The sequence below is a fragment of the Pteropus alecto genome, unplaced genomic scaffold, assembly GCF_000325575.1.
Source record: "Pteropus alecto unplaced genomic scaffold, ASM32557v1 scaffold81, whole genome shotgun sequence".
NCBI lineage: Eukaryota > Metazoa > Chordata > Mammalia > Chiroptera > Pteropodidae > Pteropus > Pteropus alecto.
In genome coordinates, this window is record NW_006433378.1 from 20,014,519 (window position 1) to 20,077,411 (window position 62,893).

At 33.6% G+C, this 62,893-nt stretch overlaps 2 protein-coding genes across 2 annotated transcripts; one reads left to right on the forward strand and one right to left on the reverse strand.

The window, feature by feature from the left end:
- Positions 1 to 31,537: 31,537 nt before the first annotated feature.
- On the reverse strand, positions 31,538 to 31,750 carry LOC112476813 (keratin-associated protein 20-1-like). The gene has a single exon (XM_025044216.1). It carries the CDS (start codon positions 31,748 to 31,750, stop codon positions 31,538 to 31,540), a length of 213 nt encoding a protein of 70 aa, XP_024899984.1.
- Positions 31,751 to 52,777: 21,027 nt separating this feature from the next.
- LOC112476802 (keratin-associated protein 21-2-like) lies at positions 52,778 to 56,871 on the forward strand. The gene is made up of 2 exons (XM_025044195.1): positions 52,778 to 52,883; positions 56,714 to 56,871. The coding sequence occupies exons 1-2, from the start codon at positions 52,778 to 52,780 to the stop codon at positions 56,869 to 56,871; spliced, it is 264 nt and encodes an 87-aa protein (XP_024899963.1).
- The last annotated feature ends 6,022 nt before the right edge of the window (positions 56,872 to 62,893 follow it).

Sequence of the window (62,893 nt, forward strand, 5' to 3'; positions counted from 1 at the left end):
TGAATGAGCCTGCTCCCCTTCTAAGATGCTCTACTAAATTGACACACCAGGGAAATGAAGAACTACTGTTTGTAGAATAGCACACCTTTCAAGCTTTTGCTTGTTGTTGATAATGCTCCTGGATGTCGTCCATTTATTGGGGATCTTGATCTTAATATCTAAGTAATATTTCTCCCTTTAAAAACTACCTCCTTGATCCAACCAACAGACCAAGGAGTTATAGCATCTTTAAAGGCCTACAAAATGAGGAGAACCTTTACTCAGGCTATTGTTACAACTGAGGAAGACACTGATGCAATTCTGGAAGGATTACAACATCTGCGATTGCATCAAGAATCTTACTTGAAGGGCTTGGGTGATGTCACCAAGCGGTGTATGAATGGCATCTGAAAAAAGACACTCAAGAGTTTTGTCCACGACTTCAAAGGATTTTCTAAGGATGAGAAGGTTACAAAAATTAACAAGGCTGTGGTTGAGATGGCTAACAACTTTAACTGGATGTGGATGAGGATGACATTGAGGGACCCCCTAAAGGTGCTTCCTGAGGACTTGACTAATGAGAAATTGTTGGAACTGAAACAGTAACACAAAACTGAAGAATGAGCCAGAGAAAAGAAAACTGCTGAAAAAAAAAGAATCCCCTACAAAAAAAAATTCACAGTGAAGGGTTTAGCAGAAGTTTTGCAGACATCAACAAGCTCCTTAATAAGTTTGAAAGCACTAACCCTAACACCAAAAGGTTTTCATTAATACAGAGAAATGTTTATTTTTTGTCATCTGCTTACAAACAAATCTATGATGAAAAAAAAAAAAAAACAAGCAAACCACCATGGACATATTTTTGAAAAGAGTGACACTTCCTCAAGAAGAGCTTCAGGTAGGCCCTCAGGAGGTATTCCGGAAGAAGCCACTGTGATCATAGGAAGTGACAGCTCCATGTGTGTCACAGCTCCTGAAGACCTTTCAGTGGGACAAGATGTGGAGGTGAAGACAGTGATACTGATGATCCTGACCCTGGGTAGGCCTAGGCTAATGGGTGTGTCAGTGTTTTAATTTTTAATGAGAATATTTAAAAACTTAAAATTTTTTTTTTAATTTAAAATAGAAAAAAACTCCTAAAATAAGGATATAAAGAAAATATTTTTGTGTTGTGCAATACTTGTTTTAAGCTAAGTGTTATTACTAGAGTTAAAATGTTTTTAAAAATAAGTTTATAAAGTAGTTACAGCAAGCTAAATTAATTTATTATTAAAGAAAGATTTTGTTATAAATTTAATGTACCTTAACTATACAGTGTTTATAAAGTCTATAATAGTGGACGATCATGTCTTAGCCTTCACATTCACTCACTCACTCACTCACTCACTCACTCACCTGGAGCACCTGCCTGTCCTGCAAGCTCCATTCATGGTAAGTGTCCTATGCAGGTGTACCATTTTTTATCTTTTATACCATACTTTTACTATTTTTTTAATATTTAGATATGTTTAGACACACAATTATCATTGCGCTACAATTGCCTATGGTATTCAGTGCAGTAACATGCTGTACAGGCTTGTAGCCTAGAAGCAGTAGGCTGTGCCATAGAGCTTATGCGTGCAGCAGCTAGGTTTGTGTAAGTTCACTCTATGATGTCCGCGCAAGGACAAAATCACCTAACCACGTATTTCTCAGAACATAACCCCATCATCAAGCAACCATAATGATATGCATATACTAACCATATCTTAATTCCAAAAAAGTCTCTATTGCTTTTTTTCAGTCAATGTCTCTCCCTAAAGAAAACCATCCTTCTAGATTTTGACAATAGTTTTAGTAGATTTTGTCAATCGTTTTCCAAACTGATTATTATATTTATAGTCCCACCAGCAATGCAAGAGAGTTTCAGATGCTCCACATCTTTACATTTGTCATTTTCAGACTATTTAATTTTTGTTCACTCTTCTAGTCATGTAGTAGCATCTGAGCATTATTTTAATTTGCTTTTTACCTGATGAATAATATTGGTTACCATTATATATGCTTATTGGCCACTTAGATGTCTTCTTTTTTGAAGTGTCCAAGTATTTTAATATTATTTTGTAGGAGCTCTTTATACACTTGGGGACAGGTAGTTTTTCCGATCTATGTTTTGAAAATATTTTCTCTATGTGGCTTTTTTACTTTAAAAAGCTGTCCATATATAAATGGAATTTGTTAATATAATGAGGTCCAATTAATTTTTTTAATGCCACATTGGATGCTTTTTTTGGTCCTAATTTAGAACCTTTGACTAACTCATATCTTATTCTTTAATTCCTCTTGAAAACTTCTACCACTCTTATTATTCACTGAAACTAAAAGACAGTTGTTAATTTGAATATTTCATTTAGATTAAGTCAACCAGAAGCCATAAAATCACAAATAAATCAGACAGGTTTAATGACATCACGCTCTGCTGCTAAAACTCTGCCAGATCTTCCCTCAGTTGTGGGGCTGATGGTTCTGTGATGCATTTTCTCTAGAGCAAGTGACAACTTTTCCTTCAAAGGAAATGTATTCTTGGGGTCCTTTTCTCAACTCCAACACAAATTAATACACTCCAATAATAAGAAGTATAATAATATAGTAAAGCTGCATTATACTAAGAGTGTTAAATAGTTTCTCCAAATAGTTATATTGATTGTTCTTTTTATTAGGATGTATAAAGTTTTTCTTCAGACTGTGATGCTATTATCTAGTTAAAGAGTAAAATAGTTTCATGTGTAATTTTTATCAATCACACTAAATTGTACAGTCCTCCAGTGGTGACACTAAAATATATCAACAGTGATCTAGTCACTGTGAAGCTTCCTCTCCTGAATCGTCTGAAAGTATTGTCTATAAAATCTGGCTGAGCAAATCAATCCATGTGTTCAGTTAAACTGGTCTGAGATCTTCAAATGCATTATAATAATTTTAATAGAGTTTGAATTTCGCCCTGTTTACTAGTTATTTTTACTCAACTACACTATAATTAGAAATAGATAGTTCAAGATTCTAAATCAGAATATTTAAAAATCGAAATGAATCAATCAATCAGTTACAATAATTAAACTTTTCAAAGATATATGACCAGAACTTTCAAGATGCTTTAATTGACAGCACATAAGGGAAGTACACAGTAAATGGAATAGCATGCGTGGTGAGGCAGACTACCTGGTATTCAGTGAAACTGGTTTTAGCCTAAGGCTCTTCTGATCATCTCATTTTTGATCCTTAGTAATTTATTTCATTTTATGGAGTTTCCTTTCCATCCAAGATTGTGTTAAGTAAGTATACAGTATCCCTGCCAGCTTCACAAATTCATTATTATATTATTGTCTTGGTTTTATTGAATTTGGTTAGCTGGGGAAAAAAAAAAGATATTCTGTTTTGTTTCACTATTTAAATATATAAATTTTAATGATGATATTTTATTCTGTATTTTTCATAGGCAAACACATTTATTTGAAGTACTAACAAGAAATGGCTCACTTTTTGAAGGTTGGCATTACAAGATACCTACAGTATGTGTAAAGCTGCAGGTCCCACCCATAACCTCAATAAAGATATGTCATAAGTGATGACAGTGATTTTTTAATTTTCCTGGTGAATTGCAAAATATTTCGATGTACTCATAATATTGAAGAACAATGCATGTCATATCATGGCAGACCATGAGAAAACATGATGGAAATTCATTAAAAAAAAGTTCATTTTTGGTATATATTTAGAGATATATTTTATTCTATCATTTCTTTTTCTTATCATTAAGAGCTAAATAAAAACAAATTTTTAACAAAACAGAAAAATACTTCTTCATGTTGACCTCATTTTACATATGAAAATATATAAAGTTGATATTTCAGTGCTAAATTTAAATATCAGTGTTGTCTAACTGCAGATATTGAATAAAATCTGGTCTAGTGTTCAGAGAAAAAAGCTTCGTTTCAACTGAGTGTTATGGTTTATGTCTATCAGGCTATATGGGTGTGTGTGTGTGTGTGTGTGTGTGTGTGTGTGTGTGTGTGTGTGTGTATCCTATTACTTTAGCTTTTCATGGGTTAGTTTATTTTTTTCAATGTCAATTGGGTACAATTACAAATAATTACTTTGATATTTTGAGTTAAATAAAAAATACAAGCCATGTATGCTGTTTTAACATAGACTATTTTATTGAAAAATGTGTAAGTTCCACAGTTATGAAAGCACAAACGAGGTACACCAGGAGACATGAAGCAAACAATTATGAAGAGATAAATATTCCTAAAATCTTAAATGCTAAATGCTTTTTTATCTGGTGTTGGTCCTGGATGATTTTGCTTAGTTTCTATGTTGTCATCAGAAATGGATAACTCTTTCATGGGCTCAGATGTTGGACTCTTGGGGCAAGATTTCAGTAGAAGCCAGAAAATCCGTATCCTTCAGAGAATGATGGATGGTAGTAGCCATATCTGCAGCCTCCAAAGCCACCATCATATGCCACATCCGTGGCCATAGCCACAACCACCGAAGCCTCCATAGCTATAACCAAAGGATCCATAGCAGTTGCTGTAGTAGCTCATGGTGTCAGGAGTGGTGAGTTTGGTTTGCCGCTCAAGGCAAGATCCTAGGTGTGAATGTCAGAGGGATGCTTATACATCCTGGGCACAGCAAGTGATGGAGCAGATGTATGTCATTCCTTTGTGTCATTTTGCATATTCCCTGTAATGTAATTACATTAATCGCTGTCTCCTGACACAGGGAAGGGCTCTCATCCTCATTAAAATAGTTTAGCTTACTTAGCTTTCTATTTAGTGTGTCCTTGAGCATGTTGCTTTGTTTTTATGGGAAGAAATGGCTTAGTCTTCAAAATTCATACATTCCAAATCCTAAACTGAATTGCTTAGTACCAGGTGTATTACATCATTTACATTTGATGGCATTCATTTTATAATTAAACATTTCCTCTGCTTTGTCATCTTTTGAGTAGATAATTCCATCTCCACCTAAATTCACAGATATTCGTTCAGTTTATAGGTGATAAATCTCTGTTTATCAAAAAGCAAAGCAGACTTATTTATCAGGGTGAGGACTAAAAAAGCACCCCTATTCAGAATATATGAAAACATGTTAAATTAAAGAAAAAATGCACAAGTTGATTTTAGCATTTTAATCAGAATAACCTATGTAATATTTTTTTGTCTTTATAGAACTTTTTGGTCGCAAAACATGGAACAATTAATTTCAGAAATTGAGGGCACAAAATCCATCTCAAAAGCAGGCTTGTCAGAGTAGCAGTTCAATTTTTATTTCACACCCTAAAACTCTCCTCCGTAATTGGTTCTATTCAAATTCCTACTAAAATTGCAAATTGCAGCCCCCTCTATGTTCTTAAAACATGCCAGCCAATTTCTCCCTTCTTTACCCTTCTTCAGTAATCCATATGTGAATTCTACTTTCATTCTCGCTTTAGTTTTTATTCTTCTTCTCTTCTTCTCAATACCTAATACAAACAACCAGGTAAAAATTTAAAGTTGACAATATTTTCCCCCACCCCGGGCTTCCATTTGCTTATTCCAATAAATACATCTTTCTTTCTATCTTCTTTTTATATCCACCATAATATTGTTCTTTTTGTCTATAGAAATCTATTCTGTAGTCATATCTTCTCAGGTAATATCTAGCTACTCTCTACTAATCTGTTAATGGTTCATTAAGGTCTAATTTAAAAAAAATAAAAAAGTGCAACAACACCTAGGGCCTTCTGAATGTTAAAAGAATTTCTCAAAATTGAGACTGTCTTCAAAGTTTTCAAAATGAAGACACAACGAGAAGAAGACATGGAACCAAGGAATATATTTGAAGACATCTGGCTTAGACTTCATGAAATCTCTTAGCTAAATTCATTGAGTTAGTCAACTGGGTCTGAGGTTGACCTTATACCTGATTAATCTCCATGTAGCACCTGTCTGTTGACTTAGGCCACTAAGAACATATTTAATCTATGTGATTTTGAACATGCAATTGAGATTTTATGAAATTTTCAAGTATTTTATCAAAGATAAATTTCCTCAAATGGCTGTTTCAGTTTGAAACAGCAAAATAAGGAGTTAAAAACTGTTTATTAGAATTAACGTAGAAATCATAAATAAACTTACAATAAACTATCATGGTATCACAATCTGTGAGATGCTCTGACTACATCTTAGCAAGCTAACTTTTTGAGATCAAAATATGGCCCAATATGCCAAAAGCCAACATTTGCCATGTTTCTTTTATCCAAATAGCTGAAATGTTTATTCTTGGTGAGTACTTCTGAAGACATAAAACCACAAATAACTCAAACTGAATCACATTTTGCCCATATATCTCAATCACATCATGTGAGAATGATTGATGGATAATTTTTTGTTTGTTTGGGTTAGAAAATGATGCATCCACCAGAAGTAGAACACTAAACAAGACATAAATGGAAAACCTCAATAGCCAAATCAAAACCAATACAGTTTCAAGGAATAAAACATGGTAGTTTTATACAAAACCTTTTAGAAATCATTAACAGTAAAATATTAACACTAAAATATTATAAAATATATAGAATACTTTGTCTTGTTTTGTCCTAAGTGAAAAATAATCAAATGGAATATTCATTGGAAAATGAGAGATGTGTATTTATTTGTGAAAATATTGGTTTTATGATCAGTTATTAGACCCAAATTAGATTGAACAATAATTTTTTAAAATTTTTCCTTCTTTTCGCTTTTAGGAAATGTCTTTTGAAATGTTAAATAACCTATGATAATGGGTAGAAAAAAAGAAAGTGTGTTTTCACTTGGGATAAGTAATAGCCTTTATCTATATAAAATGGAAATTGTTGCAATAAATTCTAAAGGTTTTCTTGTAACTCAGACATAAATCAATAAAATAAAAAGTAGACTAAAATATATTACATTATTATATTATGTTATATTATAATTATATTATAGTATATTATACTAGGAGTGTCACACGCTTTTCTCTCTCATTTTAGTTAGGGTTATAATTCTTTTTCTTTGCAACTTTGTAATATCTCCCTCAGGCTGTGAAGATACTGACCTATGTAAAGATAGAATAGTTTCAAATGAAGTTTAGTTATATGGGTTAAAGTTCCTCTAACAGAGTTACCAATTTCTATCTCCCTACTGTATCCTCTTCTGTGCAAGTGCAACATCTGAAAAGACAAATGACAAGAGCTGGCTGAGTTTTATTTTATTTTTTTCTATCTTCACGTTGTATAAACAAATCTAAATCTAATCAAAAACCTTGAGAATTGAGTTTTAATATTTTCTTCTTGAAGTACAACTAAATTAAAAACTGAGTAGGGGATTATATATAATAAAATAAAATTTTAACAATAAAAAATGTTAAATAAAACACAATAAAAGGTAGTTAAACTAATAAAAAGAACTAATCCCCATAAACTCAGCTATAAAATTGTAGCTGTTCATGGAAATATGACAAGAAATTTCAAGATGGTATTTAAATGTATAAATAGACAATGAAAGACAATCAGCATGGTGGAGTACAGCACTAGTATTCAGGTGAAACAGTTTCTGGTCTTGGTTCTGACACTCGTAACACCTGTGACTCAAAGAAATCTCTTACTCTTTGGAGTTTCCTTACATGTACTGTAGGGGGCAGCACTACAATCTTTAATGCAAGGTCCTGCTCTACCGTTGTCCTTGTGGTCCTGGATTTCACCAACTTGAAAAAACAAAACAATTCACTTTATGCCATTCAAACTTTAAAAGGCAATATATTTTATTACATCTTCTATTATGTGAAATACCAAAAAGAAATGCTTACTTTTTGGTGATTGATTATTGATTAAAATTCCACTTAAAAAAATTTTTTTGGATGAATAATGATTCTCATTAAATAAAACTGCAGAGTGATCTATTTCTTTATATCTAGATATTTTCTTTCATTTACAGTTGCAAAAGGCTTTAATGTTATGATGATGATGATGATGATGGTGATGATGATATAGTAAAAAAGAGGATCATACATACCACAGAGGAACAGTGACATTATAAAAAACTAAACCAATTGCTATTTTAATATGAGATATATTTCAATTACATAACTTGAAATATTTTTTGTAAGTTTATAAAATAACTATTTTTTGAGAATGCCAAGTGAAATGACAGGAAATAAAGATTATGTGTAATTAAAAAATTCATTTAAAAATATTTTTTTATAGAAGTTTAGAGAAATATTTTGGTCTAGTACTGTTATTTTCTTACCACGAAAAATCTAAATAAGGACAAATTTTGAAAGAAGGTATGGATTATTCATGTATTTTTGAACCATATTGATAATAGAATTTGATAAATAGAATTTTATGAAATGTAAACCATATTTTTTATTTATTACCATAAATATGCAGCTCAAAATTGTTAAAGTTGATTTTTTATTATTAATTTAAATCTAAACATCTGATTAAAACTAAGGACATAAAATACCAACAGTTACATTTGAGACACTATTATTCATTTTGATCTAAATTTATTGTTTTTAATGTTTTTATCTATCTATGAAATAAATATTTAATACATATGAAAGTGCATTGATTTTTCTCATTGAAAATGGAATAGTATGTATACTTATTACATATATAAATAAGAATAAATGAATTAAATAAAGCTATATTTGCTGTTTCAAATTAAGAGACTTTATTAAAGCCATCGAAAAAACATGATGGAGTCAATATTGTGTAATTATAAATATACTTAGAGTCTTAGGTGCTAATTAATTTGAACAAATAGGCGACCCAGTATAATCTTTACTGGCCCAAGGGTTGAACTCAGTTATAGTAAGGCCACTCATGAAACAAGATATTAGATTCATAAAAAATTTTAATAAAAGTTAGATAATCCACATCCTCTATAACAAGAGGGGCAGCAGCAGACACATCCTTTTCCTCCATAGCCACAGCCATAGTTCAGTCTGGGGAAGGTGCCACATCCACAGCCATAGCCAAAGCCCATGCCACCGAAGCCTCCAGAGCTGAGGCCCAGGCCTCTGCACTGGTTGCCATAGTATCTCACAGTGACAGGAGTCAAAGGTTTGGTTTGATATTGAAGTTTTGTTTTCTGCATATGAATGTCAACACCTGTGCAGAGGTTTTTATACCCTAAATTTTGGTATTGGAAATCACTCAGATCTACCAAATTTTCATTCCTCAGAAGAAATTTTAGGAAACAAACATTATTAACATTGTTTTGTTAATACACATGGAGTAATCTTCCATCTCAGTAGAACTTTTAAATTAACTTTCAGCTAATTAGGATTCCTGTAATTAAATTGTGTCTATAATGAGAAATATTATTTGCAATGTCAAAGACTTCTTATCAGGACGAGCATCGACTCTATCTCATTTAGGCTGGCAGGCATCTCTGCAGTCCATTCAAGTAGCTGTGTGACAATAGCATAAAGATGATACTCCTTTGCTGCATATGCTCTCTGTCTTTATTTTTCCATAATGACTACCTCTTATTATTTGAGGTAAGCGGGACACTCATTTTACTCTTAAATCCATGCTTGATTTGAAACTATAATCACATGTCAAATGGCTAAAAATATTGAGATACAAACAACTTTTACTTGATGTCTATTGAGGCCGACATGGAAACAATCTCGTTAATAGTGTCCCCCGTGTTTTCTCTAGTTTAGCTTACTTCTTAATTTTTAACTGACAATATTTAATATTGATGCCTCTTTAAGACCATTCCAAACTTGAGACAGAAAGAGGAAGGAAGGAGAGAAAGAAGGAAGGAGGGAGGGAGAGAGAGGGGGAAGGACAGGGTGAGAGAGAGACAGAGAGAGAGAGAGAGAGAGAGAGAGAGAGAGAGAGAGAGAGACAGCAAATAAATGTTCTTAGTCTCCTATATTTAAGCATAGTCAAAATTGATGGTGCCGAGTTGAATAAATGTCAATACTGCTTTACAATCATAAACTCAAAAATATCAAGAGCGCATCCTAGCAATTTGGGACTGCTTTTTGGGATCCAGGATTATGATACCATGATAGAAAGATATAAATGTCTCTATTAATCTTCTTGTGCAGGAACTGGGGAAAGGAACAAAAATGTCAACAATGTGAATTATAGTGATTTCTTTCAGAGATTAATCTAAGGATATCTTTAATATGGTAAATTTTTTAAAATTTGGACACATTTTAAAAGTAATCACCACCAAAGAATGAGCAAATTAAATAAATATTATTAAGGTTTTACACATAATTATTAATAGGATGTTTGATATTCCACTGCCCAGTATCTATCTGTTTCAATTTTGAGAACCTGCTCTTAATAACTAGAGACATATCTGAAGTTCTTTTGAGGAAATACTACTACATAAGTTCCAGATAACTGTGATAATTTTAGAAATCACAAAATACTTTATGCCATTGATTTATTCTGTAATCTCAATTTTGGTTCTATTGACCTATATCAATAGTACGGTTTTATGTCTATTGACCAACCAATCAAAACATTAATACAGATTCCACTCTAGACAGGACTAATACAATAAAAAATAAATAAACTAACTGGATTTTCCAAAGGCACTCAATACCAAATGAGATAAAAAGCAAATGCTTGTACTGATTTTTGTACTGAAATAAACTCATATTGCTTGAAAGATGTCAACAAATTCCTCAAAATAAAAAGTTTATTAAAACTGACATGAGAAGAAATAAGAACCTAAAGATTCTATCTCTTAAAGAAATTAAATTTGTATTAAACAAATCAAAAGCAAACCTCTAACAAAGAAATCTCCAGGTCCACTTTGCTTTAATGGTGATTTTTAGCAACTATTTAAGGAAGAAATAATACTAATAGTACACTGATTCTTTCACAAAATAAACTCAATCTATAAATACAGGATGAAATTATATATGAAAAATAAAATACAAAAATATTATTAATAATATTATCAGAAAACATAAAATACTTACAAATAATTTTAAAGAAAATCATGCAAGACCTAGTCCTAGTCCTTGATAGTTAAAAATTAATGCTGGAATAAATCAATTATATATTTTAAACAGACTGAATATCCTGAAAATTATATATTAAACTAATCCTAGTCATAATGGAAGTACAATGTAGATCATTTACAAAAAAAATTAAAAGATATAATGAAATCCAAATGACCTATAATATCCAATGCAATTTTTAAAAAGAAAAAATTAACTAACTGATTTCAAAACTTATTCAACTAGATTAATGAAGAGAATGTGGTATTAGTATAAGAACATACAAATAAGTCAATGGACACCATTAATCTAGAATTAGACTATTTCCCTTCAAAGATTCCAAAATATTTTAAAAAAAAAAAACAACCTTTTATCAAATGGTACTGAAGAAAATAGAATATTAATGTGGAACAAGAAAAAATGACTTTAATTTCTTCATAGTGTATATAAAACTCAATTCAAAATGTATTATAGATCTAAAGCTTCTAGAAGTTTGTGTTGTCCTGTTTTGTTTTAAGACACAAAAAGCACTATAAAATAAAATATTGTGAAATGAACTTTATCAATAGCCATAGACTTGAAAAAAATATATAGCTATAGATATATACATATAGATGTCATAGATAGGTATAAGTAGATAGATATAGATATAAAGATAGAGATTAGATATAAATAGATAGATGATGATGATAGATAGATAGATAGATATATAGATAGATAGATAGATGATAGATAGATAGATGATAGAGATAGTGATAGAGATAGACACAGATATATAGATATATAGATAGATGATATAATATAGATGACAGAGATATACTGAAGATATTAGGATAAGAAATAGAATAGAGATAAATTAGACATAAAGATAGAGGTAAATCTATCCATCATATGTAATGATCTCCTACAAATTAAATTCACCCACTAGAAGTGCTAAAAGAAAGAAAAAGTGCTTTTCTTATTCAATGGATTATGACTTAGATTATGATTTACATAAAATTTCTAATATAAAAATATTTCTTACATTAGTGTGATTTTTAAGTCAACTTTCAATATAATGTCTCAACTGAAATTATGGCCTGATGATAGATTCCCAAGAGAGTAAGTCTAAGGTTATGGAAATGCCATAGTTCCAAAGATTCTATTGACATGCTTAATTTAAAGCAATTTTTTAAAAAAGTGGAAATAGTAAAGATCTATAGGAAAAAAACCGGTCCCTAAAAGCTCTGGCTGAGGAGGAGATTAAGTATTCCTCACCCTACCAAATAACTCATAAGAAGGCTACATTAAGAGAGAATAAGTAACAGGATCTGTGTGATAAGATCCATAGACTCCTGGGTTCAGGTTCAACATGAAGCTCCACGTAGCTGCTTGATATCAATTTCCCTTCAGGGATTCAGAATACTGTGCATGTAACCAGGGTCTAAGTGGCCAAATAAATTAAAGTCATAATCAAGACTATAACTAGAATCTCAGTCCAAGGATTTTAGTTCCCAAATTATTGCAATAAATTAGATTTTACACCAATGTAAATTTTATAAAGAATTCAAAAAACATCTAAGCCGTATTTGCTGTCTAATAAGTACATTCAGTGCTGACTAATAAAGCTACTTGGGACTGGAAGTCTGGATTCTGACTCACAAATACAGAATAGGGAAGAATAGAAACCACAAAGACCAACAATTTCTCTCTCTCAAACTTAATCGTGATATTTGCTTCTCGCTGATTTAATAATATGAATAAATGGTATCCTCAGGAAAGGAAACAGTTGCCTTCCTTTAAAATATCATAAAACTAAGGAAACTTATTAAGATAAATGACTAACGTTAAGACCATATTGTAATGCCATATTAAACACGTTTATTGGAAAGTGATTATAGAGCATTCTTCCAGGGTAACATATGTTAAAAAAATTTCAGATGAAAAATTAGTATCTTGTGAGTGAAAGGAGGGATAACTGTTGTGGTAAAATAACCAATATTTATAGAATAAGTCCAAATTGCTATTGAACAGCTGTACATCCAGACAGCTCTTAAATCTTATGCCAACAAGTTTGTAAGCCTGTAATTCATCTTCTCTGACTGTTATAAGCTGGAAATAGAATTGACAGGATGAAACACTTGAAAAGTTGGATTCTGTTGTTGGATTTTTCCCCCACAAATCAAAGTTTCTAAAACAATAGAAACCAGAGGTCCAGTATCCTCCATAACAAATCAGATGGCAACATTCATAACTACAACCACCATAACCAGAGTCATATCTATACCCTGTTCTCAAAGGCTGCCACATCCACAGACATAGCAACAGCCCTGACCACCAAAGCCAGAGCCCAGTCTGGGCAGCTGCCAGTTAGCTCATTGTGTAAAGAGTTGAGGTTTGATGTTAAAGATGTTTAACATCTTAGGTGGTAAGTGCAACAAGTCTTAGGTACTCTAAATGTAACATTTACACTGAATAACATACATGATAAAACTAGATTTGTTTTCTCTTGTGTAAGGAGAGGGCATCACATCTATTAAAACTAGGCTTGCTTTGGTGGATCAATCGATATTTCCCAATTCATGCCATTAGGTTTTAATACTGCTTACCACATGTTCACCTTGAGTACAGATTTCACACTATGTCTTCAAGACCCTCAAGATACTATGCTTCTAAATAACATTGTATTTTTTCTGCTATCTTCAGCATGTCTCAAAAAGCAGATAGCAAGAATACCAGGCTGCTAATAATCCTGAATTTATGTATTAGGAAGATTTCGTGCTCACCCTTTAAATATTATCATTTTGCTATTAAAAAAAAAATCTATAGTTTCATTTAAACTCCTATTTCAAATTCTGTTTCTACCTCTCTTCTACCATTGATCATATCATGTTTTATTGTAGGTATTTGATGACAGGTCAGCCTCTGCTAATTTGCAAGCACCAGTTAAGATCCACTAGAGTCTACATAAAATGTATCTTTTTATCCATTGAATGCCTAGGACATAAAGTCTGTGTTCAATAAGTCTTATTGAGTCAATGAGTGTACCTTCATTTTATTTGATTATATACACAAATCTCCATTACCATGGCATTGTATTTGGCACACAGAGACAATGATCTACTTTTCACCACTTTGGAAAAGTCAGACTTCTTTTTCTGGCATTCCAAAAATATTGTCTTCATTTAAATAGTACTTTCCTCTTTCCTACTATTTATACCTCAAAATAATTTACTAGGCCAAAGAAAATTACCAAAGAAATGTTTCCTCGAATCTGCTAAGAATACAACAAAACAAAACTCTTTTAGGGCCACAATTTTCCCATTTACTCTTATTTCACACTGGGGAAATAAAAACCATCTGAAACCTAAAGCGCATTTGTAAGAAAGAATCAATATCATTATTATTTCTGTCACGAAGAAGTAAATTTTTTCACACTCTTATAGCTCTTTTTAAAAATTAAGTACACCAAATAAGCAAAGTCCAAATACTCCTTGGAATATCTTGGCTCAGTCATTTAAAAAGATCATGGCCAAGGAAACAACCATGAGAAAAAAAATCCCACTCCAGAAAGAAATTTTGTTTTGCTGATTGGAGATGTTCTTTATTTTTAATCCGTTGTGGGTCGTAGAGGAGTAGACAAGAGAAGAATTTGTGGTATCACAAAAACCTTATTGAAAAAAGTAACAAATTAACAGGACAAACAAACAGAGACTCATGGACGTGGACTATAGATTAGTGGTTACCAGCGGATAAGGAGTCAGGAAAGGGGGGAGGTAGACGGGGTAAAGGGGTCAAATATGTGGTGACAGAAAGAAATCTAACTATGGGAGGTGAATACACAATGTAAATATATATATGCCTTACTGTTAAAGAAAAAAGAAAAATCATTACAGAAATGAAAGCAATGACTGTATATGAGGAATTGAATGGTTTGGACATGAGTCCCAATTTCAGCTACAGAATCCACAATGTTGCTGCTGATGCTGTTGCCACTGCAGCTGTTGCCACTTCTAGTTTTTGTGGACCGTCCCCAGTGTTATGAAAGCTTTTTATAGCATCCAAGAAGAATATATTTAAAAACCTTCTGGGATAAAGATCTAGAAGTTGAGCTTTCTGTTTCTAAGGCCCAGAAACACCAATAGATTTTTCAGTAGAAGTTAAATCAATATCTCCCAAGGTCAAAGTCAGAACCAAGACCTCCATAACTAGAGCCAAAGCCAGAGACCAGACCATGGAGGCTTCCACAACCACAGCCAGAACCGGAGTCCAGGCCGCTACTGTCAAAGCCCAGGCCCCCATAACAGCTCACAGTGCAGGAGTTGCAGGTTTGGTTGAAGGTTATCTTAAGTTCCTCTGTGTGTGAACTAACACATGCAGAGAGGCTGATATACTCCCACAGGAGTAGATGTGGCAAACCACGCTGATTTACTTTAAGTTTATTAAAAACCAATCTATTCTACTATAGAAATCCAATTAAACTATTCTTCTCTTAATTAGAAGAAACCCAATTAAGGAAGCTTAAAATTTTAATTTGATAGCTTTCCACAAAACCTATTGTGCCCATAATAAGAAAAGTTGATGGGCCTGCAAAGCCAACCATGACTTAATTCTCCAAGTCAGCTCGATGCCAGGCTTTGAGGCATCAAGAAGTCCTCTGATGACATCACCTGAGATAGCATCTCTCAATTCATTCTATTTCCTTAGCCACTTATTTTTCACCAAATTAAATGATGTACGTTATTTCTAACTCATCAATGTTCAAGACACCTCTTCGACACCTATTAGTCATTGAAAACGCAATACTACATAAAATTATAATTAAACATGACAATAGGACAATTGTTTAGTAACAAAGGTATTTTGAAAACTTTGTCCTTCAATTTTTGTAAACTATCTCATTTTACATTTTAGAGCTTATTTCCTGAATCGTGTTTTAATCTTTCAGTAACATACAAGTTACTAAAACTGAACCAAGAGGATTTTGAGCTTGGCATTTTAGTAGTTGATCAACAAGATCAGTATTAAATGTTTATAATTTATGTTTAGTTAATAGCAAGAAATAGTATATTTTCACATTCTTTGGTCAATACTATTTCAATTTTTTTATATCAAAAAGTAATAAATAATTAAAGTGTTTCTACATTTGCAAGGCCAATTTCATTATTTTATAGTCTTATTTGATTATTAAAATAAAACTTATATTTTATTTATACACAAAGATCTTCCTTCCTTCCTTTATTGTTCCTCTCTTCCTTCCTATTCTCCTTCCTTCTTCTCATTCTTACTCTTAACTTCACTCTAATGCCATATGTGTGTGTGTGTGTGTTTCCTGCAGTGTTTAGGAACTATATGATATTTTTGAGCAATAAAAATAAATAATACCTAGTTCTTACCATTATGGAAAATCAATAAAAAACAAAGTCTATGTGTTATAATTTAATATTGTCATAGTTGTGGTAGAATCTAGAATCTTAAAATTTACAGTATTAAATCTAAACAGCTAGGGTCACCAACTGTCCTAGTTTTTCTGGGACTGTGCCAGTGTGGGCACTGAGTATACCAAATGCTGGGAAAACTCTAAGTCATGAGTACTCTGAGATGGTCAGTCACCCCAGAAATAATTCCTATCTATGAGGGTCAAACCAATGAACCTCCTATAAACATAATTACATAAGTATTAGATCTTTCAGAAAAAGTAAATAAGAATTTAACAGGTGGGGAGGAAAAAAAAGAAAAATAACCTTTAGATTGAAGGAATGTTAAGTGGCATGACACAGAACCACAATAGAACATTGTGTGAATGCAGAATAGAGTTAAATGACACAGGAATAAAGAGTGGGAGATTGGTATAAGATGAGCCAAAAAAAAAGAAAAGTCTAAATTTCTAAAAATCTTATACGACTATTAAAGAAAACATTTTTTTCTTAAGCATGGTGTGGAAAGTACTTGTAATAATCACTGGAGATTCATGAAGACCCATGGGACTCACCCAGTTTACTGAGAGTCATGTCAGGAAATATCTTTACGTATGTAGAACTCAAAAGTGAAGGCTAGCACCCAAGGAAACCAAAACTCAGGCACAAGTCAATGACCATCTCTGGAACAGAATTGTGAACAAGGTGTAAATAAAGAACAAAAACCCATACTGAACTAAATTTGGAAAATACGAACCCTAATTTAGAGTCAATTTCTAAGTTCTAAGGTAAATGTAGTCTTAAAAATTGATTTGTATATAATAATGAGATAACCAAAAATGCTATGGTGAATTCTCAGATTTTCTCTTTTATAGAGCAGAAGGCTATCAAGCAACAAGTTTTTCACATTTGAATTATATAATGAGGAAACTAAAAAAGTCAGAATAATGAGCTACAAGTCAAGAACACTGCTTTCTTGATGAGCTCAGAAAAAACAGCACTATCTATTGGGTAAGTATAACTCTAAGAAAAGAGTTTCCTTATACAGTGCTGAAAGTCTCACTAACTGGTCATTATACAGAAGAGAGAAGGGCTGTTCCATCAAACTTTGTATATTATGAAGGAGAACATGATGTTCATAAATATTAGAAATATCTGAATTTATTTGGTTCTATAGGATGCCATATAAAAATGGAGGCATCAACTTAGCAAAACAAATAATCTGAATGAGTTGTATGCCTAAGTTAACAGTGATGGAAATTTCTAAGGAAACATGAACAAAAAGTAAATATATTCCATGAGAAAATATTTTCCAATGCAAAAATACTAATAAATTTTGGAAAACATAAACATCTAGTGCTTAGAAATGGTCGAGAGAAATAAAACTTGGTATTTAATGTTTACAAGGAAAGTTTATTCAAGAGTAAGTCCAGAAAAATCACAGATGCAAAAAGGAAAGAAACACAGGTCATTTTCTAGAAAAAAAACTGACTATATCTGAACAGAGTGTTCGAATCATCCATCAGAGACAGGAATGTCAACTGATCTAATGAGTTTCAAATGCATGGCCATATCTTCTTTGAAGAATTAAAGTATTAGATAATAAAAATTAGACAAACATTCTGAGTTTCAAAATAATGATCAAGTTCCTCAGAAGAATCCAGGTGATCAGCATCTTCCACAGAAAGAGGAATGAGAGTAACCACAGCCATGACCACCAGTCTCCAAGACCACAGCTGAAACCATAGATATAACCCAGGACAATGAAACCACCAAGGCCATAGCCAAGGCCACTGTAGTATTTGCCATAGCAGTAGCTCATTGTGTCAAGGTTGAAGATTTAGTTGGATATTAAAGGTAAGTTTCCTAAGAATTAATATCATCATCTCATTTTATACTCCCCAGGTAAAGAGGTGGCAGACCACAATACGTGAGCTTCATGTATTGTGAATTCTCTTTGAAAATTCATCTTTGGTGAAAAATAGTACTATCGAGCCATACTTTTCTTACTAAGGATAATTTCAAAGACATATGAAGAAAATTTTCCTTTGAAATTTTATTTTTAATTTCTCATAACCAACTTTTGTAATAAGTATTTTCTTAACTTCAAAGTTAACATTGATATATATTTCTACATCTAAATTTTAATATTTAGGCTTCTTGTTTCACATATACCATGGTTTCTAATCACTGTCATATCATATTTCCTTCACTTAGACTGATTTTCAATTAAACACAATATTCTCTCAATATTTGTTTTCTCTGTAGTGAGTCAATTAACTAGTGTAAGGATTATGGGGGGAAAATTTTCTCAATGGCTATTTACTTTGATAGTACCAAAATATCATAAAAACATAAGTATTTGCCATCTAAAACTTGTATTTTTCTCCTTGCTTTTGTACTTTTTGTTAATAGTCTTCATAATACCTTCATGTTTATAGACAATATTCAATTCTTGTCAAAATATAACCAAAGCATAGCTTTTCAGCAGTGTTTTTACTAAAACCTGATGTGAAATATCCACTCTACCTACATGAATCCTCTCAAGTTGTTTCTTAAAACTTAAATTAATTTTCTTGCTCTAAGCTTTTTTATGCATCATGTATTTTTTTCTTATAGCTTCCTTTAATAATTTTAGTCCATAAATACCCACTGACCTCCTCCAACTCTTCGATGCATTACTCATTTGACTTTGCCACCTTAAAAAACGAGTTCTGCATTTTGTAACCAGTTACTTGACCTGCAATATAAACTCTTTGAGTCTGAGAATTTGATATTTACATACCTGAGACCTAATGTAACATCTGGTAAAAGTATACATGATGAATGTCTGTTAACTAAAATTTATATTTTTCTGAAACATTGATTTAAATATACAACATTATTTTATATTTTTTTTATAAAATAAACCTACTTTTTACTATACATATATGCATGCAAACAAGTAAGTATATATCATGATGTATAAAATATGGTAGGTGAGTGTATTGCATGTCTTGGACTACTGTAACCAAGTGTCACTAACTGTGTGTCTTAAAACAAGAGACATTTATTGTCTTACAGTTCTAGAGGCTAGAAGTCCAAATGATGTTAGCAGGCTGTGCTTACACCTCTAAATCAGTAGGAGAATCATTTTTGCTTCTTCCTAGCTTCTGGGGTGCTCTGTTGGTGTTCCTTGGCTTGCAGCTGCATCACTCCACTCCCCACTTTTATTATCACATGGTGTTCTCCCTTTCTCTACCTTCTCTCCCCTCTATGATGCTTGTCTCTGTGTCTAAATTTCCCCTACTTGTAGGAACACCAGTCATACTGAGTCATCACACTGAATTAGGACCCATCCAAATGACCTCACCTTGACCTCATCTCAACTTGATTAAACCTTCACAGAATGATTTACAAATAAAGTCACATCCACAGGTATGGGGGGAGCAGGTTAGGTCTTCAATATGTTATTTGTTGGGAGGAGTATAATTCAATCCACGTCAGTAATTAATATTTTATGTTTAACATTATTTTATTTAGATCATATAATTAATAAATAATAGAATAGAAACAGATGATCCATCATAAGACTTTCGATTTCAGTCTTAAAATTATTTTCACAATTCTAAGCATCTCTTCCCATAACTGAAAGAGATTTGAGAAGAGAAAATAATGACTTTGATTTAGAAGGGATTATGTTTAAACTGACAATTAGAGGGTCACTTGAAACTGACCATTAGAGAACTTGTTGTTTTAATTTATATCCTCTCATAAATATGTGCAGCCAAATGGCCCCATTGACACATCTTTTGGAAAATGTAATTGGAATGCACTACTATCCAGGACCAGCTGGATTTGTTTGAGCCAAAGGAAGTAGAAATCAGTGAAATAGATTCAGTGTCAGTAAGAATAGTCAGGTTTCCTCTGCTAATTGTCTACGGATGAGAGCAAAGTGCCAAATTCATTTTATAATAAAAGCATCAACAAAACACGGGCCTGAATTATTTAGTGGATATTAATCATTAGTACTGGAAAATAATACAAAACAACAGTTTCATTGCTGATGGATCAACAGGAATCTTATTTATATTCAAACCACAAAATGTGATGTTTTGTGCCAGTCTCACCCTATCAATAAACAATGTTGTGTCTGGACCAGTCCTTGTGGTTCTTCTTATGATTACAAGAGGCCCTTCAGCAATAACCATCAGGAAACTTAGAAAAAATAAAGATTTATTACCTGGAAATTATACAGCACACCTGGGGCCACACAATGGAGGTTGCAGGGGGTAAAGGTTGAGAGAGAGAGACAGCGAGAGAGACAAAGAGACAGACAGAGAGAGCATGGGTTCTGCTTTTAATGGGGTCTATGGTGGAAGCCTATGGTTTTGTGTGATCACACTTTTCTGGTGAATTTAAAACATAAGAGCAAGGATTTAAAACATAAGAGCAGGAAGATAAAAAAATAAAAGAAAGAAAGTGGTCCAAATGGTCAGTTACTGAAATTATCCAACACCTCTAAAACAAAGGAGCCTTTGTGTGGGGAGGTGGCCAGGCTTTTGATCTGGTCCTGTGGCTGGTAGTATATTTATTTGAGTTAGGCATCTTTGAAGTATATGCCTCAGGAACCAAAAGTTAAGTCAGGGACTTACATTACAAAATAAGTGGGAAAAAAAGAAGTCAAGGGTTATAATATATGTGAACTTAAGTTATGTATCAATTATTTCATAAACACGATAAACGGTCATTGTTTCATAAATGGTAGAAGTGTCAGTATTATAAAGCTTTGTCTGTCGAAGACATCCAGAAACAAGCCCTCAAGCAAATTTGACCTTCTGCGCCTCTAATGTGAAATGTTCTATAAAGGATACCAATTATATTTGTTCCTGCAGGGGCTCTCAGAAACAGGATTAACCTGAGGTAGAAATAAGGTCTGTTCCATATTTCTCCAGTCCAGCAAATAAATGTAGATGGCTCATTTTAGATCTAAATTAATTTTCTTAATAAAAAAGTGACAATTTTATTTCACAAGTCGACACACAGATACTAATTTAAAAGATAGCATACGTGTTTTTTTTTAATTACCTAAAGATTTAGAGAAAGTGCTTGTTTAATTTATTCAAGGTGAGTCTCTTGTCTTTGTAATTGAAAGAAAACAACCAGCAGTAAATATGAAGCCAGATTGACATATGTAAAGTTATTTTGCCAGTTTCATTTTTAATTTTATTTTATTTTAAATTGTTAAGACTAAATCGTTTGCACATTTCCCCGGAACTCAGTTTCCCCAGTAAGACTGTATATATTGAAATTAAGTATCAGGCAGACGTCTCCAAAAGCTTATTGAATGACCATATTGTAGGAAAAGGCAGCTAAACCAGAAACCATAACAATATATAAACTGAACATACCATTCCCATCTCTATTAAGAACTGGTCTGAAATAAACAGAACATAAACTATCCAGAGGAACGTGGTATAATTTTATTTTATTATGTTGTCTTTTGATATATTTGGTCACATCAGATCTCCCCTAAATTTTCTTCCAGATATACAAAGTCTTCGTACTAACTTTTAGATGGCATGCTCTTGAAAGGAGAAGCATCTGAAAGCTACCACAAAAACATTATTCACTGGGAGGAAGGCAGGAGTTGAAAGTGATATCAAGCCTTGTTATCAAAAGAGGTCTTGGGTACCAAGGTCTACAAGGTGATTCTACAAGGAAGTTTTGACTAATAGAAAGTCTGGGGACCTATAACAAAGTACTACTACAAACAAATCATCTGAGAGCATCCCCCAGGAAACTGAAGTGATAAATGCACTTCAGGTGTTTTCAGGGCAGATAGAACTCAGGCTTACTTGAGAACCATACCTTTTGAGAAGCAACACCCTCACTCTACAGGAGGGAAAAGGGAAGACAATTAAGAAATTTAACTTGTCAAAGAAGCAGAGTATATATATAGGAGTACTCTGCTTCTTTGACAAGTTAAATTTCTTTATATATATATATATACACACATGCACACACACATATATATGCATATATACATATAATTTTACATATTTAAGATATAAAATTGACCTGATTACATATAAAGAACATTAGAAAATTTAAAATTCAGTGTTGGGTATGAGTTTTTTAAATAGTCTTCTTTGTACCTTACATGTCATAAATATTATTTTGTATCAGCTTAATTTTTTAAATTATTTTCTTTGATCACTATAGATTTGCTGTCCCATAATAAACCTTAGAATACAAACTATACTTATTGGAATAAAATTTGTAATTAGTTATTATTTTTAAGTCATAAAAATAATAATGTACAGAATTATTTTGATGAAAATAAAATTATACACAAATAAATACAAAAAAAATCCTGAAAACAAATAAGAGGTAAGACATATGTACGTATATAAGTGTTTCGTCTACCTTGTTCTCCCATAACCTTGACTTAGAACAATCCCAGCACATGGAGACATGCAGCGAAACTTTGTCGAACCAAGTTCATTACTTAATTAAAACAGTATTGCATCAAAACACCAACTCAGAAGAAAGAAGGGTAACATCCTGATTGAAATTCCTTACACGCATTAGAAATATATTGAAATGAATTGAGGAAGCCACACTCTCTATGCCAGTTAAATATGTTTATTTAACAATATTTTAAAATACAGTTTACCGATAGTAACAGATATTAGTAACTAAATAATAATAGGTGAAACCCTGATTCGATGGAAAGATTCTAGATTCTTCCAGAGGAAGCCAAAAAAGATGGATATTTTGTCTGTATTGAAAAAAGTATTCACATCACCAAAGTACATAGGCACCAACATGGGGATAGAAAGTCTGAGGATCTGTGTCTTTAGCTTCCCCATAACATCTTTACACCCTCAGTAGTGGGTGTGGTAAGTAACCATGAGAGGGATTTCATTTCCATGTAACAAAATAATTCAAAGTCTAAAATGTATTTCAAGTTGTTTTCTTACTTCCCAAAAGGTTCAGATTCTTATTAAAAGACTTTTAGTAATAATTATTAGTTTTTAATGAGTTTAAATTCCTAAGAACAAAATATTTCCAAGATGAAAAATGATTATAGTCTCTTCAAAGGCCATGCTGATAGTCTAAATAAAAAGGTCTAATCTGGTCGATGGCTTCTAGTAACCCTGTAATTACCTAATCTCAGATTGCTTTTCTTTTCTAATTTGCATTCCATTGTTTTAAGGCTGATCATTGCCAGAACCCAAGGTCTTTTCTTCAAGATGGTCAGGGTATAATGACAAAATCATTAGAAAAGAGTGTCAAATTAGGAGGAAACCTTATTGGTTTTTGACTTTGAATTTTGTTGTTGTTGCTCATTTGTTTCATTGTTTTCTGACATTTGCTCAGCATTCAGCTTCACTGTTTTCCTCATCCATTTTTCTTTTTGTAAAGGTTTCTTCCCTCGTTTTCCATGACAAGTGTTCACTAAGCTTTCTCTTCCAGTTTCTTATTACTTTATTTCCCCCAATTCCTTATCCCTCCATTAAGTCTAAAAATTCCTCTTTTCTTCTATATTCAATGTATACACTTTTCCATGGAATTTTATAAAATATTGCATTTAGTAACTGTGCTTATATTGATGACTTTCAAAAGCCTTCTTTAAACATTATGTCCATCTATTTGACTATTTATTGGACATCACCCATTTGAATTATATTCAAATTCCATATCTAGTAGTAAACTCTTATGTTCCCACAAAACTGCCTCTTTTTTGTTTATCAGTCATTCAAGCCATACACTAGGCTGTGATCTTGGAATTCGCTCTCATATTTCATGAATATCTCCCCTACTCTAACCATCAACATACTATGTACTCACTTGGTCACCAACTGAACCACGGAAATCATATTTCATTAATATTACTCATAAGTCTATTTTTTTTTATTATTATCATGGTGACATTGGTTAACAAAATTCAATAAGTTTCAAGTGTACAGTTCAATAGTAAGTCATATATATTTTGCATTGTACGTTCACCATCCATAGTTAGATTTCTTTCTGTCACCATATATTTGACCTCTTTTACCCCACCTACCTCATAAGTCTATTCACTGTTATCACTTAATTTAATTCTTTTCCCCTTTCTCCTAGATTAAAATACAAGCCTCCCTACCTGTCACACTGTCCCAAGGGAGGACTCTCATCAGATCTATCCTCCATACTGAGTCCAAATGAACATTCTAAGAAAACGAATTGGGTCATTTCATTTTTTCAGCCATTACATCTTTAAATCACTAAGGAAATGACTTCTAAATGTACAAACAAGATTTCTCATCACCAAACTAATTTTCTTTATCTTGGTCACTTACAATCTACCAGATATTTCTTTTTATTTCATATGTAAGTAACGAAGACGTGAACCTACTGCATGCTTTTGAGACTTTACAGGAGCTGCTTCTTCATTGTGGAATCCAATTTTGTACTTTTTTTACCCATTTTATCCCAACTTATCCTTTCAAATATAGGTCAAGTGTCACTTGCTCCAAGAAAATTCAAAGACATCCCAAGCTACTTTTTGCCTCTGCCTGATTTAGACAATCCTTCAGAGTGCTGCCAATTGCCCAACAAAACTGTCTTTGCATTTCATCAGATTTTAGTATACTAATTAGTTCATTTACTATCTTTTCCATTATGCTAGCTACTCCTTGAGGATAAGAATGTTTGTTATAATAGCATTTTATAACTTTTGTGGATGGAGTAAAAGAAGTAATATATTGTTAGTTGAAAGAATAAATTATTAAATGGACAGATTCAGATTCGCAGAGAACAAATTCTGTACAATCTCTGCCCTTTGAATCTTAAGGGTTTTCCATTCTTCTGATGTTGACACACTCGAACACCAATAAGGTTATTTATATTTGTTTTTATATTCTTCTACTCTACTAAGTGATCTAAATTGAAATTAATAAATAATTCTGGAATTTTTTTTTCTGTTAATAACAAGTATTTTAGATTTCTTAGGTATCAATTCCATAAGTTTGAATCTCCTAATATGTCATCTAAGAAATACAAACTAAGAGAAAGAAAATCATAAAACCACAAATTCTATTCTTTCAATATAATTGCAAAACAAAGGGTACTACAAACTTCAAATTACAAAAAGAGGTAGACACCCCCCCCCAAAAAAACACATCTATTTCCACTGGAGATATTTCTTATGTTTTTCCCCTAATCCTTTGTGAAGAATAAAGCAGCATAAATAGTGAAACAGAGCGCCAAAAACTGAGAAACAAAATTGTCTCAAGAAAGAGAAAAACTTTTCCTTAAAGGAAAATACTATTTAAAAAAACTTTTCCTTAAAGGAAAATACTATTAAAAAAAAAATAGTAAATCAAGGCAAACTACAAGGAAGTGCTTAAAAGAATGCAAAAATAAAGTATTGGTCAGTTTTGGAAAGGCAGTGATTCGGAAAAGATAATGTAAGAGGGGAGAGAGTGTGTTTTATGAAACTTTATAGTGAAGAAAATAAAATATAAGGGGAAAATACAGGGCCCTAGTAGATAGAAGAAAACCAAAAACTGAGGAACAAACTATCAATTCCCTTCCAAATAAAATCATGCAGTTATTTAGCAATGCTTGATACACAGCAACAAGAATGTCATAATGAACCTCAAACCCACAGCCCTATCCACAAATTCAGAGATGCAAGCAGTCTTCATCTATACAAAGTATATAATAAAAGCAACAATAGAAACTGATTATCAAAGCATTTAGCTGATAGCCTCCCACTCCACACACACACACACACACAGACAGACACACACACAAGAGCAGAAAAAAACTTCAACAAAGTGCTTGATATTGAATTAAACATTAAAAAATTAATTTTTCAAGAGATAGAAAGGAATAAAATGGGTTGAAAAACTTAAGAAAGAAATAAAAGAAAAAGATAAAAGATAATATCATATCAGAATGAAGACCAAGTTCCAAAATGCCTAGAGACATGGATTCAAATGAAAACAAAAGATGGCTGTGAGGAAAAGCAAAAAAATAATAAAAACAATGAATATGTGGCTAAAAATAAAAATAAAACAGAGTTAGCAAAAAAGTGGTAAAATGGGAGACATGCAGAAACCCTTTTGATGAGGTTATGGGAAAATAGTCATTCTAGTACATTGCTCATGAGCATGCAAATTGGTAAAATCCAGATGGAGTATTTGGTAAGGATAGTAATGTACCCCCTATAATGTCCATAGCCTAGAACTATAATCTGTAAATTGTTACTTTACGTGGCCAAAGAGACTTTTCATATCTGATTATAGTCATGGGACTTGAGATGGGGGGGAATTATCTTACTTGTCCAGGTGGGCCCAATCTTATCACATGAGTCCTTGAAAGCAGAGAACCTTCTCCTGCTGCAGAGAATCAGCGAAATGCTGGCTTTGAAGATGGAGGAAGGGAGCATGGGCCGCTTTGTGTGGGCAGTGTCTAAAAGCTGGACAAGGCAAGGATATATTCTCCCAGAGAGTCGACAGAAGGGAATGCAGCCCTACCAAGTCTGTGTTGGGTTTCTGATATCTAGAATTAAAAGATAATATATATATTTTTAAGCAACTGAGATTATAGTAATTTATTACAGCAGCAATAGAAAACTAATACATAAAATAATTGGCAACAACTACAAATCATAAAATTGTGAATCAGCAGTGACTCTCTCAGAATTTACCTTGAAGATATATCCAGTAATATGTATAAGGTTATTCATTGCACCATTGTCTGTAATTGCAAATAAAGAAACCTAGGTGCCCATACCTAAGAGATGGTTGAATCACCTATGGCATAAGCACACAGTAAAGTATTGTATGACTTGAAACATTTGAAACTTTAAATGAATAAAGAACATATTTGAAATTGTTACAACGTCCATTATTGACAGATGTTCACCTTGTTTCTAATATGGGGCTACTGTGAATAGAACTACTTTGAATGTCCTTATATATTTATTTCGGTGGGCATAAATACTCTTTTCTGTTGGACACATTCCTAGGAGCGGAATTGCTGTGTCATAGAACACATGCATGTTCTGTTTTAACAGGTATGACCAAACAGTTTTCTAATGCGCTTGTAATAATTCATATTCTTTGTGGTCATGTGCAAAAGTTCCTGTTGCTCTACATAAGAATGTACCTACATGAACAAAACATTGAGTCCTTTCAATTTTTGCCTTTCTGATATGAACATAGTACTATGTCTCACTTCAGTTTTAATGTATGTTTTTCTGATGACTAGTGGTATTGAACACTTTTATCTGTACTAATTGGACATATGGATATCTTTTCTGAAATAATTGTTTAAGCTTTTTGCAAATTTTTTTCATTTTCAGATTTTTTTTCTTACTGAATTTATAGGCTATCTATATAGATAATGTATGCCTGTACCCCATAAATTTATGTCAAATATCTTCTTAGTCTGGGGCATCCTTTTCAATTTTTTATATAGCCTTCTAGTAGGCAGGGGTTTAGAAGTTCTTAATATTTTTCCTCCTCAAGATTGTCTTGAACATTCTAAGCCCTTTGCATTTCTATATACATTTTAGAATCAACTTTTAATGTCTATAAAATTTATGCTCATATATTTTTATGATTTCACTGAATCTATAAATCAAATTTGACAGAACCGTCAATAATAATGATTCTTCCAATCTATAATCATGATATAGCTGTCCTTCTTTAATCTCTAATGTTTTAAAGTTTACTACTCAGAGAAATTGCACATTTTTATTAATCGATATAGAATCACAAAAGTTTGAATGTCAGATCATCATGATACACAAGTCTGAGTCAGCATCAGCACTACTAATGAAGAGCAAATACAAAAAGACATAGGAATCATAGTACTCTCTGCATGAATATCACAGAGATCTCACATTATCAGATAGTTTTTATAATTTCCATTTCCACAATAGACACATTTCTCTTTCCAAGCAAGGACAGCTGATAAAAGAAAGATTCAATTAACACAGGAAAGATAAGATTTAATGTATGTCAGCATCTAGTCTTTATCTGACTACCTTACTAACTCCCAGTCTTCAACAAAAATGTAGTCCATGAATTTAAGACTTATTTACAGTAAACAATAGATAAAGCAGATATGCACTGTTTAAAGCATTCCTGGGACAGTCAACAGCTGGACAGAATACCCATTCAAAACCCTCATTATTCATTTTCATTTTCAATCAGTACTCCCATCAATCACTGAAGGTCAAATGCCTCAGATATCTCTTAGGAGAGAGGAAGAAGTTGGGGATTTTCCATTAATCCTTTCCTTCTTGCTGCGTATTTAATGTTTTGATGCTGCTGCAAACTATATTAATTGTTAACTTTGTTTTCTAATTCTTTATAGTTAGAAATGCGATGGATTTTTGCAAATTAAATATATACTAAGGAAACAAATGTATTATTAATTAACTAGATTATTTTTCAATTAGTTATTATGATCATTACTACTATCACTATTATTTTCATTTAGGGATAATTGTTAGGAACCACAAGATAATAATGAAGAGAAGTGATAGAAAAAGAAATGTATATCTTCCCAAGCACAAGAAGAAAAAACATATTTTTTTACTATTACGTAGTGTGTCAGTTGTAGGTTTTATCTTTGTTTTTGCTTTTAGATGTTCTTTATCCATTTCTGGGTTCTATTCTGACATGTAGAGCACTAGCAGGCCATCACTCCAATCTTTACAACAAAGAAAAAGCAAAGAAAAAAAAGCACTGAATATTAATGCTTTTGAACCCACAGGTAAGGTCATGGAAGTTCAAAGCAAATAACCACCCTAAGCCTGAAGAGACAGTGAATCTAGAGTCAAAACCTTGATCTGCTTACCACGAACAGAAGCCATTGGCAATATAGACTGTAAGGAACACCTAAATGGTAATTTTGACAAACTTCTGGAGGCTGTGTGTATACTAATGTGAGAATGACAAATTCCTTGGGGACGAGGTATTAAGAGTCTCCACAACTTGCTGGGCTTTACTGCCAATAATTGTATTAGGTCCTCACTATAGAGATCCAAGGAAGAGTCTTACATGGCTCTGGAAGGGAAAGAAAATGATACATCCAAAGCCTTTTTCCATAGTAAATGCCTACTCACTAGGAACAAAGACCTAGCATGAGCTCTGGCTTACTTGGGACATGAGAATTAGTTCCACGCCAGCCCCTTTCAGCCTCTCTGCCTTACCTAAGAAAGAGGGAAAAACATAGTGAATAAGGGTCAGAACTACAATTTTATGTAGAGAGAACCCTACATCTAGGAAGACAGTAGGGGCTGTACTGCTGAAGAAACACGGTGAATGTCAGCCCTTAGACACGAGTCCACTAAAAGCCTGGGATTTCATTGTAAGGTAATAGAATGATTCCTTTCCCCTAAACCTTATCATCACACAAACTGGGGTTCTGATATAATAGTGGATTACAGCAGATAGAGCTGCAAGACACAAACCCTCTCTAAAGAAGAGTAGTTAGGGATGTACAAAGTCAAACGAAAACAAGCTTCTGGCCCCTACAGCTAAAAGAAACACTTAAGACAGCCCAACTCCTAACCAGATAAAAAATTCTTACACTAAAGGCCTCTTTGCCTCAGTTCCCACCAGGAACTGAGTATTCAATAAAACATCTGACTTTCAAAACCAAAACCAAACCAAAATCTAATATATATCTGTATATGATATGCCAAAACATAAGAAAAACACAATTAGAAGAGAAAATAAATCATCAAAGCTAGACTCAGATATAACAAGGACATTGAAATTAACAGCTTGAAGATTTAAAATAATCTGTGGATATAACTCTTATGTTTTTTTCCATTTATCCAGTTAATATATTGACTTAACATTTATGATTTTCTAATGGTAAGTTTTTCTTGCATTTTTTAAATAAAACTCACTTGGTCATGACGTATTATCTGTTTTATATATTACTAAATTAAATTTGTTTATGTGTTCTTTAGAATTTTGCTTATATGTTAACGAGAAATGCTGTCCTGTAATTCTCCCTGCTGATGGCATTATATTTTTATTTTGAGATACTGCAGCCTTCAACAAAAAGTAAAGAAATGTTCCCTCATTTCATGTTCTCTGGAAGAGAAAGTATTTAGAATTCACCAGTGAAACCATCTGGATTTAAGTTGGCATTTGGGGCAAGATTTTTAATCGTGGATTTAATTTCTACATGAGATATAAAACTATTCAAATATTTTTTCTTCTTGGGTCAGTTTTCATAAATTTAATTTAATGCAGTAATATATATTTGAAGTTAAGATAAGTGGGGTTTGATTTTATTTTATATTTTTTATTTCATGAAATATTTTAAACATACCCCAAATAAGAAAGAATAAATATTACAACAAACATCAGACACCCATCACCTAGATTTAATAATGATTAATATTTGTTAATTCTTTCATGTTTATTTTCTCAAGTGTTCGAAAATAACTTACATGCAAACTAAAGTTTCTCATTATTTTGCTTTGAAATTAACAATACAGTTTCCAAGGAATAATAAATGTAAAAAATTAAACTAAAGTTTTATTATCATTGCAGAGCCTGTTAACATTTAGACACAGAATTCCTATCTTCTGGGAAGGGAAGAAAAAGTAGATGATAATGAGGAGAAGAAGGATAAGATGAAGGACAGAAGAGAAAAAGGAGGAAGGGGGAGTGGTAAGGAAAAGAAAAAAGGAAGAAAAACAAGGGGGAAGAAATAATCATAAAATAAAATATATTGGTAAATGGCTTAGATATAAGAAGAAAATGTTGCCATAGTTGATGATAACATTAATGCAAATTTATTGTGAAAAAAAGAATTGAAACTGAAAACACGTTTATTATGTCAGGAAAGTTTATTATTAGGTATCAGGTACTGAAAGGCAAATTTTTGCTAGAGAGTGATGACTCTCCATCCTTCATAGATGAGGATCCCTGAAGAACATCATGATGAAGGTCAATATCTAGCTCATCACGTTTTCTTCACATTATTGTCAGAAACTAGGTAGTAAAAATAACAGTTTAGTTATCAAGACAGGATAAATGAAGCATGCAGGTGATGGGATAAAGTTTTCTAGATGAATAAAAGTCTCACAGAGGACTAATTCCACAAATTGTCAACTTTCAAGTGTTAATTCAGTAGAATCCACAAGACCAGTATCTTCCATAGGAACATGGACTCCAGTAGCCACACCCGTAGCCTCCATAACAAGAGGGCCCATAGCAACCACATCCATAGCCTCTGTAGCCACAGCCGTAGCCCAGTCCGCAGCCATAGCCACAGCCCAGGCCACTGAAGCCTCCACAGCCGTAGCCCAGGCCTCCGTAGTAGCTGCCGTAGTAGCTCATGGTGTCAAGAGTGGTGAGTTTGGCTTGGTATTGTAGGTCAATTTTGTGACTGTGACTGCACAGGGACATTTATATATATGGATGGGAGTGGAAAGCCACACCTCTAATGTCATCCAATAGAATGCATTACTATGCAAAACTATGTCAATTACCTTGTTTTCTAACAGCAAACCATGCCTTCCACTTGTTTACGTAACTAGTTATTTAAGAATAATGTGACGCATTTGCCTGATTCATTTGAATTCCTAGAAAAATATTTTACTGTCAGTAAGATGCTATTTTGTTTATAATTCACATATGTGTTTGTGTTTTCTGAGTTTTAAACTCTATAAACAAACCTCTATAACTTGAGGTATTCTCTAAATTGTATCACATGAGGTCACATCTACCCTCTAATTGAACCCTTTCCTTTGACAGTGTATGGCCATTGACTCTTTCCAGGCCAAGGGCATTATATTTCTTCTCTCAAGAATTCACATAAATTGAACCATAATTAGTACCTGAAATACTTACTAGTCCTATAAAAAATGGCCATCACCTATAATGTACATCTTAATTCAACATGCTTCTAATGTCAGCGGAGAACCACATTTGGTGGTGCAGTGGTGATATCTATTTTTAAGAGAGCCACACACTCCAACCTACAGAAGTGGGAGCTAAGAAATGGGTGCTGTTTGAAGCCGATAAATTTGTAGTGATTTCTTAAGCAGCAATAGAAAACTAGTACAGTCTCTTAGCCCTTCCATTCTGAATGCTCTAACACTCAAATTTCTAACATTAAATCATTAATAATATTCCTACACTTCATTATATCAGTTTTGTCGCACATTTACGATTCAGAAGGTATTCAAGGAGAATTAAGAAAATAATATCATGCTAAATTTAGAATATTACGTCTTTTATTATACAAGTCAACAGTAAATATATTACAAGCTGAGCTTCTAAGGATGTGCTTTATTACTTTTTAGCATGGATAAGAGACTGAAGCTACTTAATCCACATTCCATCTGTTGAACTTCGAAAGAGCATGCTGTTCGTTATCCAAAGAAAGTTTGCTTCTCTGTATAGATCAATAAACTAAAATTAAACTATTTAGCTTCTAGCTCTGATTATGGCACTTAATGTGACATTAGGCATTACGTTAAAATTCTTTTTGAAAACTGGAATAAAAATGACTCTATAATTCAAAAAGGTGTTGGAATGTTAAGGAAGAAAATATACAGGAATGTGCTTTGAAAAGAACATAATATTCTTGATTAACTAAAACACTCCTTAAATAATGTTTTACTTGAGAATTCAATGAAAACCTTCGGCAATATATTTCTGATTAAAAGCTATGACCATCAAAATAATGTCTTTCTTTTACAATTGGTTCTATAACTTCAATCCTCTTTAGACTTATAATGGTAAGAAAACAGGGCACTGATTCTTCCCAGTTATCCTCCTTCAATTTCATATTCTCACTTGTAGCAATTCCTAGATAACTGCCACCATTATTTTTGATGATGGTTATCACCTATAAAATAGAAGAGCTTGCCAGGCAATCTAACTCCACCTTCCATTTCTGGTTTCTAAATGAATCTCCTGAAAATGTCAAATGAGTACACATCTACGCACAGAGAAACCTGCATCTAGTTACTGGTTATGGGGAAATGGGCTGTCTAGGTCCCTCAGGTTAACACGGACACTGTGCCCAACACATTGTAAATCCTTCCTTCTCATACATTTCCCCAATGCTAAGTTCAGGCATCATCTTCTGGGGGTACTTTCACTGACTGCAGAGGACTCGATGAGATGCCCCTCCTGTCCCAGTGCACCTAACACATAAATCTTTCTTAAAAATTAACACAGAAAATTGTAAATGTTTATCTATCATCTGAATTTCCATCTGATCTGTAAGCTCACCTAGATCTCTGAACACCTTATGTCTTTCTACCTCTGGTACTCAGTACATACAGAGAACAAGGTGATGGTACATTACTCCTGGGAGGATGGTTGAATATATGAATGATCTAATCCATCCTAGGAGGCACCAGCCATCATGGTATCACCAAGCACAGCAAAATTGAATAAGCTCAGGCTCTTGTTGACACAATTAGCACAGCTATTTTTTTAGACGATCAAGTCCAGTTTATTTAATCATACGGATTTTCTTTTGAAATGTAGACTAATGTATAATTATTTCATAAAGTTCATAGAAATTTTGTTATTGGTTCTTTGAACTCATACTGCATGTGACATGCTGCCTCTCATGTCTACTATTTGTTACTGATGTCTGCTCCTACTATTTTATGAGTTGATAGCTGAAGGCACTCATTATCAATATGTTCAGGAATACAAGCAAAGATACTACTTTATTTGTCATGATCATCTTATGTTCTTGAAAGAAATTAAATGTGGCATCTTTCAGGGCTCCCCCTCCCCTACACACTTTTCTAGATTTTATGTGCTTCTGACTTTGATCAGTTTGGTTTATAGAATCCAAAGCTAAGGATGCTACCGTCATAAGTTAATATATAACTAGGTCAATGCTGACCTATTTCGTGGTTACAGCCTGAATGCAGTTGTCTTTCAAAAGCTGTCATTTTTCCTAAGACATTTTAAGAGAACTTCCTTCTTGACAACTAAAAAAAAAAAAGTTCCTCAAAGAGACAATAGAATTCCATACAATCTCCATTTTTCAGGGTTTTATAATCAGTGAAGCAAGTCTTGATTTTTTGTTTTGTTTCATTGTTATTGTTATTGTTTTAAGGTTGAATAAAAGGTGAAGACACCAAATAGAGATACAAACAATAGATAAACAGTACAATCAAAGACAACGTAGTCACTTCTGGAAGTCTAGAAACGAATAATGCTCATACACACATACACACCATACACTTGGACTTTGGGCTCTTTAAATAGAATCACAAACAGAGTTACATAAATATAATTAGTCTAATAATCAAGGGATAAAACTAATCAAGGTAGGACATGTTGAGAAACAAATATCTACAGTACGACGAGTGTCTTTTTGGGCAGCCAGTGTAAGAAATTATTGAGCCACACATTCAAATGTGACAAAGCTCTGGGTGCCTAGAAAACAGGAATCTCAATTTGGCTAACCAATTGCTATATGTTTGTGACGGCTGTTCGGGCTCCTTCAACTGTCATTTAAGTGAGGCCAAATAGCAGCAGCGGTGGAAGAAATTCATTAACAACACAGCTTCCAACAACACAGCAGAGTTGTGTCTGGCTTGGAAACCATAAAAGACAGCAGGACCTGAGTATGACAATGGGAAGTGATGCCATAACGTGGCATAAAGATCCCTCTGTGAAGATACGAGATGGCTTAAGGACAGCTGTGGCCGCGGGCCATCTGCTTTAATGAAGTATGGAAAGAACTTCGGGACAGTCTCTCGACCCTCGTGGTGACACAGGTTTACAGGTATATGTCAGCAGCCTTCACAAAGCACAGATACACACCTAGACTCACACTCGATGCTTACACGCATGGAAAGCCTATCTATGAGGGATAGACATGAAACTCCGACACATTTAAAATGCCAAAGGAAGTTTAATGTAAAGTGAATTTTCACATGTCTCACCTGAACAATTCGAAATGAGAGTTTAGCCAAAATGTGTATCTGAAAAGAGAACCATTACCCAAACTGTAAATCTCCCCCTGCCCCCCTCCCCCGCCCCAAAATTAGAATGACAAGTTCAGATGGTTTTTGTCAAGTCAGTTCTCGTGTCCTGAGATCGAAGGTCCATCACAGAAACCTAGGATTGGCTCATCGCTTCATCATCTGAGCGAGGTACGGAGGTGTGAAGTGTCCACAAGGTGGAATCAGCAAGTGGAGACTTTGCCGAAAGTCCTCAGTCGCAAGCAAGTTTTCTCCCCCAAAATTAGAATGACAAGTTCAGATGGTTTTTGTCAAGTCAGTTCTCGTGTCCTGAGATCGAAGGTCCATCACAGAAACCTAGGATTGGCTCATCGCTTCATCATCTGAGCGAGGTACGGAGGTGTGAAGTGTCCACAAGGTGGAATCAGCAAGTGGAGACTTTGCCGAAAGTCCTCAGTCGCAAGCAAGTTTTCTCAGTAGCAGCCGGATGACCAATATCTTCCATAGCAACATGGGCGGTAGCAGCTGTATCCATAGCCACCGTAGCCACAGCCGTAGCCAGAGCCCAGACCTGGGAAGCAGCCATAGCCACAGCCATAACCGCAGCCATAGCCACAGCCCAGACCGCCAATGCCATAGCCCAGACCTCCGTAGTAGTTGCCGTAGTAACAGCTCATGGTGTCAAGAGTTGAGGATTTAGGGGAGAACAAAGTATATGCTTGCAGAATGTGAACTTCTCTGCTTCCGCCGGGCCTTTTATACACCTTCTGTAGTGGGCGTGACAAACAACAAGCAATCCTGCCTTGTGTTTTATCAACTACTTTGTATGAAAACTGTCATTAACGTCGTGTTCATTTTGAAGAGAGGCCCTCACACCCATTCATTTAGAAATTCCTTTATTGATGTTTCTAAATTCTTTAAGGCATCTCGTGTACCTTTAATAACAAAACAAAATTTACTACCGTACTTAAGATCCGTAACCAAGCTTCATGAGTTTGCATAGCTTGAAAGCCACACACATTATTTTAGCTTGCTTTGGAATAATAACATCGTCCCTCTGCGGACTTAAAGCACCAATGCGCGGAGGCCCCAAGTCGCGATGAGCAGAATTTACAGGTCCTATCATATTATCATCAACATTACCTTGATTTTTGTTTGGGGAGAGATTTCAAATGTTTTTTGGCAAGATTGATTTTGGTGTTTGATTGCAAATAATGTTTTTAGACCAATTCATAGCACTGTCATTCTTATTGGTTTGGGTGTTTTTATGTGGTTATATGGTGTTCAGTTTTATATGCATCAACATTTCATAAGCACGAGAGATCTAAAAGATGTTTGCCAGCAAAAGTATGTATATAATTTTGTGTATGTATGACACCTGTGTGTATTATATTACTGTAATACATGTATATCTGAGGTATGTATGGTAAAATGTATATATTGAGAGGTATATTTTGTATACTAATATCTAAAATACACCTGTACTTTGTTAATTAAACACTTATACTCTCTTTAAATGATTGCCTGCATATTTCCTAGTAATATACTAGGTTCAGGAAAAGATATATCAAAAAGTATTTGTCCAATACCGCAAAGATCACGTGAGCATTAATAATACAATGTAAAAAGTTGATATTTTAAATTCTAGACTATAGGTTGAAATGTGTAAAAGTAATGAGCAATGCTGCATTCCCACTGAGTTTTACCTGACAAAACAGTCTGAGGAGCTTTATAAAGTTTCATGTTGTGTTTCTTCATTGCCATACATAATATCAAATTATAGTGCTATTTTTAATAAAATATGTTTCCATCTCTAGCTATTGCTGATGTTATAAAGAATGATGATGATATAAAGAGTGATGTAAATATGGCAGAAAGCTGTATTTACCCAATAAAGGATCAGAGAGACTTTAGGAAATGGAATTATTGGAGGCAAAACACATTTAATTTTCTTATGAATGAAGATTTTTTAAAATATCTGATATGAAATTTTTAGATCATTTTCTCGACACAATCCCAATGGTGATAATAATTGGAAAAGATTAAGTCATAACTTTATTATTAAATAACTCTATAAACATTTTGCTATAGACAAGCTAACCATTCTCTATATTTGCAAGATGATTGCTTCATCTTACCTATACTGTTAAATTTTATTGTCAGTGTAAACACCATACATATACTTTGAAAATAAACACTGAAATGAGGTAAGGATTTTCACATTAACTACTGTTATTGATCATCTTTCTGTAGAGAATGTCAGTGCCCTGGAAAAGTAAGTCAACCAAGAGATGACATAGTGGGATATAAATATTATTATAAAATTAACTATATGGTCACACTTGGAAAACACAAGAAAATCAAATCAACTACCAGTGAGAGTAACAAAAGACTGCAATTAGATTGATAGTTATCAAATTATCATAAAATTAAAGACTTTCATGTACACTAACAAAGCCTTTTGGAAAATATAATTGAATAATTGCTTATTTCAATTTTAATAACAATGTCAAATAGAGCAATGGCTTTAACAAGAAATGTACATAACATTGATGAAAAACTTTATGTAGTTATCTTTTGTGATACTTTTTTAAAGTTTAAGTACAAGAACGTTAACTTTACAGAATTTATTTCCATATTGATCTATCCGATCTTTGAAAGTCTAAAAAATTACCTTTAAAAGATTGATTAGATATATTTCTATTTGCTTCCATAATTACTACTCTAATTAAATTGTCCATTCCTTCTTGAAATATTTATATAGTAAAGCATGACTTTCATTGAGATATTTTCCGTTTCTTAGTATGCAACCTGAATGCTTTTGTCCTATACTTGGGGGAAAAAAACCTTCTGTAGTCATTGTATATCTTCTTGCTTATGTTAGATGTTATTATGCACGCACACAAACAAAATTGACATCACAAGAATGTTTTCTATTTTCTTGATTTCTCCAACTGCCTAATCTATTTCTCAACTCTATTAACTTTCTATACACTAATTTTTTAGTGTTCGCTTTCATTTTTATTTCCTCTTTCCTTGCACTTTGCAATAGACTTTTTTTGCCTTTTCCTAATTTTGAACTGCATAAATACATCTTCAATTTCAGTCCTTTAATTGTTAATGTTAAATAATAAACATATTTAAAGCTCCACATGTTTCACTTTATATGTTGAGATACAAAACTAGATTTTTATATACAGTGTTCTTATTTTCCAAATGTTTTATTATTTGTTCTTGAGTTTCTCTTTCACTCATTACTTAATTAAAATATGTATTTCAATAAAGTTTTTGTTAAACCAATCTCCAGTTTTACAGCATCATGGGTTGATAAATACAATTTATTTTTATATTTTTAAGTTATTGAGATTTTTCTGTATAATAGAATATGCTTGCTGTTTTTCTAAATATTCTACAAATTATTGAAAAGAACTTATGGTTCAGAATATTTCTGTTTTTCTATAGCATTAATTATATTTTTCATTTCACTAGTCTTTTTTTAATATATAATTTCTCCTAAATTTATAGTTGTGCTATGTTAGAATGCAACTAACATCAGTTGCATTCCTTTTAAATTTGATTTTTTATAATCTTTCACTTTCTATTATTTTAAGTGCTATTATTTGGCTTACAGTTGACAAAAATTGTAACTTAATTACCAATTGCAGTCTTATCAATGCGTAATAATAAATTTAGACTAAGTAATACTTTTAATTTATACTTTATTTCAGAAGACTTTTGCTGCTCTTGTTTTTATCCTGTTCTGTCTTTTATATTTTTGGCTATCTTTTTTTTAATATATATTTACTTTTTTTGTGTTGAGAGGAGATGACCATTACTGACACCTAGTGGCAGTATACTCCAAATGCATGAAGTAATCATTTGCTAGAAATACTACTGATTAGATAAATACATGTCTTAGGCGTTGTCACAAAGTTCTGGAAGTTACATACCCTTCAATGTACTAAATCACTAAAAATTGTGGATTTTATTTTCACAAAGAAAACTATGCAAATACAGCTTTTTGAATATAATCTCAAGATGTATATACAGTCAGTAATTAAAAGCACATGAAGTTAATAAAAGCTAAGTTAGACGATTTCATAGGCCAGACACCTAGTGTGGGACACTTAAATTACTATAGCATTAAGACATTAAAGGATTTTTTTAAAAATCAGAAAGCATTAATTTCTCTTTAGATGAAGAGAGTCATTCTCCTACATATTATAATATTCAACTTTTTGAATTATGTAATTACTTCCAGAAAGGACTAAATAGATCAACCATTGGAAAGCCAAAATTATGATTATTTGAGAGAAAATGTATCTCATTTTTTGACAAGCTTAGCACTGGAGTCTTACTCTAGTAATAATTCTAGTCAGTAAGGAGAGTCTTTTCCAGGCATACGGCACAAACAATTCATCTAGCAGAGTCAAAGTATTATTCACTGATAAAGGGACTGTCATGCTTTTAGCGAGATTCTTCAGGAGGCTGGAGTTACATTGAGGGACCCAAGTAATCTTCAGGGCAAAGGTGACCTTAATACAGGATTTTAAGTACTTCCAGTCACATTAGGATGATACACTATGTAATGACTTTATTAAGTTATCTTAGTCTGATGTTGTTAAACATTCGGTTTCTGTAACTCCCTATGTTCTGGTTCTTGGCTCAGAACACAGCTTTCTGATTATTATCAGTCTCACCATGTCTTATGGGAAAAGAGTAAGCTTTGGATTTGAGCCCTTTGGCCATCCTAAAAGTGATCTCTCAACGTAAATTAATAAGTTGGCCTCTGATTATGATTTCGTTCCCCATATAAAATAAAGATGATGTGGTAATAAATGGGTTTGAATATTTCCATTTCCCTGTGACAGTAATTTGTTTCTGCAAATTAATAAAATGATCTGATTATAATTTGGATTCCCATGTAGGTTAACTAAAAGGAGAGTTCACAAATGAAGCAAACTCAGGTATTGCAGTTCCTGCAACAATTACATCTTATTGTATATTAATAAGTTGGCATTATGTTTTATAGATGATCCACTTGAACTTGTTAATGTTAGCCCCTTGAGAAATGGATTTGTCCTCAGTGTACTAACTGAACCTAACCAACTAACTGAGCCCACAGGCTGAAGGGCTAGACTTCGAATACAGATAAATTTATCAGGGCAATTGATGTTTTCCTAAGAGGTTTCTAGAAATTTGACTTTTTCTCCTCGAGTAATTCTGGATACTTCTCTGCCTTTTGTGAGCTAAGAATTAATTATGCAATGAAACTATTTTTGTCAACATATATCTGGGGCTAAATCCAATACTCGCTGTATTCCAAAAATTATATTTACCCAGCTCATTTATTTAATGAATTTATTGAGCAATAATCTGTTATAAGCACAAAAACATATATGATCACCTATTACAATGGCTCTTGTTCCTGCCTCAATGATGTGCTCTGCTACCTCAGTTTCTATGGCAACTATAGATTGTTTCTGCTCTTGTTATTACTGGTTTCTCCTTTGATGTAATAGTGGGTTAAATATTGTGTTTTGCTTTGCAACTAGATGTCTTTGCTTAATTCATGAAGTTTGTTATATATCTCTTTACCATTTTTAACCCCATAAACTAAATGGCTAACCATTAGAACCACCTAACCATATAAATACTTGAAATTTCTCTCTGGTACTCTTAGTTCTTGGATGCCTTTTTCAACGTAACCAAGACAATTACTCCTGTGTCAAGATCCTGGCAGCCTAACTGTCCAGCAAACACTGAGATGGCTCACGCACAGACAGTAGTGTAAAAGTTGAACATAAACTTCATTAGCAACATGCGGGCAGTTGTTAATTCCACATTTTCTTTAGCACTTTCCTCTCAGACCAAAAACCAGGCTGATTCAAAGTCCACAGTAATAGAGTATTATGAATGCAATCTTCACATTCTTTTTAAAAAAATTTTAATAGAAACAATGATTTTCATAGCTAATTATTGAAGCACATGGTTTCCCACTTAACCACAACATAGAATCCCTGAATTCCTGGTAGTTCCTCAGAAATTTAACCTAGGATTAAGTGGGGTGACAAACCTAGTGAGAGAAAGAAAATTAAGCAGGATTCTTAAATGTGATGCTCATGATTTTTTAACGGAGATATTTTTGAAATACATTCTGGGATAAATTCAAAGTAGCAGAGTTAAACGTCTGGACTATAACACTTTCTTCAACTCTAACAGGATCACACTTGCTGATATGTTTTTGTAGTTATGTCATCTGCTATGCTAAAGACTCTGATAAGAATAAGTTTTTGAAAGTTCATTCTTGTAATAACAAGAAGAATAAAACCTGACTTCAAGGCATTTGCATTCTCATATTCTATTTACTTTATAGATATAATTTACTATATTATACAGTAGACTATGAACACTCATAAAGCCAGTCATAGATCATTCTCAAAAAATAAAAACAAAAAATACTTTAAAGTATACAATACCTGTAATAATCATAATAATTCATTTTAATGACAAGATACAAAATAATGTGATAGCGTATGCACAAAGATGATCCATCTCAATAGTTTTTATAATAAGAAAAACAAAAATAGGAAACAACCTACATGTACAAGAATGGTAAAATAAAATACACTGACAGCGTGGAACATGTTGCCATAATTAAAAACTATGTTTTAGGGCATTTTAATGTCATGGGAAATCCCTTGTGATATAATGCTGGTCAACAAAAGCAGTATACAAAAAACACTGTATGATTTCAATGATCTAAACTCTATTAAATGTCATGAATAAAAAAAGTGGGGTCAGGGGTTAAAATAATAATTATCTATTTGATGAAATTAAGAAACAGCTGGTCTGGCAATTAAAAAAAAAAAAAGCCCTAGCTCCTGCTTTTCTCTTAGACCTGCTTATGCTCAGTCACGTGGGCACACTTACCCAATATCTGCTGTGCGAGGTCATCCATGATCTTTTGTTTTTCAATTCTATTCTTTCATCTTAGTAGAGAAATTCGTGGTCCCTAGTATTTGATGTAGGAAGAAAGGAAAGGAGGAATCCCTAGTTTGTTCTTCAAGCCATCTTTTTCACTAATAAACTTTGAACTTATCACATAAGTTTCCTTGTTTATCAATTTGTTTATCAATCGATAAGCAATCTCATATTTGCAGTCTGAAATGAGTGAATATAGGCTCCCAAGATCTCCAATAAACAACAAATGAAGTATTTATAGTAAACACCAAGTACCTAAGTACGAGGTGCAAAAGAAAAAAGTTTGCTACATATTTCTTGTTTAAACTGTCCTCATCATCTATAAATAATAGTTTTACATCATTAGATATTAAAATTACTTCAACATATGTAGGTTACATAAGAGAAAAAAGCTAAATTTTAAATAAAATAGAAGTCGACCCTTGAGTTTGTTCAATCTAGTGGATGAGGTTGAAATTCTAACGCTTGGCATGTTGTGGATGAGAATTTATTTGCCATTGTTTAAACTCAACATAAATCAGAAGGTATAAAACAACTCAGAAGTAAAAGCATAGGTTCAGAGGTAAAAAAGAACAAAGGTACAGCTACACTACAAGAATTTAAGTAGAATACATAGGACCGACATGTCTCAAAGTGGCATGGCTGGCAACAGCCACCAAAGCCATAATCACATCCACATCCATAACTACCGTGGCAGTTGCCACAGCAACACACAATTTCAGGAGTGTAAAGCTCCTCTGAGGACCACCTATCCACTTAGCAGAGGGTATAGAGCAAGCGCTGCACATTATATAGACTAATTATATGGGGAAAATATTAATACATTTCTTTAGGCAAGAAAAAGTCTGTATGTTCATTAAAATTAAGGTTATTTTGTTCTGATATCATGTACCTTTATTGAAAACTGATTATGTTGGTTATAAAACTTTTGCTTCCTTTCTATCCCTAAGGATTAGGGCAAGAGAAATGAAATTTTCTGACAAGTTGTCTTCAAATCTACTTACATCACATACATAATACAAGCTGTACCTGGGTTCATACATCTTGGAAATAATAACTGATATCTCACTGGCAGAGTCAAAGCCACAAAAACATCAAAACTAGAGGGAGACCCCTGGGTGACCCATACGACTTCAGGGTAACTTATTTCAAGTACATGTTTTCCATTACCGCTCTTACCCAATCCCCAAAATCAAATGCTTGTGGTGCAGTCCAGATACACTTAAATGCAAGCTTGAACTTGGTTCCTATCAACTTTTTGTTGCATTGTTGTCGTTGTTGTTGTTGTTTGATCATGGGTTTGCCATGCGTTTCCTTGCATCTAAACTTTCATAGACTCTCTTTGAAACAAGATCGTGAACATGTTTCTAGTTTCAGTTCTCAGCGAAACTGTGAATCGTTGTGACCCTTGAATTTCACATCCTGCTTTTCGCCTCTGTGTCTTACCTTTGATTTTGTCCCTTGCCTGTGTAATTATCTGGGACAGTGCAATGCACAATGGCTTTATAGGAAAAAAAAAAAAATACGTAATGTTTATTGTTGACTCTGTACAACAAAACTTAAAGTTATTTATATTAAACTTAATTCAAATCATTTTTTTTTCAAAGGCGCTAAAAATCGTTGTAATCCAAGTAAACTACTTTCTAGCAAACAAGTGATGCAGGGTAGAGCCTTGATAATTGGAGAGATGGTTGGTTATGGTCATGGGTTTATACGTTTTGTTTTCACCTCTGCTTATAGTCTCAGGTCAAAAAAAGCAAAAAACTTCTCATTTTACTGGCACTATTGGAGGGCTGGTTGAAGGAGCGATGTTTCTGTGGCCTCTAACATTACTGCCACCTGCATCCTCTCCTGTATTTTTCCTGTGCCCCAAAGGTTAAAATTACGCAAATAAATAAATGACACAAAGGAGAAAACTAACGTCCATTGTATTGGAAAAACTAACAAACAATAATGCTTTCTTACAAACTCTTCTCTAATAAAGAGCACAGCACCAAGAAATCTTGAAATGGCTTCAGTTTTCTTTGCCTGAGCTACCTAGAACTTAGTACATTTTGTGACTATATTTTATATATCTAATCTCACAATGAAATATATAAGGTACATAGGCCCAGTGCAATAATGTTCTACATGTCTAAAAAAAGGTCAGGATCTGCACAAAATAAAACTGTTGTAGAAGGAAGAACACATTCTATTTATAGTTTGCAGAAAACAATTATCTGGAAACAATATGTGGGTCATTAGCTTAGAGTATCAGGCTAGTTAGTGTTAATAATAAATGTCAATATACCTAGAGCACTTACTATATTCCAGGCACTACAGGAAGCCTTTTGTGTGCATATTATCTCACAATGTATTCTGAAAAGAAACCTCTGAGGCAGAGTGTCTGTTGGTCTTTCCCATTTTGTAGAAGGTAAGACTCATGGCTGAATAGTTTAAAATAGTTTTCCCAAATCACACGAGTAGTAGGTGAGACATGAAATTCAACAGTCTGCTTTCAGATTTGCATTCTCCCTCACTCCACCCTATTTATAAGGACAGAGGAAAATTACTCCAATCCAGAGGCACCAATTCTGACAATAATGACCACTCATTGACACATCCTTTACACCTTCTCCTTGGTAAACTATGTTACTTGTCCTTTCGGTAGTTTTAATTTGGTAAACTCCTGTGCAAATGTGTCATTCTATTCAAAGTCAGAGGTATATAATTAAATTAGTCAGTCCTATAATAAAAACAGGAGGAGGAGGTGAGGCTAGAAACAGCAAGCCAAGTGAAAGTGTAGATGACTTTACACGCCCTGCTAAGATGCTTAAGCAATAGCCTGTCAGTAAATCTTTCTTGTCCATACTGAAGAGCTTATGCATTTGCTGAACTGCCCAAGACACAGAACAAAAAAAGAGGCATCTTCCTGGAACACAACTTTTACTCAAATATTTGGATGAACTTTAAAGTGATTAAAATCTTAAGTAATTAATAAAATTTGTATGTTTTTGTTCTAGTATCATCTACAAGAAGAATGTAAAATCTAGTATCATCTACAAGAAGAAGAATAAGAATACAAAAACTTAAAAAAAAACCCTATAAATATTATGCTTAGAATAGGCTGCATCAGGCAATGCTTCCTGGCCCTGCAGGTTATGATTTTACACTGTGTTTAATAAATTCATTCAAAAATTACTTACCGAGAACCCATTCTGTACAAGACATTGATATTTTGCGATATCAAAATAAAGACCTTGATTTCATGGATATTATTTTAGCTTCATCATGGAAAAGTTTGAAAAGCTGTAGGCGAGGTACAAGATGGGTTTCAGAAAAAGCTCTGTAAAGACAGAGCAGGAACATAAGTGAAGAGACAGAATAGACAAGGACTATTGTATTGCAACAATCCAAGCAGAGAATGATGGCCCTTGCACTATGGATATGACAGTGGAGATAAGATATTTTTAAGATGTGTTTTGAAAAGACAATCAATGAAAATTAATAATGGATTTAATTTAGGAGAGAGAAAGAGACGCCTTTAACGACTTCTGGGTGTTGGCATAATAAATGTGGAGGAAGTTGTTTCATTTTCTGAAATCAAATATATTGAAGAAATATTAAGAATAATAGGAAAAAATTAGTTTCGAGATGTCTAAAAGTGTCTTTCATAGGTGGGTAGTTAGATATACAAGTCAAGTTGTGTGGAGAAGCCTGGGCTATCAATAAACGTGGAGTTTTTTGCATATAGTCAGTATGTAAAGCAGCGGGAGTGACACAGACTGCTTAATGGAGAAGATGCTGCTGGAGTGCCATCCAGTACCCCCTGACCAGGTGGCCATCCATTGCCAAGTGCTGTGACCACTGGGTGTTAATGGCCCAGACCTTTCCCCTTCCTCAGAGAACTGCCCTCCACTGAGAAGAGCTACGTCTTTTTGAGATGTGCCCCTGCCTTCCTGAAGAGATGCCCACAGCCAGTGGTTAACTGATATGGGAGTACAAAACCCAACCCTCCTTCCTTAAAAGGGGACAATCCTCGGGTACCCTTCATATTTCATTGATTCCTCTGAAATCAGGCAGAGTCTATACTTCAGCTGCAAGCATGTGTTTGCCTACAAGCTTCTTCCACAAGCTATCCTGCTTACTTTACTTTCTTAGAGAATTCTCCTTGGAGAGTTCCCCAATAAACCAATTGTCTACAAATCCCATTCTCAAGCTCTACTTTGGTGGAACCTGCTCTAAGACAAGTTGGAAGAAAGTATAAGGGAGAAACTGCACATGAAAATATCCACAGGGACTCCATTAGCAACGCAGATGAGTGAAGAGAACTGTGGATTGCAGTGAATCAAATTTCACATCATCAGAGGAAGTTTCGATGATGTTCAGAACAACAACGACAAAAAAGAATAGAATGAATTGATCTGGATAGAGAGAATTGGCAACAGTATGTACACAAGATTCTTTTAAGAAACTTGCCTCTGATAGAGAATAAAGAAATAAAACTCTAGGGAATGTGGTACGTTTAATAGGTATTATTCTTTTATTTTGAGTTTTGTTAGGTTGTAATTTTATGTTTATGTATTGTTGATGTATGTGCACATTGCATACTCCACACATTGGATTATCCAGATAATATTTGAAATTGAGAAGGATACAGAAAATAGAGAACATGAAGTCACTGGAGATTTAGGGCTGAAGGTACAAAAAAAAGAGAAGTTCCTAATAAGGTCGGTAGTGATGGGATACAGAAAAGTAGAGCTGTTGGATAAAGTTAAGAAGACATCTCCTTTGGAACAGAGATGAGAGAAAAGTCTGACAAGACTAAGAGGATCCTGTCAGATTAAACAGAGTCAATTGTTCACTTTTCCCCAGATTCAGGACAGCTCCTGACAGAGAGCTCATCTTCCATAATCGTTTGGTAAATTAATAGCTGGATTAATTAAGTGTGACAATAAGAAAAGACCTCTCTCATTCTGTAGCTGTCCTATTCACCTCAAGGTGAGTCTAGGAAGTTGATTTAATCTATTCAGCTGTGATTAACAGCCTCAGCCCTTGTTTGCAAAATGAATGATATTTGTATTTGTATTCTTGGAAAAGAAATGCTGAAAACACATTAAACCGCAGCTTTGTTCTGGTGTTGAGACAGTCTTTTTAATATAAAAAGACTTGAGCATGTTTATAGACTAAAGAGAAGGGAAGGTGTCAGAGGGAAAAAAGAAGCGGAAAATATAGGAGACAGAGAGGATAATTTATCAAGCAAGGCGTTGAGGGAGTTGGCATTAAAGCCAAGTGGAAGAATTAGTTTTTGGACAGGAGAGAGGATATAGTTTCCTCTGAGACTAAGATAAAAGGCTAAAAGACAGGTGAAAATGTAGATAAGTGTGTGGGAAGGTAGTTGATGCAGTTTCCCCGATAGATTCTCTTTTCTCCATGAAATAAGAAGCGAGAGTTATAGACAGGAAAGGGCAGAGGCAGAGGTTAAGCGTTGAACCTGAGGCTTTAGGGATAATGGTGAAGGGGAGAGATAGCTGCCGTGAAAATGAAAAAGAAAGAGGCCTGAGAATAAGTGGAAGGATTCTCAAGTAGCACTGAGGACTCAGCCAAAACAAGAATGCTGTAAATGTGTGGGGGCGTCCCTCCGTGTGGCACTGAGATTTTCTCCAGCAGCTGATAAGAGCCAGAGTTTGGCGTAGAGAGAAGACCTGGATTAACGCACAGGCGAGAGTTTACAAGGTGGAGAGAAGGAGAAAAGAGCTTTTGAAAGAAGTGTGATTGATGAAACGCACAGTAGAGCTAGGAGGCCGTATGACTTTTGTCCAAACTAGTACACTTAAAGATTAAAGATGGCACTATTAATAATAATCACATGGCAAGAGATATAGACCATAGCATACACAGGAAATTAAGTTAAAAACATAACAGATTAAAAGGAGGTGGTAAAGGAAAAATCCGCATTGATTATGTAGACAAAATGGCATGGATGTAATAGAGGTGGGAAGAACTGGGGGAATGAGAGATTTAGGGATGTGTTGTTTTTTAAAAAAGGAGCACCTTTTGTTATTAACAAGTATGGATCTGGGAGTGATTGGCTGAAGTGGAGCAGACATCATGAAGGGATCAAGGAATTTTGAGGCAAGAATACTTAAATTGGTTGTCCACATGATAATTCAATACACTAAATGTAAGAATAGAATTTAGTGGCAGGTGCCACGGTTTTCAAAGCTTTTAAGTTAGAGATTGTGATAGTGTAAGTGATAGATATCAGTAAATATGGGTAGAGCCTGGATCAAGAGAAGTAAAGAATCAGGGATGTAAAAGAGTAGTACTCAACGAGAGAAAAGTCATTTTTACTATCTTGCAGGAGATCCAACCAGAGATGCCAGCTTTAACCATCTGCTAAGCACAGAGAACACAAAGGCAAACAGCCAAATGAAATTGTTCTATCTCTTTACTCTCCTTCCCTACGCTCTGATTCAATATAGGAGCAAAAGAAAGAAAGAAAAGCAATCACTGTTCTCTTTTTTCTTACTAACCTAAAATTTTGTCTACTACTCACATAGGGAATTGTGTTTGAATGGGTTATGAATAACAAAAATCAGTGAAGAAAGGGCTAGAAGAGAAGGCAGCAGCAGGAGAATAGATTACAGAGAAGGAAGCCAAGAACAGACTGACCTGCCCTCAGGACTAGAACAACTGGAAGATTTGCGATTGAAGTGGCTACTAATGAATAAAGCTTCTGCGTAGATGGATAGCTCACCACAGGGCAAGTGTATGCGGACCCCACTTCCAGCAGAGCAGCATAAAGGTACCGTGTGGTGAATGGTATTGTTGTCCCCATGAATTCTCTCTCTTCTTTGTTAAGAGGATTACGATTCCCAGCCCCACTTATACTGGGTTTTCCATGGGACATGTTTGGTCAAGGAATATGAGCAGCTGTGATTTATATCGCATCTAAACACACCTTTTCAGAGCAATGGAAAGTTTTCCTCATACCCCTGCTTTTCTTTTATGCAACCAGAATGTCTGCAAGGGCTCTGCTTTTTCTGCCTTACACCCCAGTATGAGAAAGTACGAAGAACAGACCAATAGCACTTGACCCAAACACATAACATGAGTGAGAAATAGTGATCTATTTTTGTAATCTGCTGTGATGTGGAAATGGTTGCCTCAACAACGTTGGCTAATAAATTATTACAAGAACTGAAACGTATGAGGGAAGAAACTGTGTGTCATTGGTTTCAGGTTCAGGTTGCGGGTAAATGGGAGAGCTGTCAGTGGAGGGTGGAAAAAATGGTAACCCACATTATGTACTGCAAAACATTTGGTAAAATTATTGTTTGCAATCATTTGGAAGATAGAAAATAAATTCTTGGCTTCAGATGAAGATATCCTGTTGTTGTTTTTCAAATTAACTAACTGCTCTTTAATGTGTCAGAGGTAAACTGACTTGACTTTCTAGAAATAAGTCATGAATTACTATGGATTAAATTTTTAAAAAAACAGTTTAAATAACTTCGCTTTTATTTCATCAAATAAAACTTATTTTCGCTGCTATTATTTCTTATGACATAGGGAGGGAAAAGTGACCATATGAAACTAAATTTTCATATCTTTAAATATTACTGAACTTAAAATTCCCAAGGAATACAATTGTAAAAATAAATAAGTAAAAAGTGACGTTCATCTTGCTCGAGTAGGGTTACACAGAGTTAGAAGTGGGTGCAGGACCAGTGAGAAGGATCTCATTAAAGTATGATCATGGTTCTTTTTTCTGGTATGGAATGTATTTTAATTTTAATTCAAATAAACATTTAAGGTTAATTGACAAGCGATTGGTTTTAAATAAGGAAAATATTAAATATTTTTTTAGAAAAATGGAAAATAAAAAGGAAATAAAACATTTACACATTTGCATCACCTTATGATAATCAATGCTGGCATTATGGTGTATATTTTTCCTGTATTTTTCTATTTCTATTTTAACATATTTTGAACTATTTAACATATTTTTAAAAATTACACACATATTTTTAGGCTAGACTTTCTTCCTGGTGTTATTTAGGTAATATTTTCTGATGGCATTAATATTTTCTAAATGTTTATTTTGATGGCTGTGTAAGTTTTCCAAAATAATTATGATTTTCAAATCGATTCTATATTGTGGAACATCATTATGTCTCAGACCATAGGGAACATCCCTCTGGGAATAAAGCCTGACTGTCATCATGTTGAACCATGTTTTTCTGCTTCATGTAAACAGATGAACATCTGTGACAATTTTCCGTTGTTGATTAGCATGCTGCTCCAAGACGTATATGTCCTTCTCTAAGAAGACAGAAAACTTTGCGAGAGAGGACAATGTAACTTTCGCAGATTAACTTTTTTCTATTAGAGAATTTTTAAAATGCTCCTTAGAATAGTAAATGAAGGAAAAGTATGGGAACTGGATGTCAACAAGGGCACACGACATCCGTTCTAAGAGAAGGTAATAAGGAGGGTCTGACAAATGTCCCTCTTTAGGACATTCACTCACTTAACTTCCGGAGACGGCTGCACAGTGTGAACCAGGGGAAGGTAAGTCCTACTTCTGCTCTAGACACATTTGGAAAAGCTAATCTTCATGCAGAATCATGGGTGTGAAGACAGAATAGGCTGAATATTTATTAGAAATTATATATTTTTAAAAAATCTTTGTAACTTTCTTCCTCTTGTTCTAAGACTCACTTCTCATTATCATTGAAGAAATCGAATATATCATAATAACCGCTCGATAAATTGCAAATATTACATCATTTTTATAAAAATGAGATCACTGTATTCATTATTACTCAGCTTGCTTTTTCACTAACAATGCAATGTGATTTCTTTTTTAAAAAAATAATAGCTATTTCCTTTGTTTAAACTGTGCACAGCAGAGAAACTTTTACTTTAGTTATGTCAGAGTAGTTAGTACTGAACTTGCCTTCCCATCATATTAAGCTGGACGAAATATATGAAAAACTGATTTCAGAAATTGTAAAACAGGTAGCTCAAGACCATAATGTTTTCACAAAGGGAAACCAATTATATAAGCCCTAGCAGAGAGGAGAACCCAAGCAGAGCACAATATTATGTCCAATGAAAAAAAGATTGAATTTCAGAGAGTGGTTGTAATTTTGTTTGGAGTCATGATAGAAAAGAAACAAGAATTAAGCAATGAAAGAACTCCAGACATTTCCATAGTGGTCCTCTCGAGCCTGCCTTATTTAATACTAAAACAATCAAGTGTACATCAAAATTCCATGAGGAAGGATAAAGAACAACTGCACATCTGAAAGCCATATAATCCCCAGAGATCATACAGGACTGAGATACTTTGAGTTCTACCAGACAGAGTGAAGAGTTTGAAAATTAGAGCCCAAAGAAGAAAACTTGAGTAGTTGGGCAAACTAGTGCTAATGACTACATTACACCTGCAGTTGTAAAAAGATCAAGCAACCTGACTGCCTGCCAAAACCAACTTTCACACTATTTAAAGAAAGACAACATAAACCACATTCTAAACAACAGGTCATTAACATTGTCTGGCATGTATTTAAAAATTACTAGACAAGTAAAGAAGCAGAAAGGAGTCATGATCAGAAAAAAAAAAAATCAGCCAGTAAAAGCAAACCAAAAAAATCACAGAGAAAATGGAATGAGCACTTCATGATCTTAAAAGAACTGTTATAAGCATGCTCAAGAATATAAAGACACATGAAAATGAGAAGATAAGTGAAAGATAAAAATTTTAAATCTGCATCTCAAAAATACAATGTCTGAAATAAAAAAATGTAATAGATGCTATTGAAATCAAATTTAACCGAGAGAATGGGAAGAAAAGTGACTACTGAGAGAAATATTTTCCAAAGACATATCTAATGCACAATTCAGATCTTCACCTCACCTGACTCTCGCCCCAAACACCACTGCAGTGGCCATTCTACCTAGACTCCATCCACTTTCTTACAGATAAAACCTGAGATGCCTCACTTGATAATCCTGCTGTTTGCCTCTGACCTCCAGCCTGATACTTTCCTGTAAATATTGAGATGCGAGATGCTGGAGCATCTCCCAGTGCCCACATACAGGTACCTCGGAGTGCATGAGGATTAATACTCCCTGGAATAAAAATCTAAATTGTGTTTTATTACATTCCACAGACATACTTGTTCAATGTGTAGGTTACATCTGTTTTCTTATAATTACCTTGATTAACTAGGGCCAAATCTCGGGCATAATGGCCTGAAAAAAAAATGTGTCCTTAGAGCTTCTTAAAAAATGAAAATTGCTGTGGTAGTAAGGCTACAGAGTGGGTGTTGTGTGCTCTACCTATTTCTGGTAGCATATAAAGGTCTCAGGGCAGAGATGACATTCAGACTTCAGAAACCTCCACCTGCTCCTCTGCTAAACTACTGAACCCCCACTTCTGGACACCATGTGTTGCAACTACTATAGAAACCCATTTAGTGGCTATGGCTATGGCTGTGGCTATGGCTGTGGCCATGGCTGTGGCTATGGCTGTGGATACGGCTCTGCCTGCTGTGGATACCGGCCATTTTTCTATAGAAGATATTCTTCTTCTTGCTGCTAGAATGTAACTGCAGTGCACCTTTTCCTCTAACATGATCATTCCAAGGCCATTTCTGTTTCAAAGTCTTATAATTTCATCAGATCCCACTTATTCAGTGGGAGTAGTCAGAGCCTGCAGAAAACTGTCTTCTTAGAAGTCCCTGTCATTATTGAAGGGACCTCAGTTACTCCATGATGTTCTTAGATGGCAGAAGACCTCATTTTGTCCATAGTGCAAGTGTTAACCTACTACCTTCTTATTTTGTTTCTATATTGTGATTTCTAAATAAACATGTTTCATTGATCCTAATGAGTTTGTGTATCTTTTGTGTCAGACATGCTACTGCCTCATATTTTTGTCTTCTATTTCTGTGACCTCCTCAGCAATTGGCAGGGCTAAAGCTCAGCTGCTCATTCTGATTGTGTATGTCTCTATTCCATTCTGACTGGTCAGTACCTGAGACATACTGAAAGTTACATGTCTTGAATTTCATCTCTGTAAAAATGGCTTCTTCTTAGCTGAATGTTGTGTTCTTAATTCATTTTACTCAAGGGTTTATTCTCAAGCCTCTGTGTTTCATGATCCTGGTTTTATCCATTTCTTTTTTTCCATAGTAATTACACTTATGCACTCATTAACACATGCATGCGCACATACACACACAGACAAATGCCACAGAAAAAATATTTTTAAGGTAAATGCTAATGTTGGAAGAAGAGAGAAGAAGATTCAATAGTTAGGTATATAAGTGACGTGGAGACAGGCTAAGTGAGCCCAGCTTGGGGTGGTGTCATAGATAATTAAAAGGAATAGATGAGCATCAAGGAATTTGTGAAGGTAGAACTGTAAGATCTTAAGACATCCACAGTGAAAAAGAGGAAAAAATTCTAGAGAATATGATATCTAAAAAGTACAAATTTCTTATTAACACTTAGAATTGTGGGGAATTCAGGGTGGTACATACAGTTATATATCGAAAGACTGGTATTTCGAAATTAGTATGACTGGCATTGCAGATATGCTCTGTGTCTTTCTAGAGACACCAATTAGGGTGGGGTAAATGGATGATCATGACACACAAATTTCTCAACACAACAGTTCTTTCTAATATGTGACATCATCTGAAAAAAGAATGATTTCCTCATTAGGTGCTCTATCACTATGTGTCAAACCCAGGCAGCATCACCAAACACTAGAGTTATTTTAGGAAAAAATTACGAACTCAGGGAAAGGGGTAGAATTAATTGATTTTACACAACCACTTCTCTTTCCACCCTATTCTAGGATACTATAGGTTAGGAATGAATTTGAATTTTTAAGCCCAATTGTGAAAATGATGATGCTAATGCTCATAACAAGAAAATACAGAACTGGAAAATTTTATGTGGTTATATCTTGGAGAGGAAACCAGTCACTATACTATATTTGTTTTTAGAAATTCCACCTTCATAGGATTTAGGAAGACTGTCAGAATTGTAGTCAAGATTCAACCACCCATTGTTAAATAAATTCATTGCTCCTAGAGACCCCTACATCTTAAGAAAAAATTGCAGTCCTGAAAAGAGGAAGGCAAAAAGAGGGCAGATGAAAAGATTGATTGTTATTCTTGAAGAAATAGAACCAATTTTTATGAATTAGATAAATGAGTAGTCTCATTCAACAAACACTTATTAAATTCTTAATAAAGATTTTTCATTATGTGTTATGAACAGAAAACTAAAATAGTGTCTCTCTGCTTCCTAAAAGTGTGAGAAAGACAAAAAATTGCACAAGCTACAAAGTTCAGAATATTGCTATAATATAATTATACACAGGGGTGTTTGGAAAATACAGAGGAAGCAATCAGAAGAGAGGCTAAGACTAAGAGCAAGGAGAGAGTAGAAACAAGAATCTTTCTGAAAAAGAGACAAACTTCTAGTCTAAATATGAAGGTTGAATAAGAGTTGGTCAATCATACAAGAAGGGAAATAGCTTTCTAAACAGAGGAGAAAGAGACATACATTTCATAAAATGCCCATGTGCTGGAACCTTATGGCAATAACTATCATCTGTCCTGGAAGAAATGTAATTACTAGTTTGACTTATGAAATACATTTACAGGTATAGGTAGGCAGAATTCTAAGATTATCCCCAACAGCATACAGCCATGTACAATCCCCTCATTTTCAGTGTGGGAAGAACCTATAACTTGCCCATAACATAGGGAAAAATATTACTCTGGTGATTACATTATATTTGGGTTGGTATATAAAATTCAGAATGAATAAATTTTAACTGTTGTTAAAAAACAGATAACTTTTTAGTATAAAAGTATTTCATGCAATATTTGGGACATACTTGCCAGTTTGGCAACTCTAGTTAAATTATACAGCAAAGAGATTTTCCTATATCCTGGCAGACATCTTGATGGCAATATTGTAAGATTCTGAGCAGTTAGGCTGTGTTTAGATTCCTGATCCACTAAACTGTGAGATTATAAATGGGTGTTGTTGTAAGCTGCTATTGTTGTGGTAATTTATAACAAACTTCCTCCACTGTTATCTAAATTATCTGATAAGAGGTGTGATGGACTTGGATGACCTGGATATCATATCTGCATATCACGAAAATTAAGAGACCAGTCATACAGATGAATATCAAGAATAGATCACTCTGGAGTGACAGTGAAAGGGTGAGAGGCACTATTAGCCATACATGATGGGACTGGCTTGTGAACAAAACATTGAAATAAATTTTATCTGAGACTCAAAATGACATTGGAGATAATGAGAGATTCTGAAGTGTATGAGGACTCTATAACAGAGTAATTTTACAATAAAATGGATCATCATAGGAAATAATGAATTCCCTGTTATAGCAAGTGTTCTAGCACCCGATTCTTAGAAAGGGAGACTTATGTAGCATAATAAAGAACACGTACTTGATTTTGGTCATGTATTAGCCGTGTGACTTTTAGTAAGTTTCATAACCTTTTTGTACCTCAACTTTCATATTATCAGTTACCTAATTCACATTTTCATTGAGATTGAATAGATTAAATGTCTGAGGAAATTTGTGATTTACCAAACACTCAACAGTGTTATTGTAAAGATTATTTTTTTCTGTTGTTGTTCTGATTTAAATTAAACCACCACCTCGAGCTGATAAACAATTGTGGAGGAATATCTCTAGGGGTAAAATATATCATGAAAATAGTATATTCATGAGTATTTGGATTGATAATAGCTCTGTAACATAAAATGTTACGAGTTTCTGTATAGTATAACACTGGGTTCCAATACAATCTACTACAAAGTAATTAGTAATTAATTAGCTATCAAAGTATTTAGTTGAGCTCATTTTAATAGTTGCATTCCAAAACATAAACTTCCTTCCCTCTGCAGAGCCTTGATACATAGAATATATCTTTGAAATCATGCATTGATGTGAGTAGATTATTCATGGAAACTTTTCTTATAGATTTGTAAATGCCTGGGTAACAAAAAACAAACATGGTTTCCCAATAAAACTAACGATTATAATAATGGGCTTATTTATGGCAGATGCTGTAGCTATGAAAATCCAAGTTCTCATTATTAGCTGACAGGAGTGACTTGCACATACTAGGTATTAAATAAATATGTATTAATATTTATTACATGAATCACAAAATTAATGGCATTCCCTGATCCTTCCTGTCAGTATATAAAGGTTCCAGGGTAGTAGGTGACATACAAACTTCAGAAACATCCCTCTGCACCTCAGTTGAAACCTCACCTTCTGCCATCATGTGTTGCAACTACTATGGGAACTACTATGGAGGCTACGGCTATGGCTGTGGATATGGTTCCAGATATGGCTGTGGCTATGGGTCTGGTTATGGCTGTGGTTATGGCTGTGGATATGGTTCTGGTTATGGCTGCGGCTGCTGTACCTACCGACCATTTTGCTACAGAAGATGCTATTCCTCTTGCTGGTAGAACATCATCCTAGAACATGCTATGCCTCCAGAATGATATTTCAAGATTAACATTTTTGTCTCCAAAGAATGTCCATTTTACCATCTTTACATTTAAGTAATAATTGGACACCACCTATATTTACTTTGAAGAACCAATTTGTTATTGAGGAATTATAAATGCTTCTATGTTGTTACCTGAAGACAGAAGATTTGATAGTAATTACATTCAAAATGTAAATTCTTGCTTCTCCTATGCTATGATTTTGTATTGTCCATGAGCATTAATACTTCATAGTTAAAGGAAATTACACTTTTTCAATAAACATATTTCATTTATTCCTGCAAGTAATTGTGTTTTGTGTCAGAATCACCACTGACTTTAGTATTTGCGGTCTCCTGGATGGTTGAGCAGCCACTGCATTAGCTGATCTTTGGGTTTATTTATTTCTTCATTAACTATATATTGTGTCCATTTTTTTCACAAATACTACATGGTTTTGTTTACTGCAAGGTTGTATTAGGTAATGTGAATACTTCAACTTCGCTCCTTTTCAAAATTGTATTGGCTATTCTAGTTTCTTTGTTTTCCATCAAAATGTTAGAATCAGTTTGTTAATATTTATAAATATATCCCATGGAGATTGTTATTAGTATTTAATTGTATCTATATATCAATTTTGGGGAATGGACATTTTAACACTATTGAGTCTTCCAATCCATGAACATATATCTGCACATATGTAGGTTTTCTCTGATTTCTGTGGTGAGCTCTAATTCAAAATTTAACAAGAATAATTGTCATTGTTCTAACAGAGGACATATTCTAATGGGGGAGACAAACAAAAGTTTAAAAACCAATCAGACATCTAAATAACTGAATAAAAGTAATAAGTTAACAGAATTATAAAGTTTTTATAATGATTAATTAAATAAACAGCAAAACTCACACAAGAAGAAATAGACAATTTTTATAGGTCTGTATCTATGAAATAAATAGAATCAATAATAACCTTTCAAAACAGAAAGCACCAAACACTGATGGGTTCTCTGGAAACTTCTACAAAACATTTAAAGAATAAGTTACATCAATTCTCTGCAATCACTTCTAGAAGATAGGATCAGAGAGAATACTTCCTAACTCATCCTGTGAGGTCAACATTACCTTAATGACAACACTAGATAAAAATATTACAAAACATGAAGAAAGGAAGAAGGAAGGAAGGAAGAGAGGGAGGGAGGGAGGGAGAAGGAAGGAAGGAAGGAAGGAGGGAGGGAGGGAGGGAGGAAGGAAGGAAGGAAGGAAGGAAGGAAGGAAGGACGGAAGGAAGGAAGGAAGGAAGGAAAAGAAAGAAAACTACAGACCAATATCTAAATAAACATTGATACAAAAAGTTTCAACAAAATATTAGCAAATTGAATCCAGCATTGTATAAAAGTAATTATACACCATAACCAAGTGGAACTCATTTCAATTATGCAAGACTAGCTCAATACTCAAAAATAAATTAATGTAATCTGTTAAATCAAGAGCCTAAAGAAGAAAATCACATGATCATTTTAATAGATATAGAAAAAGCATTGGACAAACTCCAACACCCATTCATGATAAAAACGTTCAGTAACCAGCAATAGAGGACTTCTTCAATTTAATAAAGACTATATTAAAGAAAAAAAAAAACCTGTGACCACCATTATACTTAATAGTGAGAAGTGAGAAACTTAAAGTTTTCCTGATAAGATCAGGAACAAGGAATGGATGTCCTCTTTTATCATTTCTCCTCAATAGCATTCTGGAAGACCTTGCTGATGTAATAATACAAGAAAAGGAAATAAGAGATATACTGAGAGAGAAGAAAGAAACAAAACTGTCTTTTTCCACATAGGGCATGATTGTCTATGTAGAAAATCCTAAAGAAATAAAAACAAAACAAAACAAAATAAAACAAAAAAACCTCCTGGAACTAATAAGTGATTATAGCAAGATGTAGTATATAAGGTTAATATACAAAAGTCAATTGCTTTTCTATATATTAATAATGAAGTAACATTTAAAATTTAAAAAAAATACCATTTACTTTAGCAGCTCCAAAATAAAATAAAATAATTTGATATAAATCTTAAAAAAATATGTACAAGATCTGAGAAAAACTATGAAAGTCTGATTTGAGAAATTAAAGAAAAACTAAATAAATAGAGAAATATTCCATGTTCATGGATAGAAAGACTCACGATTGCCAATATGTCATTTCTTCCCAAACTGATTTATAGATTCACTGCAATCTCACTCAAAATTCCAGCATATTGTTCTGTGGAATTTAACAAACCGATTATAAAGTTTATGAAGAGTCAAAAAAAAGAAAGAAAGAAAAGGAAAAACAGAATAGCTGACACAATATTGAAGAACAAAGTTGGAGAATTTACAGTACCTGACTTCAAGTCTTACACTAAAGCTACAGCCATCAAGATAGTGTGGTACTGGTGAAATAATAAACGAAATATCAACAGAGCAGAATAGAGAGCCCAGAAATAAACTCACATAAATGTAGTCAATTGATCTTTGCAAAAAGAGCAAAGGAAATACTGTGAAGAAAAGATGATCTTTCCAACACATGGTCCTGGAAAAGCTGGACACTCACAAGCAAAAAATAATATCTGTTTCAAAACAATTATCTTGGCAATTGATAGAACTAAGTAGACAGCAAATCACTAAAGCTATGGAAACAGAAACAAATTAACCAAATTAACTTTATTGGCATCTATAGTACATTACATCCAACAATGATAGAAAGCACATTGTTTTTAAGTGCTTATGGAATACTTCAAAATAGATCATATGCGGGGCTAGAAAATTGTTCTAATAAATAAAATTCAATATATTAATAAGGATAGATTCTAGTGACATTAAATTAGACATCAAGAACACACAGATATCTGGACAATCCACCAAAACAATACAATCTAAATCGTATAGATCAAACAGAAAGCACAAGGAAAGTTAAAATACAATTTTAAAAGAATTACAATGACAATTTTAAAAAGTACTAAAAGTCATGAGATTATATGTCAGCAGTAATTGTAAAGTCATTTATAGCTTTAAATGCATATAATATAAAAGAAGATAATGTGCTTACATATTTTTTTACAAAATATATACCTACAAAGACACATACATAGAAAGAAAACATTTTGAATGAATAAAAAATGTTTCATTTATTGGCATGATTGTGTTAAAATCCTGTTTTCTTATTTTAATTTCTTATCAAGGCAGATGAAATTAGTAACAGTAAAGGTTTAGTGTCTTCACACATCTAAAAATAGGGGAGAGCTGATTAAAATATAGAGGATCTCCCAAATTACCTTTATCTATATTTTAATCTCCTCAAAGTTACATAAACCACTCATCACTATTTGACTTAGGCTGGAAGAAGAGTTAAAATTAACTTATAGAGGGGAGTATAATTTGGGAAGGTCAAGGACAAAAAGAATTATTTGTAGTCAAGAGCAAGTCAATTGAAACTACTGAAATGCTCCTTCTTTATGTGAAGAATATTAAAGTGAAGCTTTCTTGTGAAAGCTTTGTAAATATGACTGTACCATCTTATTAAAGTGCCTCAATTGGTGAAAGCAAGACTTCTTCTCAAGGGTTATACTCTAGTCTTGAAACATCATACTAATTATATTAGTTGTAAATTAGCCAATGATATGAGTACATGCAGTGGGTCCCATCCACACTGAGGGCACAGAAAAGGTTCTCTGTAAGGAGAAATGTCCAGACCGTACTAATCTACTCTCCTTTCCTACCCAAAGAGCAACAATCAACACCATGTGTGGTTACTACGGAAACTACTATGAGGGTCGCGGCTACAGATGCTGTGGCTATGGAAGCTTGAACTGTGGCTAAGGCTCCTGCTATGGCTGTGGCTTCCACAGAGTGGGCTGTGGCTATGGCTGTGGCTTCCACAGAATGGGCTGTGGCTATGGCTGTGGCTATGGCTACTACTGTTGAGGACACCATGGGGAATTCCCATCCTGTACACCTGAACACGAGGATTCAACAATTGGGAATTCCACATTTCCTGTACCTATCTCTCAGGTGATGATTATTCTGCTTGATTAAAGTCTGGTATGGTCTATTGATGACCTTTGGTTTAGCCTATAAATTCCTTCATTTTACCTCATTAAGTGATAAGGTGAAATTTACCTGTGACCCACAGTTCTGCTATCATCAGGATATAATGTCACAGTAACTGCCTCAATGACTTCATGCTGGAGTTTGTTTCTCTATTGATCTAATAAACTTGTTTAATTCAAATGGCAGCTTTGATTTTTATTTCAGTCTTTTGATTTCTCAAGTTTCTTACTGATATTTTTGGTTTCAGTTTGCAAGAAAAGTAACAATTGTTTCCTGAGAGAGATATTTTCCTTTACTATTTTTCTGTCAACTTCTTGACCAATTCCATTGTCAATTGTCTTAGGAAGGTAACTCATTTTCTGTAAACTTCAGTTTCCTCCTTCATGACTGAGGGAATAATATTTGTTATGCTGGGTAATTCTCAACAATAAATGCATTATTATTTGTAAACTAATTTAAGCATGGTGTGTGGCGCATTTAAATAATAAAAAATAAAACAATAACTTCTTTAATTTTTATATTCAAATTTACTTGAGTCAGTTTCAGTAATTTGTATATTTAAAAGAATTCTTTTTATTTCGTCTAAGTTGTAGAATTTATTTTTACCTCTGTCATAATATCCACTTATTTTGGTGCCTGTATGATTTTAAAAGATGTTGATTCTTTTGTTTGCTTTAATAGTTTGTATTCTCTCTCTAATATTCTTGATTAATCTCTTTTAAAAAAAGGTTTAAATAAGACCAAAATGTTCCTAATATACAAAATTTCTCTCATACTATCGTACTAAGAAACAAAAAAAATTACAACTTAAATGAGAAAAGATAATCAACTGACCCTAACACTAAGTTAATCAAGTGTTCAAATTATCTGATGCAGATTTTAAAGTAGTCATCATAAAAATGTTTCAATATTAAATTCTATTGAAACAACTTAATAAAGACAGGGGAAGATATTTTGTAATGATTAAAAGAGCAATCCATCAGAAAGATATAACAATTTTAAATCAATATGTACCTAACATAACAGAGCACCAAAATACACAAATCAAAAATTAATAGAATTCAAGAAAGAAAGAGACTGCAATAATCATAGTTGGAGACTTCAGCATCCCATTTTGAATAATGGATAAATCAATAATGGATATTAATCATAATATAAATAGGCTTGAGAAATCCTGTGAAATAGCTAAACCTACCACACTTCTAAAGAGCATTTTACCCGACTCCAATAGAACACAAATTTCTCTCAAGTACACATATAGAATGTACTCCCAAATAGATTTTTTGCTAGGCCAAAAACAAAAGTCAATGAATTTATAAGAATTGAAATCATTCATAGTCTCATTTATTTGTCTATCTTCAACTGCTAAAGGAAGATATATCTACATAATTCTCTCCTCTAGATACTTCCAGAAAACATGCATTTGGGGGCAAGTTCATACTTTAATCTCTAGTCAGAAAATATTTTTATATAGACCTATTGTATGTGTTAGGTATTCCAAATTTTAAAATTAGTTACTAAAATTAGTTACTAATATATTAATATATTATTGATTTATATTTTATTATTAATAATAATAATAAATGAAGAGAATTTAGAGAAGTTATTTTAAACAGCTTTACTGAACATTATCCAGTCTACCAGGATCAGAGATATGCTTTGCAGCCTATAGTGTAGATCAGACTTATGTTTGCATGAGTGCAGTCTACCTAAGCCACTGCATTATTATGAAAGATAACAGGTCTCTTTCAAAAAGGCAAGTAGAGATCGACCCCTTGAAAGTTTCACTACAACAGACTTCAAATTTTATATTTTCCTGGGACAATGTAAGAATGCTAGACAGGGAAGTCATTTGTGCAGCTAAAATGTATGAGTTCGAGAACATATTGCCAATGAGTGGAAAAAAAAA

Coding starts and splice junctions, on each gene's coding strand:
- LOC112476813 (XM_025044216.1), bottom strand. CDS start 31,750: ATGAGCTACTACGGCAGCTACTACGGAGGCCTGGGCTACGGCTGTGGA.
- LOC112476802 (XM_025044195.1), top strand. CDS start 52,778: ATGTGTTGCAACTACTATAGAAACCCATTTAGTGGCTATGGCTATGGC. Junction 52,884..56,713: donor TGGATACGGCTCTGCCTGCT/GTGGATACCGGC, acceptor ACTACTATGGAG/GCTACGGCTATGGCTGTGGA.